This window comes from Pleurodeles waltl, chromosome 4_1 (genome assembly GCF_031143425.1).
Source record: "Pleurodeles waltl isolate 20211129_DDA chromosome 4_1, aPleWal1.hap1.20221129, whole genome shotgun sequence".
NCBI lineage: Eukaryota > Metazoa > Chordata > Amphibia > Caudata > Salamandridae > Pleurodeles > Pleurodeles waltl.
The window spans coordinates 10,002,648-10,074,736 of NC_090442.1; the positions used below are offsets into that span (position 1 = coordinate 10,002,648).

A 72,089-nucleotide genomic window follows, 5' to 3' on the forward strand; every position below is an offset into this window, starting at 1 on the left:
ACTTTTCTTGCCATATAAACTGAAAAGTAAAAGTTTCACATAAGCGAGCTGACAGCCACCGTCAGTGCAAAGCAGACACACAAAGTGAAAAAAACGTTCACTCGCAGTGAAACCTATCGGCAAAAGTGAAATTATCTACATAACCGGCAAAAGTGCAATTAACTATGTAACAGGCAAAAGTGCAATTAACTATGTAACAGGGTTGATGTCATGCCAAGAGCTCGACTTCTGCCAAGCGAGAACGCACTGCGAAAAAAGAGAAAAAGTAGTCCACAAACCGGACGGAAAACGTGGAGCCTCGTATCTTTTCAGTACTTCGTTGCTGTACCCGAGGAGGGCTAACCACCAGAAAAGGCATGACGTATGTGTGCCTTCCACTAATGAAAGCAAGCAGATTTTAAAAGGCAAGCCCATGACCAATGAAAGACACTGACGTGACATGGGCGGGGCTCCGAGACCTTTTCTAAGTACTACAGCATCTCGCAAGCGATACCCATGCGCTAGCGCCTGCTACGCAGGCTCAACCCTAAAAAAAGGCCCAAAATGCATCAGAGTTCTTTCAAAATGGCGGCTTTGTACGTGATAACAAGGAGAATGATGATTTTGGCTCAGCTGAGAAGGTGGAGAAGGAGGCACGAGAGGATATACAAAGTCAGGGTGACCATCTTTGACCAGACCAGTGCTTAATTTGTGCTTGTTGTTTCCATTGCTGAGCACAGGCACTTATTTTTGAGAGCCGGAGCTTAGTTTTCTGCCTCAAGCATTTGCTGCGAGCAAAAGACACGTTTGGGAAAGACGGAGGAAGAAAAAAAAAAAAGCGTCACAATGAGAGAAAGCTGCAGTTGTGAGCTGAAGGGGCAGGAAGTAGCTTTATATGGATTGAAGAGGTCCGAGATGGCTTCGGGATTACACTATCTCAGTATTCCATGGTTGCACATTTAATTGCAGCAGCGGCGTGTTTAAGAGGAGGGCTTTGGGCACCGGCACCTTTTTATTTACAAATTAAGCACTGAACCAGACAGAGCAGCGCTATAATGTGGCACATAAACACACAAGAGGGATAATTGAGCAGACATTTGGGCTGTTGAAAAACAGATTTCAGTGTTTGCACAAAAGTGGGGGTGCACTGCAGTATGCACCAGAAACAGCTCGCAAAATCATAGCTACTTGTGCAGTACTGTACAACATTGCCACCAGGAGAGGACCACACATCACAGCATCGGACTCTGAATCTGAAGATGACGATATCGCCCCTCCAAGGCAGCAACGCACAGAGGAAAGGAGGGCAGTGGAGGGATGATTGCAACTGGCCCCTAATGCCAGCAATTATTTTGGAAGGTAACTCCCAATTTCTCCATGCATTTGATCATGTGGCCAAAAAACAGACAGTTAATGATGCTTGGAAACATCTGACATTGTTGACTGGGATCAATATGTTAAGTGCATCATTAATAAAATCAACAATAGTGAGGTATGCAATGCTGGTTAATTCACCAGAAATGTTGATTGCAACTTATGAGTAACACTTATTTAACATCATCGTTACTTTCTGCCTCTGCGGATTGATGGTGTTCCTTGCTCATGTGCCTCAGTACGTAAGCGGATGCTGCGTCTTTGTGTTGAGGTATCAATGGTAGACACGCTGCTAATCCTAGAGTGGTCCTCCCTACCCTGACCGTCACCAGCTACGCCGCCTGCAATGCGCTCACATTGCATGTCTCCACGGCTGATGTCAGGAGCTGTAATCCTCTTGTAACATCACCACTGAAGTGGCCCAATCCTACTTGGACATTAACACTCCCTGCATAGGTTAGTCATGGCATCAGCCAATCTGCCAACTGAGCGACTTAGGGCCTGATTTATACTTTTTTAGCACCGCATTTGCATCATTTTTTGACACAAAAGCGGTACAAACGTACAAAATATAATTACATTTTGTAAGTTTGCGCCGCTTTTGCATAAAAAAATTATGCAAATGCGGTGCTGAAAAGTATAAATCAGACCCTTAGTGTGTCCAGTTTGGTGGCAAGGTGCCTTTCCTTGCGCTTCTGGTTGGTGTCACATGTAGCACGTTGGACACACAACTGTTCAATTGCAGCTGTCGTGCTGTCCATCTTCGTGTCCATGTGATCCTGATTTTCTGCGAACTGCCTGGAGACATTGGCCAGTCCTATTGACATTGTTGTTGCATAATCTGCAACGTTCTATTCATGATTTGTATCTGTTTTTGTTGCAGGCATTGAACATGTAACATGGATCCTTCTAGGCCTCCAAACACCTCAGTGTCAACAGTTTGTGGACTGGCGGGGATTGCCTGCGCAACGGGTCTTGGCCTGCGTCATGGCGTGCCATGACCTGCCATGACCCAGAATGCGCTGCTGGCGTCGTCTCACCACCAGAGCTGTGGCGATGCTTGACTGTGTTTGGGCCATGAAAGCCTCTTCAGATGTATGCTGCAGTGCATGCAGCACTACTGATGTGCCCTCGTGTCGGTGGAGATGCACAGTATGTGTGCTGTTGATTGTCCTCCTCATCAATATGAGTGGTCCCACAATCATCTGGGTCAGCCCCCTCTGTGTACTGTGCAGAGCTGTCTGTGGTGCAGAAGAAAGTGACAATTATTGCCTGTAGTAGATTTTGATTTGTCTCTGCATGGCATTTGTTTGCTGTTAATACAAATTAAAATTTAATGCACATTGCATTGTGTCCAATGTACTACATATCCCAGTACGCACTAGTATGGCTGTAGTGAAGGTTAGCTATAGATGCGTCTGTATACATTTTACATTTTTAGGAGAACGTGCTGCACTTACCTGGGCTATGACCTGCTGTTGAGGTGTCTATGTGCTGGTGAGCTGTTGACTGAAGGCCTTATCAAGTACTTTGCAGAGAGATGGGTTGGTAATTTTTGAGTTCTCTGGGTTTGGCAGAGGGTTTCTTTAGGAGGGGTCTGATTTCCAAGTGCTTCCATTTGTCTGTAAAAACGGCCGAGGTGATGGAGGTGTTAAGGATGATGGGGAAGTTCCATGTTTGACTATTCTGAATAGTTCTTTCATATGCTTGGTAGCTAGGGAAATGCGGGCAGTGATGGGTGCTCTCTTGGCTTCCTTGATTTTCCAGTGGTAGCTGCTGAGGGCTGCTTTGTAGGTGGCTCTGTAGGAGGGGATCCTGGTGGATCCCCATCTTTTCTCAAATCTGTAGCAGCTGCGCTTGGTGGCTCTGAGCTCTGGGATGTACTGGCTGGCTTGTCCCTAGGTTTTATTGGTTCTGACCGGTTTCAGCATGGCGACTGTCGGCGCATTCGAAGATCCAGGTGGAGAAATTTAGGATAGTCTGGTCAAGGTTGCATGATGCCTTGAGTTTGCAATTGTCAAGGGCCTGCATCCCTGTCACTTTGTGTTTTTCTGTAACTTTGCCCCAGCTTCTTTAGTTGCATCTATGGTGCTTGGGGGTAGTGTGTTGAACGCCGGCAATGCTGAAGTGGACGATGCTGTGGTCGGACTAGGTGAGTTCTATGGCGTGGCTGTATTTGACTGTCACTGGAGGTCAGATACAGACAAGTGTGTGTCCGACTTTGTGTGTGGGTATGGTGACTAGTTGGGTGAGGCCAATGCTGCTCATGTTCCCAAGGAGAGTGGTGGGGTTGGCACTGTAGATGTGGAAATTGAGGTCTCCGAGTAGGATGTAGTGGTTGGAGTCGATGGCTAGTGGTGCAATGATGTTGGGGATCGCATCACAGAGGGGCGGTTGGAGTCCTAGGGGTCGGTAGACGAGGGTGCCTCTTTATTGGCATCGGATTGCAGCTGGAAATTGAGGTGTGCCATGAGTGGGTAGGGTTGTCTCTGGTGGCGATGCATCGGATGGTGTTATTGAAGATGATGGTGAAGCTCCTGCCGTGTTTGTTGGTGCAGTGTCAGTGTATCATTTTGTAGCCGTCGGGTGTTGCAGTGGCGATGTGACAGTTCAAAGTGAGGTTGAGCCAGGTTTCGGTGATGAAGGCCACGTTGGAGGATAGGGAGGTGATGGTGTCCTAGATTTCTGTGGCATGTTTGCAGAGTGATCGGGTTCTGAGCAGAATGCAATGGTGTGGTTCCGGGTTGTTCGTGGTCTTCAGGATACGAGTGTCCCTGGGTCACTCCATCAATCAGAGAGTGCAGCAACGCTTCGTAGCATTGTCATGCAAGTAGCATTTGGTGCCTTGGAAGTTACATAAGATGTGGCATGCACATGCACCAGAGCCTTCAGGCCTCGCACACCACGACTGACAATCACATATTTAGAGTTTGTGCTGAAGTCTCACTCACACCTGGCTGAATCTTAGAAACAGGGGAAGAGGGGAGCTAGAACAAGAACTCCACATGTGACTGTGTTCAGAGTTCTACTGTGTGCAGATTAGCACCTTACACCTGAAGAGGGAGTAACAATCCTCTCCAGAGTATAGTAACTTTTTAGCAGACCCGATGTCCTACACTCTGATAATAATACTTTTCCATATTTTACCTTGACTTTTGTACATATGATCAGACCTGCCAACAAAACCAAAACCAAAAATCACAGCGTGTGAGGAGAGGTTTTGGGGCGGGTGCCTCATTCTGAGAAGGACCTAAGACCCACTCTCAAACCCTATTCCTAAAAACGCATACGCTTGCTGAGGCTGCTGATGGTGACTTGGGATGTTTACACACCCATTAATGGATGTCAGCAGTTCAAGGCCTCTGAAACCGGGCTGAAACTCCATTGGTTACAGTTGTTTTCAGCTCATCTTCTCTGCCATCATGGAATATCAGCTCCGCACTGGATGAATGTGTGAAGGGAGTTGATATTGTGTGTCACACAGTGGCATTGTGCGAGTTGTCAGGTCTGTAATACTAATTTGTTTGTTTCAGTGACTTAGCATTATCATTTTACATGTGTAACCATCATTTCTACAGTTTCACTAATGTTTCTTTCTTCAAAGTCTAATGTTATGGGACATCACTTCCTGTGTGGTCATTGATATATTCATTAGTTTTGGCTCCTAAGAAAAGCTTGAGCGTTCTAGAGCACTGAACAGGGTTTACATCAGAGGCAAGGGGACGGCCCTAGAGGTCAGAGGCAAGGGGACGGCCCTAGAGGTCAGAGGCAAGGGGACGGCCCTAGAGGTCAGAGGCAAGGGGACGGCACAAGGTCTTCGCTCAGAGTTGAAAATGGCAGGAAGCAGAGGAGACCCTACTCTGACAAGTTCCTGTCAAGCTCCGCTCAGCGTTAAGACCAGAAAAAAATGTATAACATTTTTTTGTTTTTGTTCAACTGCGCTTCATGTCAATGTTGTTGATCTTTATAATGGTAACAAAGTGTTCCTCACATGTGTTCCTAGGCGTACTGTCAGTGTCCTGAATTACATACTGTGTTGATCCACTCAGCAAAGTTAGGTCTTCTCAGTGAGGTATAGCTTGCGTCCTGTGGAATAGTGAGCATGGGACTCACATCTGGGCATACCAGTCACACTTTGAGAGTCCACAGCAACACACAAGTTGATGGAAGAAATGTTTGAATGAATCTCTGCCGTTTTCGAGAATGGTCTGCACAAGCCGCACCCTGCCGACAAGGCATGAATAGGCTGAAAGTACTCAGGTTGCTATTGCTCGCATTCAGAGCGGATTGGGCCTGGCAGTTCAGGCATCACTGTCCTTTCAGAAGGTCTGATTTGCATATGTCTGTGGTGGGACGGTGGGCAAACAAGCAATGGACTGGACTGGGATCCGTGCCCGAGTAATTACCAGTGGAAGATAATTTCAACATTCCACTAATCACTTTTTTGTTTTCCTTGGTGTAGTAGGGATGTTTATTGCAGAAGAGCATCCCTGCCCTGCGTTCCAGCCGGCCTGCCCAGGAGCACAGGGTGACAAGGGTACAATCTGTGCCATCGCCGCGGACCCAACACTTCCTGCTGTTGTTGAACTCAGTGATTTATAACAGAGAAGGGACCTTGAGAGAGTAAAAAAGACGAACAGGTGCCCAACACCAGTCTGCACTCTTACTGACAGGATCCTATCTAATAATGCTGAAATCACTGAGGAAACGAGAAATCAGAGAGGGTGATAGACAGACTGTGGAAACTAAGAGGCAGATTTTTGAAAAGAAGTGCTGCACCTAGTGCAGCGGCACTTTTGCTGCGCCCCTTAGCGCCCCCCTAACGCCACCATGTGTTTGCCGTATTTATTATACGGCACACCATGGCAGTAGTTAGGGAATTTCTGATGCTAGTTTGGCACTTTGCTGGATTAACGTCAAACTTTTTGAAGCTAATCCTGCAAAGTGCCCAGAGGCCCATTGTAACCAATGGGAACCTCCTTTTTAACACCTGCTCAGAGCAGGCGTTAAAAGTGCCTTAAGAAATCTCTTAGATTTCTTTGCATAATTTCCCCCCCACCAATGGGGGATTGACCCCTTTGCATACATTATGCCTGACGCAGGCATGATGTAGCGCAAAGGGTTACAATGTGGCACAATGCATGCATTGTGCAACTTTGTAAATATAGTGCATTGTTTTTGTCCATCTAGTATCAAATTAGCATTAAAAAATGACGCTAATGTGTTGTTAGAATGATGCTCGAGCTCTTAAATCCTGGCCTGAGAGACTGATTTGCCAGAAAGTCGGCTTCCGTTTTTTGACCAACTCAGAAGAAATGTTTTGTGGGTGACATATATGTCAAAGCTGAGTAAAGACAGTACACATGTGCCTCCCCAAGGCCCCCTCGATTTACTGATATTGTGAATGTAGGTAATTCTGGAGGCAGAATTACCCGGCAATTACAAGTGGAATCCTTGGAAATGATAATTAACCGGACAAATCGATAATTCTGCATTTGGTTCCTCCTGTAAATCCTCATTTCTCCTGGTTTTCGCCCATAGCTTTTACCTGCCTGGAGCTGATGACATCTCCATGAAGAAAGCTCCAGGACTGTGGTAAATCAGATGACCTTGTAATTTGATGGGCCACAGATTGTTAAATGAAGTTGCAGACCATCAGTATTAAAAGGGTAAATCACTGGTATTTGGGCTCCTCCGTGTGCGGCATATCACTCTGTCTGACTGTGCTATATTGTCTTTAAACACCTGGTAATGAATCATATCACTCAGCACATGTACCCCACCTGAGGGTGTTATATTGTCTTTAAACATGAGGTAATGAAGCATATCACTCATCACATATACCCCGCCAGAGGGTGTTATATTGTCTTTAAACACCTGGTAATGCAGCATATCACTGCACCGCATGAATTGTCCTACTCTCAAGGCCTGTAATAACCCTTTTACCACCAGTCTCTCAACTCCCTGCCTCCCAGGTGGTGTGAGGTGCTAGTGGTTACTTTTCCCCTTAGGTCTGGAGTTGATAAGTCAGGGGCTGCCACTCTTCTTCATGTGGCCGACCCAGTGCCAGCCCGGCAGGAAGTGCCCTCAGCAGACTGCCGGCTATCACGTTCCAATCAGGCATCCCCCCCCAAATTCTAAGGTGGCGCAAGGCGACACTGACACTCTCCCCTCCTGGGCCCTGTAATAGTTTGATCTTTTGTGACGTGTCCTCTCCAGGCTGCCTTCCACACACAGCAGGGTAATTTCCAGTTTGGACTACCCACAACAGTGGAACAAATAGCTGTTAGCTTTCTGCACCTGGTTGTCAACATGTTCTACTTTCCTGCTCTTATCTCATAAGCGAGCTTACAGAACCTCTCTGGAATGCACTTCTGAGTTTAAAGAAGACATTTATTGTTATTATTACTTCATCACGAGGTTCTTGAGAGACAAAATTAGTAGGTTGGAAGCACACGATCAAAAGTAGTCGCAGCAATGAAAGCAAAATATATCAAATTACTTCTCAGTTGCAATGTACACAGCAAATATATGTGATTATATTATAGCATAACTTCAAAGCAAAGCATAAAAGTCAAAATTCATCACCATACGGCCTATAGCTCAGCTTCATCTTTCTGGGGTCTGCAAGTTGATGACTCCGGTCAACTGCGAGAAAGAGATTTTCTACCCAAACGGGAGACAGGCAACTGACGTCTACGTTCCTGTCTGAAGTCAAGCAGATTTAATCTACCTCTGCTTTAGTCCAGAATCATCCTTAAAAGCAAACTCAGGTGGTCATTACGACCCTGGCGGATTACTTCCGCCAGGGCCGCGGGACGCGGTGGCACCGCCGACAGGCCGGCGGTGCCCCGCGGGGCATTCTGACCGCGGCGGCTTAGCCGCGGTCAGAGAAGGGAAACCGACGGTCTCCCGCCGGTTTCCCGCTGCCCCCAAGGAATCCTCCAAGCCGGCGCAGCTTGCTGCGCCGGCTTGGGGATTCCGACTCCCCCTCCCGCCATCCAGTTCCTGGCGGTTCTCCCGCCGGGAACCGGATGGCGGGAGGGGGAGTCGCGGGGCCCCTGGGGGCCCCTGCAGTGCCCATGCCAACGGCATGGGCACTGCAGGGGCCCCCGTAAGAGGGCCCCAAAATGTATTTAACTGTCTGCCTTGCAGACAGTGAAATACGCGACGGGTGCAACAGCACCCGTCGCACCTTCCCACTCCGCCGGCTCTATTACGAGCCGGCATCCTCGTGGGAAGGGAGTTTTTCCCTGGGCTGGCGGGCGGTCTTTTGGAGACCGCCCGCCAGCCCAGGGAAAAACTCATAATACCCTCCGCGGTCTTCTGACCACGGAGCGGTATTATGGAGGGCGGAATTCTGGCGGGCGGCCTCCGCCGCCCGCCGGAATCGTAATCAGGCCCTCAGTGTGAGAACCGAAGAAACTTGGAGAGTGGCCAATTCTCCCGAGCTCCCTCGCTCTCAGACTGGATTGCAAGGTAAACACAAAATCTACGTGCTCTTATCAGCTAAGGTCTGGTGTGAACAACACTGCTAGGTCTACCATGTGGAAAAAAACAGCTTGGAAAAAACACAGCTCATCTGCAATGTCTAACCCCACGTTAAAGCCAATAGGCAGCTAACCTAAATAGCAAATGTAATGTCTAATGTCATGTCAAAGCCAATAGGCAGCTAAACTGAACACAACATGTAATGTGCTACTGGTGAACATTGAGCAACTAATATGCGCAGTGGTGAAACACAAAGTCATTGGTCAAACACAATTAATAGCATCACACTCCACCCTATGACCAATGAATTTTTGTTTACATACCTCTTGTTTCAAACAAAAACAAAAACAAAAAACATCAACAGCAAAAAAAACATTATCAGCAAATCAGATTTGAATGATAAAAGCAATCCCTGTAAAGCAATGGAAGTGGATTTACATATTGATCTCATAATCTTTCACATCAGATACATCTACACAGAAAAGACTGAAACTTTTATACTCTGAATGAGATTGTAGTGTCTCTAAAATAGCAATTTGATGTAGCATGAGTACTACTCATGTAAAGGTGCACGGTCCACCTGAAAGGTTTGCTGGAATGCAAGCAAAAGTCAGCGTTCCACACGAGAAAACACAGACAGTTAACTGTTAAGGTTGCTTAGTTCCAGTGGAAAAACGTAATCAAAGAAGTTGAACTTGAACTGAAGGCGCCATTTGCGCAAAATGGATCCATGGTTCTTGTACTTTACTCAGTCAGGTTCAGGTTGGGGGTTCGGTCCCTTCCCCGGCCCCACACGCACACACCCGAAGGGGGACCACACAGCACACTCAGGGACAGTGGCGAAACGTGGTAGGATCTGCGAAAGAAAAAAGTATGACTTTTCTTGCAAATAACATTTGTCATCTGAAAGGTGCCCTTCCTCTTCCTTTCCTTGTTTTGTGATCAGCAGGACGTTTTTGGGGCCCTTTGTTATGATTTCAGCAGGTTCTGGAGGGTCACTTGGGGCTTCAACCCACACCTCAGCACTGAGGTTTTTATCTGCTGCACCACAGCTTCCCTTTCCTTGCACTGTCAGAAGTGCTGGGGCAGACTCCTTCTTTACCAAACCTCCATTCACTGCACTTTTGACAAGTTGGGCCATTCTGTCTCCAATTTGTATGAATGAATCAGATTATTTTCTAGTTATCAGCATAATTTTGATTTCTCCTTGGTAATCTGCAGCCATCACTCCCCCTAAAACCTGATCAATTTTCCATATCTGTCCTGGTAACTTTCCTCTCTCCAATTGATTTTGACTGTTTGTGGGACAGATTGCTGTTGTGCATGCTGACAAATAGGCACAATCACAGTTTTTATCAAATCTAGGGGAATGTGCATCTCTCTAATCTCTGTCCACCTGTAAGTGGCTTTTTCTCCCAGCTGTCCACATTTCCGGTACACCCACTTAGCCATCCCCACTAAGGCAGAATTCTGGGTGGACACTTCTCTCTCTGAATTTTTCTCTTTAACATCTGCAAGTGAATTGAACCAGTTATGTACAAGCCATGTGGAAAACCAAACGGCTAAACCATTGGCAATGAACCAAGAATCAGTGTAAAAATGACACATCTCAAGCAGCTCTTGCTTTAAAGTCTGACACACATTGTACAAATCTGTTCCTTCTCCTGTGCTAGAAAACCACTTTTCAGTCAATGAATTATTAGTCAAACAAACATGCTTTTTATCATCTGGGGACACAAATTCAAATGGTGCACTCAATTTCACTGGTGACTCTTTTACCTGTGGTACTCCCTGCACCCTCTCCCCATCCTGAAAAGGTGCTTGTGACCCCTGTTCATGTAGGGCTGCGGTGACTCTGGCCCTGTCTTGCATGTACCAGATCCAGTGTATGATACTAGCTTCCTGTCCTAAACTGTGAGATTTAGGTGAACTCATCACCCACTGCATGCTTGATATTTCAGGTTTCATACTCCAAAGTTCCGGGGACACTCTTGGCCTCACCTGTTCCTGATTTACATGTAAATCAGTGTTTCCCTCTTGCACTGCGCAGAAACCTAAAGTCTGAATTATTTAATTTGAAGCACGCAGCTGCCCATGTTTTTTTCTAGTTACTTTGTACCAAAGTTTTAGCATTTCACTCAGATGAGGTGTAGGAGGCTGGACTGGCTTGTAGTGAGTACCAAGGGGTACTTGCACCTTGCACCAGGCCCAGTTATCCCTTATTAGTGTATAGGGTGTCTAGCAGCTTAGGCTGATAGATAATGGTAGCTTAGCAGAGCAGCTTAGGCTGAACTAGGAGACGTGTGAAGCTACTACAGTGCCACCTAGTGTCATATGCACAATATCATAAGAAAACACAATACACAGTTATACTAAAAATAAAGGTACTTTATTTTTATGACAATATGCCAAAGTATCTTAGAGTGTACCCTCAGTGAGAGGATAGGAAATATACACAAGATATATATACACAATAGCAAAAATATGCAGTATAGTCTTAGAAAACAGTGCAAACAATGTATAGTTACAATAGGATGCAATGGAGAAACATAGGGATAGGGGCAACACAAACCATATACTCCAGAAGTGGAATGCGAACCACAAATGGACCCCAAACCTATGTGACCTTGTAGAGGGTCGCTGGGACTATTAGACAATAGTGAGAGTTAGCAAAATAACCCTCCCCAAGACCCTGAAAAGTGAGTGCAAAGTGCACTAAAGTTCCCCTAAGGACAAAGTAGTCGTGTTAGAGGAATAATGCAGGAAAGACACAAACCAGCAATGCAACAACTGTGGATTTCCAATCTAGGGTACCTGTGGAACAAGGGGACCAAGTCCAAAAGTCACAAGCAAGTCGGAGATGGGCAGATGCCCAGGAAATGCCAGCTGCGGGTGCAAAGAAGCTTCGACTGGACAGAAGAAGCTGAGGTTTCTGCAGGAACGAAAAGGGCTAGAGACTTCCCCTTTGGTGGACGGATCCCTCTCGCCTTGGAGAGTCGTGCAGAAGTGTTTTACCGCCGGAAGGACGCCAACAAGCCTTGCTACACGCAAATCGTGCGTTTGGCGTTTTTGGATGCTGCTGGGGCCCAGGAGGGACCAGGAGGTCGCAAATTGGACCTGCAGAGAGAGGGGACGTCGAGCAAGACAAAGAGCCCTCACTGAAGCAGGTAGCACCCGGAGAAGTGCCAGAAACAGGCACTACGAGGATGCGTGAAACGGTGCTCGCCGAAGTTGCACAAAGGAGTCCCACGTCGCCGGAGACCAACTTAGAAAGTCGTGCAATGCAGGTTAGAGTGCCGTGGACCCAGGCTTGGCTGTGCACAAAGGATTTCCGCCGGAAGTGCACAGGGGCCGGAGTAGCTGCAAAGTCGCGGTTCCCAGCAATGCAGCCCAGCGAGGTGAGGCAAGGACTTACCTCCACCAAACTTGGGCTGAAGAGTCACTGGACTGTGGGGGTCACTTGGACAGCGTCGCTGGATTCGAGGGACCTCGCTCGTCGTGCTGAGAGGAGACCCAAGGGACCGGTAATGCAGCTTTTTGGTGCCTGCGGTTGCAGGGGGAAGATTCCGTCGACCCACGGGAGATTTCTTCGGAGCTTCTGGTGCAGAGAGGAGGCAGACTACCCCCACAGCATGCACAAGCAGGAAAACAGTCGAGAAGGCGGCAGGATCAGCGTTACAGAGTTGCAGTAGTCGTCTTTGCTACTATGTTGCAGGTTTGCAGGCTTCCAGCGCGGTCAGCAGTCGATTCCTTATCAGAAGGTGAAGAGAGAGATGCAGAGGAACTCGGCTGAGCTCATGCATTCGTTATCTACAGTTTCCCCAGAGACAGAGACCCTAAATAGCCAGAAAAGAGGGTTTGGCTACCTAGGAGAGAGGAAAGGCTACTAACACCTGAAGGAGCCTATCAGCAGGAGTCTCTGACGTCACCTGGTGGCACTGGCCACTCAGAGCAGTCCAGTGTGCCAGCAGCACCTCTGTTTCCAAGATGGCAGAGGTCTGGAGCACACTGGAGGAGCTCTGGACACCTCCCAGGGGAGGTGCAGGTCAGGGGAGTGGTCACTCCCCTTTCCTTTGTCCAGTTTCGCGCCAGAGCAGGGGCTAAGGGGTCCCTGAACCAGTGTAGACTGGCTTATGCAGAATTGGGCACATCTGTGCCCAACAAAGCATTTCCAGAGGCTGGGGGAGGCTACTCCTCCCCTGCCTTCACACCATTTTCCAAAGGGAGAGGGTGTCACACCCTCTCTCAGAGGAGGTTCTTTGTTCTGCCATCCTGGGCCAGGCCTGGCTGGACCCCAGGAGGGCAGCTGCCTGTCTGAGGGGTTGGCAGCAGCAGCAGCTGCAGTGAAACCCCAGGAAGGGCAGTCTGGCAGTACCAGGGTCTGTGCTACAGACCACTGGGATCATGGAATTGTACCAACAATGCCAGGATGGCATAGAGGGGGCAATTCCATGATCATAGACATGTTACATGGCCATATTCGGAGTGACCATGGTGAAGCTACATATAGGTAGTGACCTATATGTAGTGCACGCGTGTAATGGTGTCCCCGCACTCACAAAGTTCAGGGAATTGGCTCTGAACAATGTGGGGGCACCTTGGCTAGTGCCAGGGTGCCCTCACACTAAGTAACTTTGCACCCAACCTTTACCAGGTAAAGGTTAGACATATAGGTGACTTATAAGTTACTTAAGTGCAGTGTAAAATGGCTGTGAAATAACGTGGACGTTATTTCACTCAGGCTGCAGTGGCAGGCCTGTGTAAGAATTGTCAGAGCTCCCTATGGGTGGCAAAAGAAATGCTGCAGCCCATAGGGATCTCCTGGAACCCCAATACCCTGGGTACCTCAGTACCATATACTAGGGAATTATAAGGGTGTTCCAGTAAGCCAATGTAAATTGGTAAAATTGGTCACTAGCCTGTTAGTGACAATTTGAAAGTAATGAGAGAGCATAACCACTGAGGTTCTGGTTAGCAGAGCCTCAGTGAGACAGTTAGGCACCACACAGGGAACATATACATGCACACCTATGAGCACTGGGGCCCTGTGTGACAGGGTCCCAGTGACACATACATATAGGCCACAAACCTATGAGCACTGGGGTCCTGACCAGCAGGATCCCAGTGACACATAACAAACATACTGAAAACATAGTGTTTTCACTATGAGCACTGAGGCCTGGCTATCAGGATCCCAGTGAGACAGTGAAAACAGTGACAAACACCCTGACATACACTCACAAACAGGCCAAAAGTGGGGGTAACAAGGCTAGAAAGAGGCTACCTTCTCACACAACCCCCCCCCCCCAAACGAAGGACAATAAGGCTAACCTTGGCCAGTTGAGACTTTATTGTCTAAGTGGTGATAAGTAGAGAGTAGCTCTGCAATAGACTGGTTACTCCCTTTATCATCCACTATATGGTTACTTCCCTGTGGGGATGTAAAGCACCCTGTTTGAAGTTTTTTAGCTAAGCAACAATGTGACGATGTATTTTCAGAGTTTCTATCAGTAAGTTTTAGTTTAGAGCAGTGGGAATTGTCCACTGAACCTATTTGTAGTGATGGAAATGCCAGACAGGGATGCTGTCTCAGAAAAGCCATAGCTGGGCAAAAACTTTGTCCATCTGGCTGGAAGAGAGAACAGGGATGCTGTTTCTCTTGAGTTGGAGCAGGGCAGGGATGCTGTCCTATGAGCTCCACACTAGGGCAGGGATGCTGTCCTAAGTGTTGTGAGGTAGTGCAGGGTTTCTGCACTAAAGTTTCTCTGGGAGGGTTGGAGGGATGCTCCATGTTAACTAAAATGGTGCTGTTTTTCTCACCAATGTTAGTTATCCCACAGAGAGGTACTTCCACCTCAGGGAGTCCAGCTTTGCCAGCTGATGATTCCCTTGGAACAGGTGCCACCCCAGGAGAGGTTTCTCCCACCACAGGAATAGTATCCTGAATGGTAGGGTGGTTAGGGGATACTGTGATACCCTTTTTACCTGTTGATGGAGAGGGATCCTGAGTTTTCAGGCCTTCTCTCCTTTGCTTTTTCATTTCACTTGAAATGAGAGGGAACAATTCCTCAGGGATGCCCAGCATGGCTGCATGGGCATAAAACTCTACATCAGCCCAACCTGAGGCCTCTAGGTCATTACCTAAGAGACAGTCTACAGGTAAGCTAGGTGATACCACCACCTGCTTAGGGCCAGTAACTCCACCCCAACTAAACTGAATTATAGCTAAGGGAAGAAACTTAGTGGAGTTATGGACATCAATAATCTTATACTGTTGTCCAATGATGTGTTGTTCAGGAGGCACTAGGTTTTCAGTCACCAAAGTGAAACTGGCCCCTGTGTCCCTGTAGGCCAAGGCCTCAACACCATTTATTGAAACTGTCTGCCTGTACTTATCCATTGTAAGGGGACAAGCAGCCAGTGTGGCAAGGCCAGTGCCACTAGGTGTGACAGAAACTGTCTTGGGACTGATTACATCAGTTTCCACTATGGAACCATAAGTGAACCCAACTACACCCTTTGCTTGACTGTTGCCAGCAGTCCCACCACTAGTACCACTACTGCTAGGGGCACTAGAGCTTGATGTATTAGTGGTGGTAGGCTCAGGGGGTTTACCTGGACAGGACTTATCCCCTGGCCTATGGCCTCTGTTTTTACACACAAAGCACCAAGGCTTTTTAATGTGTGCAGGTTGGGAAGAAGAGGAAGAATTTGTTTTATCCCCACCCTCTGAAGAGTGTTTAAGATTTGAAGTGGGATCTTTGGTTTTACCCTTATCCCCATGCTTATCTTGAGATTTTTCACCATCTTTCTTCTTATTGCCATCTTTGTCACCCCCTGTATGAACTTTTCTGTTCACCCTTGTTCTGACCCATTTGTCTGCCTTCTTTCCCAATTCTTGGGGAGAGGTCAGATCAGAGTCCACCAAGTACTGGTGCAACAGATCAGACACACAATTATTAAGAATATGCTCTCTCAGGATCAAGTTATACAGGCTGTCATAATCAGTAACTTTACTGCCATGTAACCACCCCTCCAAGGCCTTCACTGAATGGTCAATGAAATCAACCCAGTCTTGTGAAGACTCCTTTTTGGTCTCTCTGAACTTTATCCTGTACTGTTCAGTGGTTAAGCCATAACCATCCAGGAGTGCATTCTTAAGAACTTGGAAATTATTGGCATCATTTTCTTTCACTGTAAGGAGCCTATCCCTACCTTTTCCACTAAATGATAGCCATAGGATAGCAGCCCACTGCTTTTGAGGGACATCCTGTACAGCACAGGCCCTCTCAAGTGCAGCAAACCACTTGTTAATGTCATCCCCCTCCTTATAAGGGGGAACTATCTTGTGCAGATTCCTGGAATCATGCTCTTTTGCAGGATGACTATGGGGAATACTGCTGCTGCCACCATGGGTATCTAAACCCAACTTCTGTCTTTCCTTCTCTAATTCTAAAGACTGTCTATCCAAATCCAGCTGTTGCTTCTTGAGCTTCAGTCTGGTTTGTTCCACTCTCAATCTATTGAGCTCCCTTTCTAACAATCTGTCATCAGGGTGGGTGGGAGGGACATTTCTAGATACAGAGGTATGATGGGAATGAACAGGAGACCTGTCCCTTACAGAGGGCACCCTAACAGCTTGGCTACCAGCATAATGTGAGAGCACACCATCAGTATGGTGTGATTCAACCTCTGTACCAACTATGCTAGACTGTCTAGTAATGGGCAGGCTGAGAAGTTTCTTTCCTGAACCTTTTCCTGGGGGAGTCCCTGGATCAGATTGAGAACCATTAGCTACTTTTTCACCAGATTGGGCACTTATGGCCTTATCCTGTACTCTAAGCATATTAATTAACAGTTCTAAGGAAGGATTCTTCCCTACACTCAAACCTCTCTCTATGCAGAGACTCCTTGCTCCTTTCCAGCTAAGGTGATCATATGCAATTTTGGACAGTTCAACATTTTGGCCTGTACCAGACATTTTTTAGAGAGAGTTAAAGTGATAGAAAAAGAGAAAAAAGTGTTCAGAACTTTTTGAAAAGACAGAAAAAAAAACTTTTTAAACTTTTAAGAACTTTTTGAAAGTTTAGGAGTACTTTTCAGCACTTAGAAAAGAGTGAAAAGAGGAAATGCAAAACTTTTTGGCTATGTGTATATACACTGACCTTGTTTTGTATATTTTTCTCTTATGAAAAGTACAATGACAAGAGTGGTAAGTAGTCGCAAGCACTTATCCCACCACTGCACAACCAATGTAGGAGGCTGGACTGGCTTGTAGTGAGTACCAAGGGGTACTTGCACCTTGCACCAGGCCCAGTTATCCCTTATTAGTGTATAGGGTGTCTAGCAGCTTAGGCTGATAGATAATGGTAGTTTAGCAGAGCAGCTTAGGCTGAACTAGGAGACGTGTGAAGCTACTACAGTGCCACCTAGTGTCATATGCACAATATCATAAGAAAACACAATACACAGTTATACTAAAAATAAAGGTACTTTATTTTTATGACAATATGCCAAAGTATCTTAGAGTGTACCCTCAGTGAGAGGATAGGAAATATACACAAGATATATATACACAATAGCAAAAATATGCAGTATAGTCTTAGAAAACAGTGCAAACAATGTATAGTTACAATAGGATGCAATGGAGAAACATAGGGATAGGGGCAACACAAACCATATACTCCAGAAATGGAATGCGAACCACGAATGGACCCCAAACCTATGTGACCTTGTAGAGGGTCGCTGGGACTATTAGACAATAGTGAGAGTTAGCAAAATAACCCTCCCCAAGACCCTGAAAAGTGAGTGCAAAGTGCACTAAAGTTCCCCTAAGGACAAAGTAGTCGTGTTAGAGGAATAATGCAGGAAAGACACAAACCAGCAATGCAACAACTGTGGATTTCCAATCTAGGGTACCTGTGGAACAAGGGGACCAAGTCCAAAAGTCACAAGCAAGTCGGAGATGGGCAGATGCCCAGGAAATGCCAGCTGCGGGTGCAAAGAAGCTTCGACTGGACAGAAGAAGCTGAGGTTTCTGCAGGAACGAAAAGGGCTAGAGACTTCCCCTTTGGTGGACGGATCCCTCTCGCCTTGGAGAGTCGTGCAGAAGTGTTTTCCCGCCGGAAGGACGCCAACAAGCCTTGCTACACGCAAATCGTGCGTTTGGCGTTTTTGGACGCTGCTGGGGCCCAGGAGGGACCAGGAGGTCGCAAATTGGACCTGCAGAGAGAGGGGACGTCGAGCAAGACAAAGAGCCCTCACTGAAGCAGGTAGCACCCGGAGAAGTGCCAGAAACAGGCACTACGAGGATGCGTGAAACGGTGCTCGCCGAAGTTGCACAAAGGAGTCCCACGTCGCCGGAGACCAACTTAGAAAGTCGTGCAATGCAGGTTAGAGTGCCGTGGACCCAGGCTTGGCTGTGCACAAAGGATTTCCGCCGGAAGTGCACAGGGGCCGGAGTAGCTGCAAAGTCGCGGTTCCCAGCAATGCAGCCCAGCGAGGTGAGGCAAGGACTTACCTCCACCAAACTTGGGCTGAAGAGTCACTGGACTGTGGGGGTCACTTGGACAGTGTCGCTGGATTCGAGGGACCTCGCTCGTCGTGCTGAGAGGAGACCCAAGGGACCGGTAATGCAGCTTTTTGGTGCCTGCGGTTGCAGGGGGAAGATTCCGTTGACCCACGGGAGATTTCTTCGGAGCTTCTGGTGCAGAGAGGAGGCAGACTACCCCCACAGCATGCACAAGCAGGAAAACAGTCGAGAAGGCGGCAGGATCAGCGTTACAGAGTTGCAGTAGTCGTCTTTGCTACTATGTTGCAGGTTTGCAGGCTTCCAGCGCGGTCAGCGGTCGATTCCTTATCAGAAGGTGAAGAGAGAGATGCAGAGGAACTCGGCTGAGCTCATGCATTCGTTATCTACAGTTTCCCCAGAGACAGAGACCCTAAATAGCCAGAAAAGAGGGTTTGGCTACCTAGGAGAGAGGAAAGGCTACTAACACCTGAAGGAGCCTATCAGCAAGAGTCTCTGACGTCACCTGGTGGCACTGGCCACTCAGAGCAGTCCAGTGTGCCAGCAGCACCTCTGTTTCCAAGATGGCAGAGGTCTGGAGCACACTGGAGGAGCTCTGGACACCTCCCAGGGGAGGTGCAGGTCAGGGGAGTGGTCACTCCCCTTTCCTTTGTCCAGTTTCGCGCCAGAGCAGGGGCTAAGGGGTCCCTGAACCGGTGTAGACTGGCTTATGCAGAATTGGGCACATCTGTGCCCAACAAAGCATTTCCAGAGGCTGGGGGAGGCTACTCCTCCCCTGCCTTCACACCATTTTCCAAAGGGAGAGGGTGTCACACCCTCTCTCAGAGGAAGTTCTTTGTTCTGCCATCCTGGGCCAGGCCTGGCTGGACCTCAGGAGGGCAGCTGCCTGTCTGAGGGGTTGGCAGCAGCAGCAGTTGCAGTGAAACCCCAGGAAGGGCAGTCTGGCAGTACCAGGGTCTGTGCTACAGACCACTGGGATCATGGAATTGTACCAACAATGCCAGGATGGCATAGAGGGGGCAATTCCATGATCATAGACATGTTACATGGCCATATTCGGAGTGACCATGGTGAAGCTACATATAGGTAGTGACCTATATGTAGTGCACGCGTGTAATGGTGTCCCCGCACTCACAAAGTTCAGGGAATTGGCTCTGAACAATGTGGGGGCACCTTGGCTAGTGCCAGGGTGCCCTCACACTAAGTAACTTTGCACCCAACCTTTACCAGGTAAAGGTTAGACATATAGGTGACTTATAAGTTACTTAAGTGCAGTGTAAAATGGCTGTGAAATAACGTGGACGTTATTTCACTCAGGCTGCAGTGGCAGGCCTGTGTAAGAATTGTCAGAGCTCCCTATGGGTGGCAAAAGAAATGCTGCAGCCCATAGGGATCTCCTGGAACCCCAATACCCTGGGTACCTCAGTACCATATACTAGGGAATTATAAGGGTGTTCCAGTAAGCCAATGTAAATTGGTAAAATTGGTCACTAGCCTGTTAGTGACAATTTGAAAGTAATGAGAGAGCATAACCACTGAGGTTCTGGTTAGCAGAGCCTCAGTGAGACAGTTAGGCACCACACAGGGAACATATACATGCACACCTATGAGCACTGGGGCCCTGTGTGACAGGGTCCCAGTGACACATACATATAGGCCACAAACCTATGAGCACTGGGGTCCTGACCAGCAGGATCCCAGTGACACATAACAAACATACTGAAAACATAGTGTTTTCACTATGAGCACTGAGGCCTGGCTATCAGGATCCCAGTGAGACAGTGAAAACAGTGACAAACACCCTGACATACACTCACAAACAGGCCAAAAGTGGGGGTAACAAGGCTAGAAAGAGGCTACCTTCTCACATGAGGGCTATACTGTTTCCAAAAATCAAACAAGATCATGAAACTCTGTGTCTTTTGCTAAGTGCAAATAGTAAGAATCTCTAAAATCTTTTGTTTTACTTGTGCCAGTAACTACACATTTTGCGACGGTACTTTTGCCATGTCTGAATTAATTTTTCTTTGCAGAAGCGGTCTGTAAATAACATTCTGAGCTCTGTTCTCAGCGTTATCAGTTAAGGAATGTGGGGTGTTTTGTTCTATGCTCTGCTCACACGGAGGCTCAGACTGGCTCACAGCTGTCTTAACCCTCTCATTACTAGAATGGGAAAAGCCAGATTCTTCTAAAACAGCAGTTTTATAGATTTCAGCATTATCTTGCATTAATGTGTTCTGGCTAATTTGCTCACGTAACTTCTTATTTTCATGTTCTAACTGCCTACATCTCTCCTGCATTTTTCTGTAAGCAGACAAAAGTATCTAAACCCTTCTGTCAAGAACAAAAGGAACATCATTTCTTTCAAAAGGCACATTTTCTAAATCTGCTTTATCACAGCACTCATCCCAAGACTCACACAGTCCTGATAAACAAGAAAAACATGTTTCTCACAGCGCCATAAGGCAGTTTAACTTCACATGCATTTTCAAACATGGTCTGCCGTGCTTCTTTAATTCTCTAAAGAACAAAAAACAATTACACTTTTAAATCGTGCACTTCCAATCTCCAATTTGACTCCCAGACTGACGACTAATGAAAAAATGTTCTGCTTTCCTGCTCTTTCCTCATAACTGAGCTTACAGAACTTCTCTGGAATGCACTTCTGAGTTTAATGAAGACATTTATTGTTATTATTACTTCACTGCAAGGTTCTTGAGAGACGAAATTAGTAGATTGGAAGCACACGTTCAAAAGTAGTCGCAGCAATGAAAGCAAAATATATCAAAGTACTTCTCAGTTGCAATGTACACAGCAAATATATGTGATTATATTATAGCATAACTTCAAAGCAAAGCATAAAAGTCAAAATTCATCACCGTAGGGCCTATAGCTCAGCTTCATCTTTCTGGGGTCTGCAAGTTGATGACTCCGGTCAACTGCGAGAAAGAGATTTTCTACCCAAACGGGAGACAGGCAACTGACGTCTACGCTCCTGTCTGAAGTCAAGCAGATTCAATCTACCCCTGCTGTAGTCCAGAGTCATCCTTAAAAGCAAACTCAGTGTGAGAACCGAAGAAACTTGGAGAGTGGCCAATTCTCCGAGCTCCCTCGCTCTCAGACTGGATTGCGAGGTAAACACAAAATCTATGTGCTCTTATCAGCTAAGGTCTGGTGTGAACAACACTGCTTGGTCTACCATGTGGAAAAACACAGCTCATCTGCAATGTCTCAACTGCAATGTCTAACCCCACATTAAAGCCAATAGGCAGCTAACCTAAATAGCAAATGTAATGTCAAAGCCAATAGGCAGCTAAACTGAATACAGAATGTAATGGCTGATGCCATGTTAAAGCCATTAGGCAGCTAAACTGAACACAACATGTAATGTGCTACTGGTGAACATTGAGCAACTAATATGCACAGTGGTGAAACACAAAGTCATTGGTCAAACACAATTAATAGCATCAGACAACAGTCACACACAACAATGATCAAGAAACACACAAAAGACTGACCTCAGCTAAAGGACCCTTCACACCCTAAACAACAGAGACTGCAGTTCCACTCTTCACCCCCACCAGCTACCAAATGGCAGTGCTCCCGAAGACAAATCACGCTCACAGCAAAAGGAGCCACTCAAATTTCAAAAGGGAGCCCTGTTTCCCCTTTCCCTACTTCAGTGCCCAGGCCTATTCCCTCCAGCTTCAGGAATGTCATGAAAACTCGCCAACTTTCTAGGACAAAACGCAACTCCATCTTGTACCCTTGGCCAGGTCCAGGACTTCTAAAATGAAACCCACGGGTCTCCAATTCTCTGGTTCATTTGTACACACAATGACTGTCTCATGCAGGTAACACACAAATGCCCACACATACCATGCATAGGATGTTAGCACTAGGACATGGGTTAGTGCATAGAAGCAGAACTTTACACGAGTGGGCAATAGGCCTCCATTCATGTGAAGCAGATAAAAAGGTCTGTTTACAACTATTGATTCACAAAACTCTGAGCCATCACCGCTCTACATGATGAAACCATGACTGGGATTTTAGGCCACTGTCCAACTTATGAGGGCATGCTTTGGTTGCCCCTTCAGGTCCAGGTCAAGGGACAAGTCTAAGCCTTCACAGACACACACACACACACACAGACACACACACAGACAGACAGACAGACAGACAGACAAACACACACAGGCAGACACTCACACACAAATACACCAGATAATTGTGGGAAAAATGAAAAACCATTACGCCAGATGGTCACAGTTAGTCACTCAGGACAGTGGAACACAAACGGACACCATGCACAGGACATTCCCACCCCAACACCTTCATGACTCTATGAAGCACCCTATAAATGTAGGGTTACTTACACAGAGAGGAACCCAAATCCCAGTCATGGAATGCTGCAGAGATTTACAAGGAAGAGCCAGCAGCCAGTCACCCCACTGCGGGTCAGGTATAAAGACTTATCACACACTACTCAGTTACCACCAACCACTGGTAGTGTCAAGACTTAGGCCCTCATTACAACCCTGGCGGTTGGTGTTAAAGTGGCGGTAACACCGCCAAAAGGCCGGCAGTAAAAAAAAAATGAAATTACGACCACGGTGGAAACCGCCAACATAGACAGCCACTTTAACACTCCAGGACGCCATGGAGCCCAGACTGCAGGTCAACCCCATGTTGGTGTATCTACTAATACACCAGGAAGTAGAAAGAAGGTGATGACGACGGCGAGTGCTGCACCTAGCACACAGGGGAGGTAAAAGACAGTTACACACACGCGCGGTACGCAACACCCCCACCCTCACCCACAACACCATACACACTAACACATCCAACAACATTACAGATACACCCCATTTCCCCTTGGAAGAACACAAGGACAAAAGGAATTGAGTTTAACCAGTGATATTTTGTACAATCAGATATAGCAATCAAATATAAATAAATCAGTATATTCAAATATTCACATTATGTACAGAAGGCCGTACACTGTCCCTTGTAAATGTCCGTGGACCAGTGGACCCAAAAATCAGGGGCGAAGCCCACACATGACACCTGCCTCAAAACGGAGAGAACACTGCAGGGGCATCAGGTAAAAAAAACACAGGCACCTCAGGGGGTAGGGGATGTGGGGGCACCTCAACCGGAAGATGGTACTAGGCCACTGCTCCTCAAGGGGGCTCCAAGCCCACAGCTTGGTCCTGGGGAGTGCAAAGCCACAGTCTCTCAAGTCTCTCCAGTGGGTGGTTTGCCCACTGCTTGGTCCTGGGGAGTACAAAGCCACAGTCTCTCAAGTGGGTGGTTTGCCCACTGCTTGGTCATGGGGAGTGCAAAGCCACAGTCTCCCCACTGGGTGGTTTGCCCACTGCTTGGTCCTGGGGAGTTCCAAGCCACATTCTCTCAAGTGGATGTTTTGTTCCACTGGTTCTGGAGGGGGCAATGTGCCCAGTCTGCTTCATCCTGCCAAGGATAGGGGGATTGGATGCATCTCTCCACTGGTTTTGGAGGGGGCATTTTGCCCAGTCTGCTTCATCCTCCCAAGGATTGGGGGAGTGGATGCATCTCTCCACTGGTTCTGGTGGGGGCATTGTGCCCAGTGATGCTGAACCTGGGTTGTGGCAGTTCCCATTCTCTCACCTGGGTGTCTGAGCCACGAGATGTGCAGGAAACAGGTAGCATGATGCTCCACTGGTTCTGGAGGGGGCAATGTGCCCAGTCTGCTTCATCCTGCCAAGGATAGGGGAGTGGATGCATCTCTCCACTGGTTCTGGAGGGGGCATTGTGCCCAGTCTGCTTCATCCTGCCAAAGATTGGGGGATTGGATGCATCTCTCTACTGGTTTTGGAGGGGGCATTTTGCCCAGTCTGCTTCATCCTCCCAAGGATTGGGGGAGTGGATGCATCTCTCCACTGGTTCTGGTGGGGGCATTGTGCCCAGTGATGCTGAACCTGGGTTGTGGCAGTTCCCATTCTCTCACCTGGGTGTCTGAGCCACGAGATGTGCAGGAAACAGGTAGCATGATGCTCCATGGAGGCAGAGCCACACTCCATCCTGCGGCGACTTAGGCTGCAAATTGCTGGTAGTGCCAGTGCTGGTGCCTCATGTGGTGTGTGCAGGGTCCAGGATGTCACCTGCAGCCTCGGACGGCTACCCACTGGGGATGCTGGTGATGTCCGATGTGGTGGCACCGGCTGGGCATGTTGCGGTGCAGATGGCGGTGCAGGTGGCGGTGGCTGCGGCGGTGTCCTCGGCAGAGATGCTACCGGTGCTGCCTGTGGTGCAGATGTCTGTAGTAGTGAAGGGAGACACCAGACAGTCTCCGGCAGCCTCGGACGGCTGATCACTGGGGAGGATGCTGGTGACTAACGTTGTGGCAGCTGTGGTGCAGGTGGCGGTGCAGGTGGCGGTTCAGGTGGCGGTGCAGGTGGCGGTCGTTGCGGCGTTGCTGATCATGGTACAGGTTTCTGGGGAAATTGTGGTCACCAGCCCCTCACTAGGAGGCTTCGTGCCCTGAGGTGACTTGCCCTTGCACTTGTGTCCCTTCCCCACCTTGGTAGTCGCTGCTGGGACCTTGGCACTGTCCTCTTTGGATTTGGATGAGGCCTTGCTGGGTGGGTGGCGCGACTTTCCCCTGCTACATGCCGGCCGCTTCTTAACCTTCGCAGGTGGTGGAATCAGATGGTCCTTCTCATCTGTAGGTGGCACACTGGCAGCCCTGATGGGTGCCCCCTCCGATCCTACCAGACTTGCAGGGACCGCAGAGAATGCCGATTTGGTGGCTGAGGTGCTAGCATGGGATCTAGACATCTTGGCCCTAGGGGAAGGACTGGGAGGTAGGTGTAGGGAAGAGGTTAATGTTAGCTAGGAAATGTTTTTTTGACACACTGGGACGGGAAGATGGAGGGGGTGTGGGAGTGGAGGAAGAGGTAGTGGTTGTAGGAGGTGTACGTCTGCTCAGTTTGGGTGAAGGTGCATGGGCTGGAGGCTGTTGTGAGGTGGGTGGCTGTTGAATGGGTGTGTGCCTGCGTTTGTGTACTTTGGGAGGAGGGCTCACAAACACACCGGGAGAGGACACAGGGTACGTGTGATTGGTTGTGGGGTGGTGATTGCTTGGGAGCGGTGTGTTCGCGATGGGCGTGCTGGTGATGGAGGCAGTGGCTGATGATGTAGTGCATGCAGGTGTGAGTGTAGACGATACTGGGAGGGAGGTGGAGGACGAGGAGGAGGGGGACACAGTGGAGGCAGTGGATGTTGGTATTTGTGCATGGGGATGGTGCTTGTATGAGTGCCTGTGTGATGATGTGTGGTGCTTATGTTTTCCTGAGCCAATTTTGTGTGTTCATGTGTGTGCATGCTGGTCTGAAGGTGTGTTTGGGATAGGCTGAATTAGAGGGGATTGGGTCGGGTAGTGGAAGTTGAAGGGGGGAGGCTGGACACAGGGACAATGGCTGCCATCAGTGCTGAGGCCAGAGCCTGGAATGTTCTGTTGGGCCGCCACGCCAGAATGAATGCCCTCCAGGTATGCATTTGTTTGTTGCAAATGGCTCTCGACACCCTAGATGGCATTCAAAATGGTTGACTGCCCAACAGTGAGGGATCTCAGGAGGTCAATAGCCTCCTCACTGAGGGCAGCAGGGCTGACTGGGGCAGGGTCTGAGGTGCCTGGGGCGAAGGAGATGCCCACCCTCAAGGGTGAGCGGGCACGGGAAACACGCTGACGGGTTGCTGGGAGGGTGGTGCTGGTGGGGGGGGTGGCGGCTGTACATTTTGTTGGGGTGGGCACAGAGGTGTCCGCCACCGCCATGGAGCTTTCATCGGAGGAGTCGCTGTCACTGGTATCCCCTGCTGTCCCCATCGTGGAGCTCCCCTCGCCCTCCGTCCCACTGGTGGCTTCACCTTCAGTGGTTTCACCCTCATGGGCCATGTGGGATGCATCTCCCTCCGTCACCGGTGCCTCTGCTCCTCCGCCAGATGATGCTAATGCACACAAGGACAGGGTGACAAAACAAAAAGGGGGGGAAGACAGAGGATACACGTGGTCAATGCCAGCAACACCACTACCGTTGGCGGACACAACACACACTGAGCTACCCTTGTTAGGGTTTGTACACAGCAAAGAGCATGTCCCCTCCCACTGCACTAGTGGGTTCTGTAATAGCTCCCTTTTAAACTTACTATTGAAAGCCTTTCTTGTTATCTCACCTTCCCCCCCCCTAGGCTTCTGTGTATGTTGTTTAATGTGCTGTTTTGTTTACACATTGGGCCTTGCTTTTACCAAGGCTTCTTTAAAACACTCCTCCCTAGGCCATGTGTTAATCCAACTCATTTGCATAATAACTGAAACTCTGCACACCTTTCAAGAACATGTGCAGCATGTGAAGACCACACCCAGCTCTTCAAACCACACCCAGCTCTGCACACCTTCCAAGAACATGTGCAGCATGTGAGGACCACACCCAGCCCTTCAAACCACACCCAGCTCTTCGAACCACACCCAGCCCTGTCTATAAAAGGCATCCCCCGAGCCTCACTCAGTGCTTGTGCTCGTCTACCTCCCGCTTATCTGAGAACAGATCCCTCGGCGCTGGCACTCCTGCTCTTTACAGACTTTCTTTGACTTCAATGGGCGCAGCTGCTGGCTCTTCCTTCTTCCGGTTTCCGGTTCCTCCTTGCCTCAGCCTCTCTCCTACGAGTAACCTGCAAAAGAGAAAGAAGACAAGGTTAGACTGATCAGTATCTCTTGCCAGCAACAAGTAAGTGCAAAACTTTTTATTACCTGAGGGAGCTTTGACGGCAATTTCTGGATTCGTGTATAGACAGTTTGAGGCGAAGTGCCTTCCACGAGCATTGTGATTCAGGCTCTTTGTTGCAGGAGTATTTTGCGGAACTTTGTGAAGCGGACATTGTTTTTTTTCATGGAACTTTTGGGAATCGAACAGTGGAAACCATTGACAGCAAGGCAAACAGTAAATCAAGGACTTGCACAAATTACATGCTGTATTTTGATGTAAAAGTACAGTATTTGTTTTATAAAAGATTCTGAAAATATGGGAAAAAAGCTTTACAGTAATAGAAAACACATCCCAGAGCAGTAACACATTCCAAACCTGGAAACTAGAGACCAGGATCCAAGAGGTACTTTTAGAAGAGAATTTCTAATAAATAAAGGGATAGTCAGGAACCCATTTAGGAATAGGTTGCACTTATCTGTTCTTTGTTTATGTTTCATTAGGCACCAGTTTCTACAGAAGTCAGAAAGGGCCGCAGATTTGTGCAGCACTTCAACAGTGGAAACGCAAGAACGGTGTTGTCTCTCTTTTTTTTATTTTATCCACTTCCCCCCTTCCCTTGAGCTTCTGTTCTTAGTGCACTGTTTTAAAAACTAGTGTGCTGGAACAAGCAGTTTCAGGGTGGGGTCGGATTGTCTTCAACCTCCATCAGAACTGAACAAGAACTCAGGTGAGCTGGGCTTTGACAGAAGCACAAGCCTTAAAAAATTTCAGTTCTGGTGGACGATGAATACCGGGGAAGAAATAGAGGGCATTGACGTCACGGATATGGCGCAGGCCCTAAATGAGGACTTGGCTCATAATGAATCAGTGTCTGGCATCTTGCAACATATGCAAGAGGAAATAGAGAGATTAAAGATGGAGAATACCTCTTTAAAACAGGATTTAAGCAGGTATAAATTTAGGGGATCTCAGTGGAACACAGCTTCTACGCCTTTGTTTAAAACCTCCTCAGAGACAGGGGCGCCATCAAAACATACAACTTTGCCTTCCCCAGTTGAGGTTACTGTTAATGTTCCTAATGTTGTGCCCTTACCAGCACCTGAACGTTTTCATGGAGATAGTAACAAATTCCATGTTTTTATCAATGTCAATTACACTTCATTTGTAAGCCACAACAGTTCCCTACTGATGATACAAAAGTGGCATTCGTCTTGTCTTATTTGGGTGGCACAGCAGCCAATTAGTCAATTCCTTTCGTGGATAGAGATGATCCCATCCTCCATAATTGGAATCAATTTAAACGTACCATGACCAGCCTTTTTGCAAAACACACTTTCATGCAGGCAAGTGATAATGAGCTTTTAAATCTTAAACAAGGTAACAAGGATTTATTGACCTATCTCACTAGTTTTAATCGTTTACTCACCGAGACACAGTGGCCAGAAGAAAAGCGTGTCTCCCTTTTTTATAAAGGTTTGAGAGACGAGTTAAAAGACGCGCTGGCTCATATCGTTGATTTGCCAAAAGACTATTCGGACTTTGTAGATTTAGTTGTGAAATTAGAACATAGACTAGGAGAAAGAAAGAGAGATAAATACAAACTGGAATCACGGTTAACTTTTATTAGACACGAGAAGAAAGACACAGATAATAAACTCCCTGAACCAGAGTCTATGCAAATAGGGACACTCAGAGGTCCACTCACATCAGAGGAAAAAGAAAGAAGGAGAACATTTCAATTATGTTTATATTGTGGCAGGGCAGGTCACTTTGCCAGAGAATGTCCAGTAAAGCCTAAAACTCCACGAAAGGGTGCTGTTTCCTCCACCTCCTCAACTGAATCGGGAAACGATTAAGCTCGACAAGGGGAGAGGTTACTTGTTCGAGAAAACATCTTAATCAAACCTCTAATGCTGCAGCCTTCATGGTACCGCACATACCTAAACATTTCATAATTCAGGTCGTTTTAATTGTTACTACCCAAGTGAGGCATTCTCTCCCTGTCCTACTGGACTCTGGCGCGACAGGAAATTTTGTGGATAATAAGTTAGCTGAAATCTTAGGACTTCCTATGTGCCTAAAGCAGTGGTTCCCAAACTTTTTCGACCCGCGGCTCCCTACATCTATATTTGCCATTGCCCGTGGCTCCCCATTATGTTACTTTTTTTTTTCTTCGGGTGGGCGATGTAAGCCCAGCCTCAGGAGTACTTTAATTATATCAACGAGCATAACATGGATGTTTTGTATGTTTCCTCCTCCCTGCTAGACCACATCTCCTCCAATTCAACCTCTCATTCTTAAACGTCTAAACAATGTAGCCACATTTCCCCCCTGTGTCACACTTGCTGTCCTCCATGCACGTATTTTCTTCTCTGTTTACAACGTCATTACATTGCCTTGACCACACACACATATCACACCTCACCTTTGGTGCACACATTCTGCCTTCAATCTGGACACTTTCTCCTCTAAAACTACTTAACAGTACTTGATCATTCACCAGTGCTGAATTTGTGCTTGTTGTTTCCGGTGCTAAGCAAGGAAGAGAAAAACGAAATAGTGTCACAATGGGAGAAAACAGCTGCAAGAGTGAGCTGAAGGGGCAGGGAGTGGCTTTAAAATCATTGAAGAGGCCTGAGATGGCTTCAGTATTACACTGCCTCAGTATTCAATTTTCGCACATTTAATTGCAGCAGCCACATGGTTAAAAGGAGGACTTTGGGCACTGGCACGTTTTTATTTACAAATTAAGCACTGCCGTTCACACTCCCACTCTGCAGTTTCTTGAGAATTTAGGAGGCACCGCTGCCTTAAATTATTTCAAAGGCTTCAGCTTTTGATAACTGTGCTTTCCAAGTTCCACTTGGTCTGTACCTCCCATAGCCGTTTTTCTGGCATCCCAACGAAAATTGCCTTCCCCTGGCAGTAAGACTCAGTAAGTAATCTGATTTGGGCATGCAAGTGAAGGAGGACTGTGGTCCTATAATTTATTTTTAACAATTTACTAGCATTTAGTAAACACAAATGGGGAAAAAAAGAAAGGTGTGCTTAGTAATAAGAAAAGGGTGGAAGGTTAATCTTTCACAAAGCAGAAATGCTGCAATTTTCCCCTGGACTTGTCATCAACAAGGAACTAATAATTCTAATAATGTCTTCTAACCTAAATAAACAAACTCAACCTCTGTGTGTGTGCTGAATCAAGCTGTTAGCAGTTTTCTTCTGTCCCGAAACTACACAGGGGCCTCGTGCTCGCCCCTGGGAAATATCCATCTGTTTTAAAAACAGAACATTAATTATTAATAATACTATAATTACTATATCGGTTCTGCTTAGGAGAATTTCCTGCACATTCCTGTGATCTCCGGTCCTGCGGTGCCCTCTCTCTCACCCTAGATTAGAAATCCTAATAATAATAACTATAATTACCTGATTATTGTAAATTCAACAAGGAACACGTCCGATGTGCACTTCAAGAGGATCCCACGGGAGCAATAACATTCCAGTGCTCTCTTCTGAATTTCGGCTTTTATTTAAGAACTAATCACGTTTGGTGAAACCATGCTGCAGAGGGCAAGACCTTGACAGGTGGGGCTTATGTAACTCTCCCACATAAAATGCTAAAGAGTTACTCGGCCGCAAAATACTTTAAACTTGTCGTAAACAGGTCATTTATAAACTGCACACATAAATCTTTTTAAAATGTTCAATTCATGTTTCCAAAATGTGCGTGGCGCCCCTGGCAACTTTTAACGGCGCACCAGGGTGCCGCGGCGCACAGTTTGGGAACCACTGGCCTAAAGCCTTGTCCAGAAGCAGTATGTGCAGTGGATGGGTCAGAATTGACCTCTGGATTAATCACAAAACAAACAAGTCCACTTGTTATGGTCTGTCAGAACGGGCACACAGAGGTGATTAGCTTTGATCTGATAGATACTCCTAATTTTGGTTTTATTCTCGGGGTACCCTGGTTAACAACTCATAACCCAAAAATTGATTGGGTGAATAGAACTGTTACTTTGGATTCCTCTTTCTGTAGAACCAATTGCTATCAAGAAGCAGGTACAGAACAGAGCACAGTATTACACTGTGCTAGTGTTACACAAGATGAACCAAGTCTCCCTCCTGAATATTCTGACTTTAAAGACGTCTTTGATCCAGTAAAGGCTAGTGTACTGCCCCCACATCGGTCTTATGACTGCCGTATAGATCTTATCCCAGGGGCCCCTTTACCTAATAACAGAGTATATGCTTTGACTGACGAAGAAACCAAATACTTAAGAACCTACCTAGATGACCTACTACAGTCTGGGTTCATCCGTCATTCCACATCTCCGGTGTCATCTCCACTCTTTTTTATCCCGAAGCCGGATAAATCCCTGCGCGCGTGTATCGATTATAGAGGACTAAATAAGGCTACAATAAAGAATAAATATCCTCTTCCTCTAATACCTGTGTTGTTGGATCAATTAAGACATTCTACTGTATACACTAAACTAGATCTGCGGGGAGCTTACCACCTGGTCTGAGTAAAAGAGGGGGATGAGTGGAAGACAGCTTTCAAGACAAAGTTTGGTTTATTTGAGTACACAGTAATGCCCTTTGGGTTATGTAATGCCCCTGCGGCCTTTCAGTTCTTTATAAATGAGGTCCTACACGAATTCCTGGACGTTTGTGTCATAGTATACATAGACGACATCCTCATTTACTCAAAGAACTCAGAAGAACATACCCAACATGTTCGTGCAGTATTATCAAAGTTAAAAGAAAATCATCTTTTTGCTAAGTTAGAAAAGTGTACTTTTAATGTCAACAAGGTGGACTTTTTAGGATACTGCCTGTCACCTCAAGGAATAACTATGGATGTAAAGAAAATCAGTGCTATTGCTGATTGGCCAGAACCATCCTCTGTAAAAGATATTCAGAAATTTCTGGGTTTCGCCAATTTTTATAGGAGGTTTATTGCACATTTTGCAGACATTGCGGCCCCAATAACTACCTTGTTGCGGAAAGGGCAACGATTTCTTTGGACTGATGAGGCGGCACACGCCTTTCAACTCCTAAAACAAAAGTTCACTTCAGCCCCAATTCTGAAACATCCTGATCCTGACTTGCCCTTTTTTGTTGAAGCGGATGCTTCACAAGTAGCTTTAGGAGGAGTTCTCTCTCAACGAGATGCAGTAGATGGCCAGTTACATCCTATAGCCTTCTATTCCAAAAAATTATTGCCAGCTGAACAAAATTACACTGTGGCTGAAAGGGAACTATTAGCTATCAAAGTAGCCTTTTCAGAATGGAGGCACCATTTAATGGGAGCCAAGTACCCAGTTACAATCTTTTCTGACCATAAGAACCTACAGTTTTTTGGATCACTTAAAGCACTAGTCAGATGCGCTGGTTAAATTTTTTTAGCACATTTGACTTTGTTATAACCTATAGACCAGGTGCACAACAAATTCAATCTGATGTGTTATCTAGATACGGACATACCTCAGACATGAAACAAGATAAAATAGGAGAACCCATTATTCCTCCCCAAAAGTTGTTAGCACCAGTACAACAGAAGGATTTCATCACAGATCTATATAATGCACACATGCAAATAGCACCTCAGGATTGGTTAAAGGATTCCCATAACACAATACAACGAGGTTTATTGTATCACGACAACATGCTGTTATTGCCCACCTCTGAATTACAAACACAGGTGATAATTTGGCATCACGCCTCACCGTTGGCAGGTCATCCTGGTTGGGTAAAAACCCTGGAAAATGTGCAAAAACACTTTTGGTGGGACACTATAAGAAAGGACATTAAGCAATTTGTCACTACCTGTCCAATTTGTGCAAGACATAAATCTTCTCATAAGGCTCCAGACGGCTTGTTAATACCAATGCCAACACCCAAACAACCTTGGCACACTGTGAGCGTAGACTTTATTGTAGGTTTACCACCTGTAAAATCCTTCACAACAGTGTTGGTTATAGTGGATTTTTTATCTAAAATGGCACATTTTGTACCATTACGGAAATTACCCACAGCGGCAGAATTTGCCGATATTTTTATAAGGGAAATTGTGCGTTTACATGGTTTGCCAAGCAAAGTGGTGTCACACCGAGGGAGCCAGTTCAACTCCAGATTTTGGAAAAAATTATGTGAAAAACTGAAAATAGATGTGGCCTTATCCACTGCTTTCCACCCAGAGACAGATGGACAGACTGAACGACTGAACCAAACCTTACTTCAAACGCTACGTTGTTTATTGGCTGATTATTCTAGTGAATGGTTGGAAGCTCTTCCTGTAGCAGAGTTTGTTTATAATAATACTGAGCATTCAGCTCTACTTTGCTCACCATTCTATTTCTTGCAGGGGTATCATCCAAGAGCTATACCCATATTGTTAGAAGATTCCCTGTTGCCTACAGTAACGGATAGACTAACGAGGTTAGGTGACATAAAAGACAAAGCCAGGAAACATTTATTAAAGTACAAGGAAAGCATGAAAAGACAAGCAGACAAACACAGGTCTGAGGCCCCAATGTATAAAATTGGTGACAAGGTATGGCTCTCCACAAAAAACCTAAACATAGAGGGATCCCGAAAGCTGCAACCACGTTTCATTGGACCCTTTAGTATAACTGCCATAGTAAACCCGGTAACAGTAAAATTAGATTTACCAAAAGAATATCCAGTACATACTACATTCCATGTGTCCTTGCTTAAGCCGTACAACTCAAAAACCCGACCTGAACCACCACCTCCACCCATACCAATTAAGGGAAATCTGGAATATGAAGTGAAAAGCATAAAAGACTCAAAAACAATTAGTGGACGTCTGTTTTATTTAGTAGAATGGAAAGGATATGATGAATCTGAGAATTCATGGGAACCAGCATCATATGTACATGCCCCACAGCTGATTAGACGGTTTTATTTAAAAAATCCAGGAAAACCCCGTCCTGTAGGAGGGCCTTTTAGGGGGGCAACTGTTAGGGTTTGTACACAGCAAAGAGCATGTCCCCTCTCACTGCACTAGTGGGCTCTGTAATAGCTCCCTTTTAAACTTACTATTGAAAGCCTTTCTTGTTATCTCACCTTCCCCCCCCCCAGGCTTCTGTGTATGTTGTTTAATGTGCTGTTTTGTTTACACATTGGGCCTTGCTTTTACCAAGGCTTCTTTAAAACACTCCTCCCTAGGCCATGTGTTAATCCAACTCATTTGCATAATAACTGAAACTCTGCACACCTTTCAAGAACATGCGCAGCATGTGAGGACCACACCCAGCTCTTCAAACCACACCCGGCTCTGCACACCTTCCAAGAACATGTGCAGCATGTGAGGACCACACCCAGCCCTTCAAACCACACCCAGCTCTTCGAACCACACCCAGCCCTGTCTATAAAAGGCATCCCCGAGCCTCACTCAGTGCTTGTGCTCGTCTACCTCCCGCTTACCTGAGAACAGATCCCTCGGCGCTGGCACTCCTGCTCTTTACAGACTTTCTTTGACTTCAATGGGCGCAGCTGCTGGCTCTTCCTTCTTCCGGTTTCCGGTTCCTCCTTGCCTCAGCCTCTCTCCTACGAGTAACCTGCAAAAGAGAAAGAAGACAAGGTTAGACTGATCAGTATCTCTTGCCAGCAACAAGTAAGTGCAAAACTTTTTATTACCTGAGGGAGCTTTGACGGCAATTTCTGGATTCGTGTATAGACAGTTTGAGGCGAAGTGCCTTCCACGAGCATTGTGATTCAGGCTCTTTGTTGCAGGAGTATTTTGCGGAACTTTGTGAAGCGGACATTGTTTTTTTTCATGGAACTTTTGGGAATCGAACAGTGGAAACCATTGACAGCAAGGCAAACAGTAAATCAAGGACTTGCACAAATTACATGCTGTATTTTGATGTAAAAGTACAGTATTTGTTTTATAAAAGATTCTGGAAATATGGGAAAAAAGCTTTACAGTAATAGAAAACACATCCCAGAGCAGTAACACATTCCAAACCTGGAAACTAGAGACCAGGATCCAAGAGGTACTTTTAGAAGAGAATTTCTAATAAATAAAGGGATAGTCAGGAACCCATTTAGGAATAGGTTGCACTTATCTGTTCTTTGTTTATGTTTCATTAGGCACCAGTTTCTACAGAAGTCAGAAAGGGCCGCAGATTTGTGCAGCACTTCAACAGTGGAAACGCAAGAACGGTGTTGTCTCTCTTTTTTTATTTTATCCACTTCCCCCCTTCCCTTGAGCTTCTGTTCTTAGTGCACTGTTTTAAAAACTAGTGTGCTGGAACAAGCAGTTTCAGGGTGGGGTCGGATTGTCTTCAACCTCAATCAGAACTGAACAAGAACTCAGGTGACCTGGGCTTTGACAAGCTGGCCCTCCTGCGAGCACTTGTACCCAAAGAACATGAATTACTTGTACCCAAAGATCATGAATAACAACTTGCATTTATGTCATTTATGAATTATATTCAAAAGGTATTGAAAATGTTGCTATGATTTATAAGCCACTTCACAATCTTTTGAAGACGAATGTTCAATATTTCTGGGTTCAAGGACAGAAAGGGACATTTCCACAGATTGAGCAAATACAGTTCAAGGTACCACTTCTTAGTCCACATCTACCCAGCAAGGAATAATTCATTACTTTTGGTGCTAGTAGCATCGGCATTGGCACTGTAGTGACTCAAGCCAAAGGAAATAAGGAATGTCCATTGTCACGTACGCTGAGACAACAAGAAATCAGTACTCTGCCACTGAGCGTGGAATGTTGGACTGCACATAGGTGATTGAAATTTTTATGTCATATATGTGTGAGACCAATTTCAAAATACAAACTGGTCATGAACCTCTTGTACCTCTTTGAATGGTTACAGTGTGTACAGCAGCAAGGCTACTGACATGACAATGAGGTTCTGTTTGAAGCTTTTGGAACATCATTTTGAGGTTGAGCACATTGCAAGGGGAAAGAAAAAAAAAGATTAATTACTTGTCTTGACTGCCTTCAAAGTAGGAAGATGTGAAACATGAGAAAAATGTGGTGTGAACATGTGGAATGTACTGTGGAAAATATTTGTTGATGTAAAGTGTGTGGGTGTGCGTGAACAAAATTAGAGAAAGACAGGATGGCCAAGGGAAAAACGATTTGTTGCGTGAATTGTAGAGCTATAGCAAAGTCCAGACTGTGAAAGTTCAGAATTAATGACATTTAGGTATGCTATCTATCAAGAGAAGATTGATGATGCAATACTGGTAGTCTGCCAAGGACAGCAATGTGGAAAGGTTCATTAGAGACAGAGAGACTACCAGTTGTTTGCAAAATGATAAAAGTCTGATATGCAGAGTTCTGCTTATGTCAAACGTGGATTCCTGTGCACCAGAAATATGCTATTGTGCTTGTGGATTACATGTCAAAGTGGACAGAAGTGAGGTTTGTATTTGCCAGAGAGGTATTGGATAATGGTGTACAATTTGTCTTGAGGGAGTTAGAGATTTGGGTGGAACTAGTATTAAGCATAAATGTCCTAGTCTTTATCACCCACAGAGACATGGGCAAGTAGAAAGGATGAACAGAGTGGTCAAGAAGTGTATCAGAGTTTTTTTGGTGGCAGCTGTCAAAGTGGAAGATGTGGTCCGAGCTTTCCTTTGGACTTATCGTAACAACCATGCTGCACCATTCAGTGCACAAAGAGGCAGAAACTTGCATGATTTGGACCACGTCATCTACATTGGGTAGTCTAAAGAGGGGCTAAGGTACATTAGATATCTAAAGATGGATCGACCCACAAGAAATGCATGTGATATTGTAAGGCTGTTGTTCACACTGACATGATCACAGCCAATTATTTCTTAAATAATCATATAACTCAGTAATTACCAGGAGAATTAGATGCCAAATTTCCCCAGTGATTCCACATATCTCAGAGAAATTGCCATTAACTTCACCCACTCACCCAGCAGAGTTACATGTACCACTGATATTGGTGACTTAGCAGGAGGAAAAACTGACAGAAGCATGAAGGGAGACATTACAGCAGACATATCTGTGCCTTATAGTGGCACCTAGATTAAATAAAAGTAAGCAAATATATCACCTAATCCTGTATACTGCAATACAACAAACCCAGCTTGGTATTCAGACCACCGTGTACATAACCCTACAGACCAAGGCACCACAGACCCTACCTAATCTTGAAACTTGTTTGACCTTTTAAATTGTTCTATATGATACAGTATGTTATAATACAAGCAACTCTCTATGCATCTATGCAGTTGCCCCAGTTCTATGCACATGCCCCTACACACTATAGAAAAACAGACAATATTTTAGAAAAACATTTTAGGTGCCATGGACCTTACCCTATCCATTCCATCATTACAGACCACACCTGACTTACACATTACTTTGTTTTGTACACACTGTCTTCTTCCCCTCCTAAGCAACAGACCTTGACTGACACACAAATCCCCTTATAGTCTGTACACGGAAACATCACGCAGACCCTGCCCAATCTTTAAAATGTTTAGTATGGACTAGCATGAAAAATGGACACAGTTTCCGCTACTCTCAGTGATTACCAACTCACTTGCAACTGACACTTAGGGGATGATGAGTAAGACGATGCTTGGATTGAAATCCCAGACTCTGCCACTAATTTCTGTGAGTTTCTGAGCCCAGAATTGCAGACATATAGCAAAGTTCAGCCGGCGTTATCATTGGTGGGTGGAGTATTGTTTGGTCAAGATATACTTGTCCACCCTACTTGATCAGGTGAAGACCACATCTTATTGAACGCTCTGGGGTGCTGTGGACCTTGCCCAATCCATTCCATCACTACAGACCATGACTGATTTACAGATCACTTGTCTTCTTCTCACTGCCTTCCTCCCCTCCTAAGCGGCAGACCCTGACATCTTCGTATATTCTGTACACTCAAACATCACACAGTCCCTGCCCAATCTTTAAAGTTTTTTTTTGTCACTAGCAAGAATAAAGGGCAATGTTTCTAGTACTCTCAGTGAATAACACCTTACTTGCAACTGACACTTAGGGGATGATGAGTAGCGCAGTGCTTGGATCGTAAACACTGATTCTGCCACTAATACCTCAGAGTTCTTGAGCCTGGAATATGGATTATCATGCATGGACCAGAAATCAGGTAATATTTCATATGCAGAGTCCCGATTCTCAGCCTACTTCTGAACGAGCCTCCAGGCCCCAATTATAACACTCCACACAATTACGATTTGGCCCCCTGCAGGTCTTTCTTAAAATTTGGAAACTTCCAATGTGGAAATGCTGTATGTTACATTATTTCAGATCTAGACAATTTTAGTCTACGTTCTGAATGTTTATTTATTATAAAACAAATACCTGGGATGGCTTTGAACAGCAATACATCTGATTTTCCTCTGTCCAATGGGTCTGTCACAATAGCTTCACCTGTATCAGCAGTATTCTGTGCCAGGATCGAGGAGCATACAGACAAGCCTTGCATATCAGTACATGTCAGTTGTAGGTCTGAGTTCTCATCTCGGTCCGCAGGAAGCAGTGGTGCTTGCTCATAGTTCTCATCTTGTTCCTCAGGTTGCAGTGGTACTTGCTTGTAGTTGTGTTTGTAGTGCTCAGGATGCAGTGGTTCCAGCTTATAGTGCTGATCTGCATTCTGTGCCTCAGACTGCATTGGTTCGGTCTTGCAGTTCTGATGTTGTTCTTGTGCATCAAAGAGCACCTGCTGCAGGCCCGCATTGTGCTGTAGACTCTGTTCCTCTTGAAATACTGGTTGTCTGCAGTGGTTTTGCTGTGGACCCTCACCATCAAACCACAACAACTCTTGTTTTATGCGTTCATCTGATTCCTTCTTATCTGGCAGCACTGGTTGTTTGTAGTGGTTTTGCTGTGGCTCGTGTCCTATGTGAAATGATGGATGCAGGCAGAAGTTCTGTTGTGGGTCCCAACTATCTGCATACAATTCTTCTTTCTTCACGCGTTCCTCTGGTTCTAGCTGTGTGCACTGGTCCTGCTGTGGTTCCTCTTCATCATCAAACGTTGGTGGAATCCAAAGGTTTGGCTCACCTAGGATCACTGGAACGCCCAGGGGAGGGCACCTGGAGACAGTACAGTCCTGCTGTAGTCCATGGCCATCCTGAGACACAGGATGGAGGCACTGTCTCTGCTGTGATTCACAACAATGTAGAGATGTAGGTTGAAGACAATGGTTCTGCTGTGGTTCATGACCATGTGGAGACACAGTTTGAAGGCAGTGGTTGAGATTGCTTTCCCTGACTAAAAGATTGAGCGGAAGGGGTCTACTTCTACCCATCACCGGACTGACCATCCCCAAAGACACACCACCATTTTCCAGGTGGTATTGACACTTTTCTTTCCAGATTTTCTCCATAAGCCCAGCAACTCTAGACGGTACATCCTCTAGGGTATTATGCAAGTTATCCAGTTTGGCTTCCAACTGCTCTAGCAGAGATAAAAGGATCACGTTGGGCAGGTTTCCCGACAGTGGCTCCAGCTCATGGTTCTGCTCAGCACTATTTTGGGATCCTGAAGCTGACACATTATGGACAGGCGAAATTGGGAGTGCGGCTCTTACACGTTCAGGTGAACACTGTTCTTTTCTTTTTGTTTCTGGAGCCTGTCGTCTCTCCATTCTGATATTCAAGTGTCTGTGAAGGAAGGAAAAGAGAAAAAATTAAACAAATTATCACATGAGAATTAAGCCAAAATACTCCTTCCTGTCTCACCAGGCCCCTGTGTTCTCAGTTAAAGCTTTAAGTAAAAATAATGATTTATTATTTTAATGCTATATGCCACCCTTTTCAAATTGCTAAAATCTGAAGTAATGATCTATGCTGTCAGAATGTAGAACTCTTTGGAACTTTGTTTAGCCTCAACCAACCTCCCACCTCAGCCTCTAGGAGTTCTATCAGCAATATTCCAACCACCAGCTTCAAACACAGGTGCTAAAAAAAAAACTAGCGGATGTCAAAAGATCGATAGGATATACCCTATTCGAGGTCAGACTGCCCTGGAGAAACATTACAAGCATCACAAACAAGCTTTTGTCATCTGAAAGTGTCTGTACAAATAAAACTCATCACATGCAGGTTGTGAAGTTCTGAGCAGACTAATTCTGGCGGTATCAGGAGTTACTTTGCTGCACATCCAAATCCTGCTCAGCACTACCCATCTGTAACAGAGTTATAATCCATATCCAGAGCTAATAAGTAAAGCTTTTATATTTGTCAGTAAGATCTGATCAACCCTAAACCTATGATTTAAAAGACTTCCTTGGTCTTGAGGGATAATGGATTTAAATTAAAAGAAAAAATACAAGTTTGCCTCTCAGGAAATGGACCACCATGGGCACTTAATCTCTGCTGATGGGGTCTGCTCCAAAGGTGATTTAATTAAAGCCATCCATGAAATATCTAGACTCCTGAAGGAATAAGAGGCACAGACATTTTTTGTTAAGGCATATTTTGCCCTGAGTTTATACTTAATTTACTTGTGCCATATGAGCCTAGCTGAGGGACTGTGTAGACTATGGGGGTGATTCTGACCTCGGCGGTAAAATGCCCTTACCGCCGGTCATAAGACCGCCATAACACCGCCGCGGCCGCGGTCAACCGCCACGGTCATTCTGACCCACAACGGCCAAACCTCCAAAAATCCGTCCTCCACTGCAGCCCGCCACATCGGCGGGCAGCGATAAACTGGAGATGACCAAACCTCCACCGTCACGCCAACAGAAATACGCCCATGCCATTACGACCCACGAATCCACACGGCGGTCATTCAAACGCGGTATTCCATTGGCGGTACACACCGCCGCGGTCAGAATACACACACATCACTAAAACACAGCCACATTGGACAATTTGAAATACACACACCTGATACACATACACACACCACTCCCACACAATCAACCAACTATAAAACACACACCCACATCACCCACAAACCCCTGCGACCAGAATTACTGAGAGAAGGAGAGAGAGACACAGCAGACAATCCCTAGCAAGACACACTGAGGCACACTACACCATCACACACACCACATAGTAGCACAAAGGACCACACACCAACATACTCATCATCACATACACCACCCCACACCTCACCCACACCACCCCATGCACCCCAAAGGCACCCACGCTTTTCGGACCAAGAACTCCGGGTCATGGTGGAGGAAATCCTAAGAGTGGAACCCCAGCTCTTCGGCTCGCAGGTGCAGCACACCAGTATAGCCAGGAAGGCGGAGCTATGGCAGCGGATCGTGGACAGGGTCAACGCGGTGGGACAGCATCCCAGGAATAGGGAGGACATCCGCAAAAGATGGAACGACCTACGGGGGAAGGTCCGATCGATGGTCTCCAGGCACAACATCGCGGTCCAGAAGACTGGCGGCGGACCCCCACCCACCCCTCCCGAATTTACATCGTGGGAGCAAGAGGTCTTGACCATCCTGCATCCTCAGGGCCTCGCTGGAGTAGCCGGAGGAATGGACTCTGGTAAGTCCCATCTCAACTACTATATCCCCCCCACCCCACCAGCATGCCAACCCACACCCCCACCCTCACCCCCAACCCCCCAGCACATATCCTCCCTGACAATGTCTCACCAGCACAACCCACCCATCCCAACACCAACTCCTGCATGCCAACACAAATCATGGGCACCCATCACCTATGCATGACCACTGCACTAACCCCTCCCCCCCACTAAATACCCTCACAACACCTCCCTCAAGGGAATGCCTGCACTGGGGAACAAGGGCACCCATAACACGCACGCTATTGCACACACAGAAACAATAACCAAACTCTCTTACCCCATGCAGGACCCGAACGACAACACACCAGCCAGGAGGGTCCAGAAGTGTCCATCCCACCACCGGAACAGGCCCACACTGAGGATAGCAGCTCTGTCGACAGTGAACCTGATGACCAGCCCGGACCATCGGGGACCTCTGGGCAGTCGGTTCCCCTCAGGCAGCTACAGGCCACACCAGACCCGACCCCCTCTGCCGACACCAGCACAGCTCCCACCCAGCGGGCCCATGCCTCTGTCTCTAGGACAGCTCAATCAGCGGTGTGTCCGCCACTACAGGGCACCCAGGCTAACCCAACACCCCAACAACAACAGGGACCTGGGGGCAGTGGGAGCGGGCACACCGGCCAGGGGACAGAGGCCGGGGGAAACCGGGCAGCTCGGAGGGCTGCTGTGCGACAGGGGGGGGAGGAGAGGCCCAGGGAACCCACTCTCCAAGAGGCCCTCACCACCATCATGGCAGCCTACCACCACTCCCAAGAAACGATGGCGACGGTACTGGCCAGGTTCACTGAGATCCAGGCACAGCAGGAAGAACGCTACATGGGGTTCAGGGAGGAGCTGAGAATCATCGGGACCGCAATGGGGACCATCGTCCTGGCCCTCCACAGGATAGAGGACGCGTTGCAGGACCATGGTGCACCACACAGGGCCCCTGTCACTAGGCCGGACCAGGAACAGCCTACCACCTCCGCCGGCGCTAGTGGACAGGAGGTCCCAACACCTCGACAGCCCCCCAGAACCCCACCTCCTGCTGAAGAACAACCACCCCGTAAGAGGAGCCTGAGACCAAAGAAAACGACAGAGTAGGATGTCAAGACCCCCTGCCAGCAGGACATACCCCCTGAACTCTTCCCACTGTCCCACATTGCCACCCTGTCCAACCATGAACTGCCTATGCTCCATCCTTCCCCAGGCAAAAGAACAATGCACCTGTGAGACTGAGAACTGGACTCTGCCATGGATATTGCTCCACCCCCACCCATCACCCTTAGAATCACATGTACCGATATCTAGCACTGTAAATAAATCACATTTTGCACAATAATCTGTTTTGAGTCATGCTGTCTTATTAACAAATGTATTACATATTACTGTTCAATTTCTGTTCTGTCAATTAGTCATGACAACATACCAATGTCAATACGCTGTATTTCATGGGCGAACCAAGCAGAAGTCAGGTACTGAGTCAGACAGCACTGAGAAGGGAAGGGAAAGGCAAAAATTACTGAAAAACATCTGTGGGGAACTACAGAAAGTACAGATGCAGGAGGCTAGAAGCAATTGGGAAATGGCGTGGGTGATTCTTACCTGGGTGTCACTGGAAATACTGTTGTATCACTCTATCCCTATTGTCTGTGTCGTCCTCTGAGTCTTCCTCCTCTTCACTCTCCACAGGCTCCACGGCTTCTACAACACCACCATCTGGACCATCCTCCTGCAGGAAAGGCACCTGGCGTCGCAAAGCCAGGTTGTGAAGCATACAGCAGGCCACGATGATATGGCACACCTTCTTTGGTGAGTACATTAGGGATCCACCAGTCATATGCAGGCACCTAAACCTGGCCTTCAGGAGGCCAAAGGTTCGCTCAATCACCCTCCTAGTACGCCCATGGGCCTCATTGTAGCGTTCCTCTGCCCTTGTCCGGGGATTCCTTACTGGGGTCAGTAGCCACGGCAGGTTGGGGTAACCAGAGTCACCTATTAGCCACACACGTTGTCTCTGTAGCTGCTCCATCACATAGGGGATGCTGCTATTTCGCATCACATACGCGTCATGCACTGACCCTGGGAACTTGGTATTTACATGGGAGATGTACTGGTCAGCCAAACAGACCACCTGGACATTCATCGAATGATAATTTTTTCTGTTTCGGAACACCTGCTCATCGTCTTTTGGGGGTACCAAAGCCACATGGGTCCCATCAATGGCACCAATGATGTTGGGGATGTGTCCAAGGGCATAGAAATCACCCTTCACTGTAGGCAAGTCACCCTCCTCGGGGAAAATGATGTAGCTCCGCATGAGTTTCATCAGGGCAGACAACACTCTGCTCAAAATCTTAGAAAACATAGGCTGAGACATTCCAGATGACATGGCCACTGTGGTCTGGAATGACCCACTGGCCAAAAAATGGAGGACTGACAAAACCTGCACCAGAGGGGGAATCCCTGTGGGTTGGCGGATGGGGGACATCAGGGCTGGCTCCAGCTGGGCACACAGTTCATGGATAGTGGCACGGTCAAGTCTGTATCGAAGTATTATATGGCGTTCTTCCATTGTCGACAGGTCCACCAGCGGTCGGTACACGCGAGGATTCCTCCTTCTCATCGCAAGTCCCAGCGGACGGGGCCTAGGAAGGACAACATGGAGCACAGAGTCAGCCAAAACACAGGTACGTACAGACAGCTTGCACAGTTAAAGAATGGCAATGGGTTAAAAGGCGTGTATGTGTGGCAATGCAAGGCCTAGGCCTGTGTGTCGCAGTCAAAATTAAGCCATGTGGGCCCTTGAAATGGCGGCTGCCTGACCTGTGAAGTGGGACAATGGGATGTGAGGTCAATGCGCTGGCGGGGCACACCGTGGCGGTAGGCGGTCGCAGACCGCGGCGCAAACCCGCATTCGTTAACATTGAAGCCTATGGGTTTCAGGAGCCAATGACGAAGTGCGCCGGCGGTCGCGGTACGCACCGCCGCGGTACGCACCGCCGCGGGCGTGACCGCCATTTTCTATCTGCTTAATCACTCGAGACCTGATCATCCACAGGAGAGGACCTATACTGCAAGTGCTGCTGTGACCTCGGTCTGGAAGATACAATGGCTGCTGCGCCTGGGGAAAGGGCCCCTGCCTTCACGTCTGAAGAGTTGGAGAAGCTCGTGGATGGGGTCCTCCCCCAGTATGCGCTACTCTACGGTCCTCCAGACCAACAAGTGAGTACACCGGGTGCTAATGGAATGGGCTATGCCTGTGTGGATTGGGGTGGATGTAAGTTGGTGGGGTGGGGGGCGAATGAGGAGTGCAACGCCCGACAGATGAGAGCATGTGCCATATGGCAAAGTGGGTGGGTGGGGGCCAATTACATCTAACATGCAGGTCATTGATGATTTCCTCCTTTCCACCCTGTACATGTCTAATAGGTCAGCGCCCATCAGAAGATCGAGATTTGGCGTGCCATCGCCAAGGAAGTCCGGACCTTGGGGGTCCACAACAGACGGGGCACCCACTGCCGCAAGAGGTGGGAGGACATCCGCCGCGGAACAAGGAAGACCGCAGAAACACTGCTGGGGATGGCCTCCCAACCTAGGAGGGGTGCCAGTCGCACCATGACCCCCCTGATGTCCCGGATCCTGGCGGTGGCCTACCCTGAATTGGATGGGCGCTTTAAGACATCACAGCAGACACAAGGGGGTGAGTATCAGCACATTCTCCTATCTTTCTGCGCAGTGGAGGCGTCTGGGTGGGGGAGGAGGGCTGTGGGTGACATTAGGCCAGGGCGCTTTCTGTAGTGTAGTCCTCTCCCTTAGGCATGGCCCTGTGCCCCCGGCCCCCAGCTCTGTAGGGTGACAAGTACAGCCATTGAAGGTCCAGCATCTCCCATGTGCGCGTTTGACGTCTCTTGGCCTGTTGTCTTAGTCAGTAGTACTGAGTAGTGTACCCCGAATGCGCGGCTTAGTGCATTAGGCACCGACCGCCAGGGTTAGAATCACCCCCTATGTGTGGAGTAAGGAATGTGAGGAGGAATTTGAAGATGTTAAGAAGTGTCTTGAATGCTCACAGTTTGCATAGTTTTGCCACAGGACTGCCCCATTGTGTTGTTACGGATTCGTGTGCAAGGGCCTAGGAGTGGAACTAAAACAGGGGCATGATCAAAAAGAAGCCATGGGTGTGGCACTGCAAGACTGTCATTAGCAACATCAAGGATAAATTGTCAGTGCAGAACAGTCTTGTTTTTAGAGATTTGCGATTAGTGCTGCCTGAGAGCTTGAGGAAACATCTTATTAAATAGGTGCACATAAGGAATCTCGGGCTGTGCAAGACAAAAGCAAGGTTAAGGAGCAGTTATTGGTGGCCAGCTATGGACCTTCAAGTTGGGTGCAAACGGAGGGAGTGTTTAGAGTGTAGTAAGAGTGATAAGACTGGGAGGGTACAAGTTCCCCCATCGGTGTGCAGAGAGAACCTGTTAGACCGAACAATCTTAGGGTGGTCATCCCCCAACTTTTTGCATGCCTCCCTCCATTTTAATGATCTCGTTTTTGCTGCTTTTAGGTCGCAGCACTCTTTACCACTGCTGACCAGACTGAATGTGTTTGTGCTCTCTCCCCTAAACATGGTAATATTGGCTCCTATTCAATTGGCATATTTAATTTACCTATAAGTTCCTAGTAAGGTGGACTACATGTGCCCAGGGTGTGTAAATTAAATGCTACTAGTGGGCCTGCAGCAATGATTGTGCCACACACATAAGTAGTCCCTTAACCATGTCTTGGCCTGCTACTTGCCAGGCCCGAGTGCACAGTTTCACTGCCACTTCGACATGGCATTTACAACTACTTGCCAGACCTTGAACTCCCCCTTTTCTCCATATAAGTCACCCCTAGGGTAGGTCCTAGGTAACCCACAGGGCAGGGTGCTGTGTAAGTAAAAGGGCAGGATATATACTCATGTGTTTTACATGTCCTGGTAGTAAAAAACTCACAATGTTGTTTTTCACTGCTCCTCCCATAGGCCAGCATTAGAAATACCCTTATATACTTTTAAGTAATAGATTCTGATCTGAAAGGAGTAGACCTGTCATGTTTAGTATTGCCATAACGGTAGTAGGAAATCCTGCTTACTGGTGAAGTTGGATTTGATATTACTATTTTAGAAATGCCACTTTTAGAAAGTGGGCATTTTTCTGTACTTACTGCCAGGTGTGCCTTACAGCCTGTCTCCAATCCACGTCTGGTCTGTGCTGGTTAGCAGCTCCCCTGGTGCATTCCACCCAGATAGCCATAAACACAGGACACTCTGTCACATCTGCATTCATCTGCATACTGAATGGTCTCCCTCTGCAGAAAGGGTGGAGGGGCTCTCTCTTACACTTCAAAGGCCAGTGGCCTGCCCTCACACAAAGGACTGATAACCCCCACAGGGATCCTGGCAGACAGGGCTGGGTTGAAAGGGGAACTTGTGCACTTCAAAACCATGCTTTGAAGTTTCCACCACTTCAAAGGCATTTTGAAAATCAGACACTTTTGGACCTACACCTGGACTCTGTCAGAGTGACTGACTGGCTGCCCAAAGGACTCATCTGGACTGCTATGCCAAACGAATCCTTTCCTGCTTGTTGCCCTGCTGCCTCCTGCTCCTGACTCTGCTGGAAGTACTCCGCTTTCCCCTTAAAGTGTTCTACCGGATCGAGGCAGCACCTGCTTCTTTCTATCAGTGTATCAAGGATTTTCACCCATCGTCCCTCGGTGTCAAAATATCCCCGCACTGCAGTGAGGAACCAAGGCTGCGTTCCTGAAATTTGACGCATGGCTGTGTAGCATGAAAAGAAATGATGCATCGCCTTGCAGCATGGAAAGAAGCAACGCATCGTCTGTGCCTCACCGGAAAACCCGACACAACACACTGTCTTTCAACGCATCTCCTCCTCTGCGGTCCCCGTGCATTGTTGATTTTGACGCATCTAAAGTACTGAGTGTTTCAAGGATACAACCACTGTTTCTTAAGTACTGAGACTCTTTGAAACCTTTAAAAAGTGATATCTCTATTTGTGCTTATTGGATGTTATTCGTTTTGATCTTCTTTCATTCAGATAAAGATTATCTAAACTGGTTCTGACTGGTATCTAAACTGGTGTGGTACACTTTTGTGGTGTTTTCGCTGTGTTACTGTATGAGTTATTGCACAAAAGCGTTACATATTGCCTTCTAAGCTAAGACTGACTGCTCTCTGCCGAGCTACCAGAGGGTGAGCACAGGATAATTTAGTTTGTGTTGTGCCTGAGCCTGACTAGGATTGTGGTCCCTACTTGGACAGGGTGCATACCTCTGCCAACTAGAGACCCAGTTTCTAACAGAACCCCACTGGCCCCTGGCATCAAATTGCTTTGGATATTCTCAGCTCTTTACCACTTGGTACTTTTTCCTACTATCTCTTTGTGTTAATGGATAAGCCTTCTAGGAGCTTGAAATGGATATTGTGAATGAGGTCACCATGTGTTCTGTGATCACGTTTCCAGAGGAGATTCTCATAAGGAGAGTAATCAGAAAGTTAATTTAGCCGACAATGATGTTCAACTGACTTCCAAGGATATGGAAACTGTTCTTAAAAGACATAGGGAACAAGGTGGAGCTTACAGATTCACACTGCATTCTGCAACTGGGCCATACCTTTTAAACTTTTAGGGAAAAAAGACCCTGAAGGGTAGTTTGTTCATCACTGGTAGAGTTGAAAGTGGCTCTGGGCAGAGTGAAAGTATTATATAGATGTTTCAGGAAAGAAGCACAGAAATGAGGACTATGATATGTACATAGCAGTGTCTATGACCTACCATGTATTCTGCTTTGGGATCTGTTGGTCCAGGGTTGGGTAGAGCTCTGTGTTATCGGTTTGTGCACTGCTCTGTTGGATGATGAATAGAGACTCTTGTCTTGTGAATAAGCTGGAGGTATGACCAGAACACGGGGTATTCTGTGTTTCAACACTACAAAGCATGGTCGCATCTTAATGAGGTCAAGGGTGCTTCACAGCCCTGGCACTGTCAGGCCCTGCACAGGACTGGAATGTACGTCTGTGACTAATGACCATTGTTGAGCGGCAGATTATGGGTCTGAAACCTATGAACTTGCATCAGCTGGGAGTGTCCAGGTTAGACTGATCGAACCAGAAGGGCACAGAAGCATCGTAATGAGGGCTCAGGGTCAATCACTGCCCTGGACATGTTAAGGACTGGATTCTACATCTAACCTGAGTTGGTTAAGTCATGAACCTGCTTCAGCTGGGAGTGCCTGGGTCTGACAGATAGAGCCAAAGGGCATAGAAGCATCACAATGGGGCTCAAGGTCACTAATGGCCCTGGCAATGGTAATGGCTAGAATCCAAATCTATAACTAAGTAAACAAAGTTAGTTAAGCTGTGAACCTGCTTCAGCTGGGAAGGCCTGGCATGCTGGTCGATTCTATGTCACACCAGAGGCTCCGATTATGCTTCTCAATCTTTACTACTCATAAACAGCAGCAATAATTATAGTGAAAGCTGTTTGCTTTGTTTCATATGAGGTGTTTTTTCTATTTGAATGGAATGCTTTCTCCTCCTCCTGCCTCTCCCTCTGGTTCCGATTCCAATTCTTCCTCCTCTCAGGAATCTCACAAAACCTGTAAGCGCTCAACGAAACGCAAGCACTCCCTTTCCCTGTCCACTCCATCTCTCTTTAACTTTGAGCCATCTGAGATCATTCACCCCAGAAGCTCTGGCTGGGTTCCCGCTCCTGCAGTTGCAGATTATATGCAAGCACACATTAGAAAAGGTTTTGAAAAAGAGGTATATTCCTGCTTAAAATCTGAATGTCCTAGGCGATATCTTCCCCATAAGACAGCTGTGTCCCCTGATATTGACATCACAGTGCTGACCTTCTTAAAGAAATATAACAAAGATCCTAAGAAAGGGATAGACAGAGCCCTTCAGGCTTGCCAGGATAAACTCCTTGATATATCTGGCCCTTTGGCAAAAATCCTGGAATTGGCTCTTCACGCCAAGGAAATAGGGGCTTTCATTTCCTCTGAAGTCCTTGCCGGCAAGACCCAATCTGCCATTTGTTTTTTGGGTAATGCTAATTGTGCTCTGGCTTCAGAACATCGTAAGTCTGTCCTGTTAAGGATAGACCCTCAGCTCGCAGAGTTGGTCTCCGTGGAGGCAGATGCCCTAGCAGAAGGCCAGTTATTGGGTGACTGTAGGAAAGTACCATCTTGCCTGGCATGTTACCCCCATTTTTCACTGTATATATGTTGTTTTAGTTGTATGTGTCACTGGGACCCTGGTAACCCAGGGCCCCAGTGCTCATAAGTGTGCCTGAATGTGTTACCTGTGTAGTGACTAACTGTCTCACTGAGGCTCTGCTAATCAGAACCTCAGTGGTTATGCTCTCTCATTTCTTTCCAAATTGTCACTAACAGGCTAGTGACCATTTTTACCAATTTACATTGGCTTACTGGAACACCCTTATAATTCCCTAGTATATGGTACTGAGGTACCCAGGGTATTGGGGTTCCAGGAGATCCCTATGGGCTGCAGCATTGCTTTTGCCACCCATAGGGAGCTCTGACAATTCTTACACAGGCCTGCCACTGCAGCCTGAGTGAAATAACGTCCACGTTATTTCACAGCCATTTTTCACTGCACTTAAGTAACTTATAAGTCACCTATATGTCTAACCTTTACCTGGTAAAGGTTAGGTGCAAAGTTACTTAGTGTGAGGGCACCCTGGCACTAGCCAAGGTGCCCCCACATTGTTCAGAGCCAATTCCCTGAACTTTGTGAGTGCGGGGACACCATTACACGCGTGCACTACATATAGGTCACTACCTATATGTAGCTTCACAATGGTAACTCCGAATATGGCCATGTAACATGTCTATGATCATGGAATTGCCCCCTCTATGCCATCCTGGCATAGTTGGCACAATCCCATGATCCCAGTGGTCTGTAGCACAGACCCTGGTACTGCCAAACTGCCCTTCCTGGGGTTTCACTGCAGCTGCTGCTGCTGCCAACCCCTCAGACAGGCATCTGCCCTCCTGGGGTCCAGCCAGGCCTGGCCCAGGATGGCAGAACAAAGAACTTCCTCTGAGAGAGGGTGTGACACCCTCTCCCTTTGGAAAATGGTGTGAAGGCAGGGGAGGAGTAGCCTCCCCCAGCCTCTGGAAATGCTTTCTTGGGCACAGATGTGCCCAATTCTGCATAAGCCAGTCTACACCGGTTCAGGGACCCCTTAGCCCCTGCTCTGGCGCGAAACTGGACAAAGGAAAGGGGAGTGACCACTCCCCTGACCTGCACCTCCCCTGGGAGGTGTCCAGAGCTCCTCCAGTGTGCTCCAGACCTCTGCCATCTTGGAAACAGAGGTGCTGCTGGCACACTGGACTGCTCTGAGTGGCCAGTGCCACCAGGTGATGTCAGAGACTCCTGCTGATAGGCTCCTTCAGGTGTTAGTAGCCTATCCTCTCTCCTAGGTAGCCAAACCCTCTTTTCTGGCTATTTAGGGTCTCTGTCTCTGGGGAAACTTTAGATAACGAATGCATGAGCTCAGCCGAGTTCCTCTGCATCTCTCTCTTCACCTTCTGATAAGGAATCGACTGCTGACCGCGCTGGAAGCCTGCAAACCTGCAACATAGTAGCAAAGACGACTACTGCAACTCTGTAACGCTGATCCTGCCACCTTCTCGACTGTTTTCCTGCTTGTGCATGCTGTGAGGGTAGTCTGCCTCCTCTCTGCACCAGAAGCTCCGAAGAAATCTCCTGTGGGTCGACGGAATCTTCCCCCTGCAACCGCAGGCACCAAAAAGCTGCATTACCAGTCCCTTGGGTCTCCTCTCAGCACGACGAGCGAGGTCCCTCGAATCCAGCGACTCTGTCCAAGTGACCCCCACAGTCCAGTGACTCTTCAGCCCAAGTTTGGTGGAGGTAAGTCCTTGCCTCACCTCGCTGGGCTGCATTGCTGGGAACCGCGACTTTGCACCTACTCCGGCCCCTGTGCACTTCCGGCAGAAATCCTTTGTGCACAGCCAAGCCTGGGTCCACGGCACTCTAACCTGCATTGCACGACTTTCTAAGTTGGTCTCCGGCGACGTGGGACTCCTTTGTGCAACTTCGGCGAGAACCGTTTCACGCATCCTCGTAGTGCCTGTTTCTGGCACTTCTCCGGGTGCTACCTGCTTCAGTGAGGGCTCTTTGTCTTGCTCGACGTCCCCTCTCTCTTCAGGTCCAATTTGCGACCTCCTGGTCCCTTCTGGGCCCCAGCAGCGTCCAAAAACGCCAAACACACGATTTGCAGCTAGCAAGGCTTGTTGGCGTTCTTTCGGCGGGAAAACACTTCTGCACGACTCTCCACGGCGAGAGGGATCCGTCCACCAAAGGGGAAGTCTCTAGCCCTTTTCGTTCCTGCAGAAACCTCAGCATCTTCTGTCCAGTAGAAGCTTCTTTGCACCCGCAGCTGGCATTTCCTGGGCATCTGTCCACCTCCGACTTGCTTGTGACTTTTGGACTTGGTCCCCTTGTTCCACAGGTACCCTAGATTGGAAATCCACAGTTGTTGCATTGCTGGTTTGTGTCTTTCCTGCATTATTCCTCTAACACGACTTCTTTGTCCTTAGGGGAACTTTAGTGCACTTTGCACTCACTTTTCAGGGTCTTGGGGAGGGTTATTTTTCTAACTCTCACTATTTTCTAATAGTCCCAGCGACCCTCTACAAGGTCACATAGGTTTGGGGTCCATTCGTGGTTCGCATTCCACTTTTGGAGTATATGGTTTGTGTTGCCCCTATCCCTATGTTTCCCCATTGCATCCTATTGTAACTATACATTGTTTGCACTGTTTTCTAAGACTATACTGCATATTTTTGCTATTGTGTATATATATCTTGTGTATATTTCCTATCCTCTCACTGAGGCTACACTCTAAGATACTTTGGCATATTGTCATAAAAATAAAGTACCTTTATTTTTAGTATAACTGTGTATTGTGTTTTCTTATGATATTGTGCATATGACACTAAGTGGTACTGTAGTAGCTTCACACGTCTCCTAGTTCAGCCTAAGCTGCTCTGCTAAGCTACCATTATCTATCAGCCTAAGCTGCTAGACACCCTATACACTAATAAGGGATAACTGGGCCTGGTGCAAGGTGCAAGTACCCCTTGTTACTCACTACAAGCCGGTCCAGCCTCCTACATTGGTTGTGCAGTGGTGGGATAAGTGCTTGAGACTACTTACCACTCTTGTCATTGTACTTTTCATAAGAGAAAAATATACAAAACAAGGTCAGTGTATATACACATAGCCAAAAAGTTTTGCATTTCCTCTTTTCACTCTTTTCTAAGTGCTGAAAAGTACCTCTAAACTTTCAAAAAGTTCTTAAAAGTTTAAAAAGTTTTTTTCTGTCTTTCCAAAAAGTTCTGAAAACTTTTTTCTCTTTTTCTATCACTTTAACTCTCTCTAGAAATGTCTGGCACAGGCCAAAATGTTGATCTGTCCAAACTTGCATATGACAACCTTAGCTGGAAAAGAGCAAGGAGTCTCTGTATAGAGAGAGGTTTGAGTGTAGGGAAGAATCCTTCCTTGGAACTGTTACTTAACATGCTTAGAGAACAGGATAAGGCCATAGGTGCCTCATCTGTTGAAAAAGTACCTAATAGTTCTCAATCTGATTCAGGGACTCCCCCAGGAAAAGATTCAGGAAAGAAACTTCCTAGCCTGCCCATTACTAGACAATCTAGCATAGATGGTAATGATGATGAGCCACACCATATAAATAGTGTTGTCTCACATCATAGCAAAAGCATTTATTCTCACCATACTGGTAGTAATGTTTCTGTTAACCAAGCTGTTAGGGTGGCTTCTGTAAGGGACAGGTCTCCTTCTGTTCATTCCCATCATAGCTCTGTTTCTAGGAATGTCCCTCCCACCAACCCTGATGACAGAATGTTAGAGAGGGAACTCAATAAGTTGAGGGTGGAACAAACCAGACTGAAGCTTAAAAAGCAACAGCTGGATTTGGATAGACAGTCTTTTGAATTAGAGAAGGAAAGACAGAAGTTGGGTTTAGATACCCATGGTGGCAACAGCAGTATTCCCCATAGTCATCCTGCAAAAGAGCATGATTCCAGGAATCTGCACAAGATAGTTCCCCCTTATAAGGAGGGGGATGACATTAACAAGTGGTTTGCTGCACTTGAGAGGGCCTGTGTTGTACAGGATGTCCCTCAAAGGCAGTGGGCTGCTATCCTATGGCTATCATTTAGTGGAAAAGGTAGGGATAGGCTCCTTACTGTGAAAGAAAATGATGCTAATAATTTCCAAGTTCTTAAGAATGCACTCCTGGATGGTTATGGCTTAACCACTGAACAGTACAGGATAAAGTTCAGAGAGACCAAAAAGGAGTCTTCACAAGACTGGGTTGATTTTATTGACCATTCAGTGAAGGCCTTGGAGGGGTGGTTACATGGCAGTAAAGTTACTGATTATGACAGCCTGTATAACTTAATCCTGAGAGAGCATATTCTTAATAATTGTGTGTCTGATTTGTTGCACCAGTACTTGGTGGACTCTGATCTGACCTCTCCCCAAGAATTGGGAAAGAAGGCAGACAAATGGGTCAGAACAAGAGTGAACAGAAAAGTTCATACAGGGAGTGACAAAGATGGCAACAAAAAGAAGGATGGTAAGTCTTCTGACAAGGGTGGGGACAAATCTAAAAATGAGTCTTCATCAGGCCCACAAAAACACTCTGGTGGGGGTGGTGGGTCCAAATCCTCCTTTAATCAGAACAAGGAAAAGAAACCATGGTGCTATTTATGTAAAATAAAAGGCCATTGGACAACAGATCCCAGTTGTCCAAAGAAAGGCACCACTGCTCCTACCACTACAACCCCTACTGCTACACCTAGTGTCCCTACTAATAGCAGTAGTGGTGGGAGCAAACCTACTAATAGCCAATCCAAGGGAGTAGCTGGGCTCACTTTTGGTAATTTAGTTGGGGTTGGTCTGATTAGGGAGACCACAGAGGCTACTTTAGTCTCTGAAGGGGCTATTGATTTAGCCACTTTGGTTGCTTGCCCCCATAACTTGGAGAAGTACAAGCAACTAACCCTTATAAATGGTGTTGAGGTCCAGGCCTACAGGGACACAGGTGCCAGTGTCACAATGGTGATTGAGAAACTGGTGCACCCTGAACAACACATACTTGGACACCAGTACCAAGTAACCGATGCTCACAACATAACACAAAGCCACCCCATGGCTGTTGTAAATCTCAACTGGGGGGGGGGTAACTGGTCCAAAGAAAGTTGTGGTAGCTTCAGATTTACCTGTAGACTGTCTATTAGGGAATGATTTGGAGACATCAGCTTGGTCAGATGTGGAGTTGGAGGCCCATGCAGCAATGCTGGGCATCCCAGGGCATATTTTTGCTTTGACAAGGGCTCAGGCCAAAAAGCTAAAAGGACAGGGAAGCTTGGATCCTGGAACAATGGACCAAGTGCTCCCTAAAGCTAGGGCTAGTAGAAGCAAACCACTTCCTACTATCCCTCCCTCTACAGTGGATTCAACTTCTGAGGAAGAAGAATTCCCTCCCTGTGCAGAACCTACACCAGAGGAGCTGGAAGCAGACACTGCTGAGCTTTTGGGTGAAGGGGGGCCTGCCAGAGAGGAGCTGAGTGTGGCACAGCAAACCTGTCCCACATTAGAGGGTCTCAGACAGCAAGCTGTCAAACAGGCTAATGGGGATGTCAGTGACTCTCACAGAGTTTACTGGGAGGACAACCTCTTGTACACTGAGCATAGGGATCCTAAACCTGGAGCTGCCAGGAGATTAGTGATTCCTCAGGAGTACAGAAAGTTCCTCCTAACACTGGCACATGACATTCCCTTAGCTGGGCATCTAGGACAAATGAAAACTTGGGACAGGCTTGTTCCCCTGTTTCACTGGCCTAGAATGTCTGAGGACACAAAGGAATTTTGTAAGTCCTGTGAAACCTGTCAAGCCAGTGGCAAGACAGGTGGCACCCCAAAGGCACCCCTTATCCCACTGCCTGTGGTTGGGGTTCCCTTTGAAAGGGTAGGGGTTGACATAGTTGGCCCCCTTGACCCTCCTACTGCTTCAGGCAATAGATTTATCTTGGTGGTAGTGGACCATGCCACAAGATACCCTGAAGCTATTCCTTTAAGGACCACTACAGCACCTGCAGTGGCAAAGGCCCTCCTGGGAATATTTTCCAGGGTGGGCTTCCCAAAGGAAGTAGTATCAGACAGGGGAAGCAATTTCATGTCTGCATACTTAAAGGCCATGTGGAAGGAGTGTGGAGTAACGTACAAGTTCACAACACCCTATCATCCACAAACAAATGGACTGGTGGAGAGATTTAATAAAACTCTCAAAGGCATGATTATGGGTCTCCCTGAAAAACTCCGCAGGAGATGGGATATCCTTCTACCATGCCTCCTTTTTGCCTACAGGGAGGTACCCCAGAAAGGAGTGGGCTTCAGCCCCTTTGAACTTCTTTTTGGACACCCTGTTAGGGGTCCACTCACACTTGTAAAGGAGGGTTGGGAACAACCTTTAAAAGCTCCTAAGCAGGATATTGTGGATTATGTGCTTGGCCTCAGATCAAGGATGGCTGAGTACATGAAAAAGGCCAGTAAAAACCTTCAGGCCAGCCAAGAGCTCCAGAAGCAATGGCATGATCAGAAGGCTGTTTTGGTTCAGTACCAACCAGGGCAGAAAGTGTGGGTCTTGGAGCCTGTGGCCCCAAGAGCACTCCAAGATAAATGGAGTGGACCCCACACAATTGTTGAAAAGAAGGGTGAAGTCACCTACTTGGTTGACTTAGGCACTGCCAGGAGTCCCCTTAGGGTGCTCCATGTCAACCGCCTTAAACCCTACTATGACAGGGCTGATCTCACCCTGCTCATGCCAACTGATGAGGGACAGGAAGAAGACAGTGATCCTCTACCTGATCTCTTCTCTTCCACAGAACAAGATGCTCTTGTGGAAGGTGTAGTTTTGGCTGATTGTCTTACTGCTGAGCAGAAAGATAATTGCATAAATCTCCTAGGACAATTTTCAGAACTCTTCTCTACTGTGCCAGGCACCACTTCTTGGTGTGAGCACACTATAGATACTGGAGACAGTTTACCTGTCAAAAGTAAGATCTATAGGCAGCCTGACCATGTCAGGGACTGCATAAAGCAAGAAGTTCAGAAAATGTTGGAACTAGGAGTGGTTGAGCACTCTGACAGTCCATGGGCTTCTCCTGTGGTACTGGTACCAAAACCCAATTCTAAAGATGGAAAGAAGGAAATGCGGTTTTGTGTAGACTATAGAGGTCTCAACTTGGTAACCAAAACTGATGCTCACCCTATACCCAGGGCAGATGAGCTTATAGATACACTGGCATCTGCCAAGTATCTAAGCACTTTTGATTTGACTGCAGGGTATTGGCAGATCAAATTATCAGAAGATGCTAAACCTAAGACTGCATTTTCTACCATTGGAGGACATTACCAGTTTACTGTAATGCCTTTTGGTTTGAAAAATGCACCTGCCACTTTTCAGAGGTTGGTGAACACAGTCCTGCAAGGGCTGGAAGCTTTCAGTGCAGCATATTTGGACGATATAGCTGTCTTTAGCTCCAGCTGGGATGATCACCTGGTCCACCTATGGAAAGTTTTGGAGGCCCTGCAAAAGGCAGGCCTCACTATCAAGGCTTCAAAGTGCCAGATAGGGCAGGGTAAGGTGGTTTATCTGGGACACCTTGTTGGTGGGGAACAGATTGCACCACTTCAGGGGAAAATCCAAACTATTATTGATTGGGTTCCCCTTACCACTCAGACTCAGGTGAGAGCCTTCCTAGGCGTCACTGGGTATTACAGGAGGTTCATTAAGAACTATGGCTCCATTGCAGCCCCTCTTAATGACCTCACATCCAAGAAAATGCCTAAAAAGGTATTATGGACAGCAAGCTGTCAGAAAGCTTTTGAGGAGCTGAAGCAGGCCATGTGCTCTGCACCTGTCCTGAAAAGCCCTTGTTACTCTAAAAAATTCTATGTCCAAACTGATGCATCTGAATTAGGAGTAGGGGCAGTCCTATCACAACTTAATTCTGAGGGCCAGGATCAACCTGTTGCTTTTATTAGTAGAAGGTTGACCCCTAGAGAAAAGCGTTGGTCTGCCATTGAGAGGGAGGCCTTTGCTGTGGTCTGGGCTCTGAAGAAGTTGAGGCCATACCTGTTTGGCACTCACTTCATTGTTCAGACAGACCACAAACCTCTACTTTGGCTAAAACAAATGAAAGGTGAAAATCCTAAACTGTTGAGGTGGTCCATATCCCTACAGGGAATGGACTACACAGTGGAACATAGACCTGGGAGTAGCCACTCCAATGCAGATGGACTCTCCAGATATTTCCACTTAGACAATGAAGACTCATCAGGTCATGGCTAGTCTTATTGTCCTTCGTTTGGGGGGGGGTTGTGTAGGAAAGTACCATCTTGCCTGGCATGTTACCCCCATTTTTCACTGTATATATGTTGTTTTAGTTGTATGTGTCACTGGGACCCTGGTAACCCAGGGCCCCAGTGCTCATAAGTGTGCCTGAATGTGTTACCTGTGTAGTGACTAACTGTCTCACTGAGGCTCTGCTAATCAGAACCTCAGTGGTTATGCTCTCTCATTTCTTTCCAAATTGTCACTAACAGGCTAGTGACCATTTTTACCAATTTACATTGGCTTACTGGAACACCCTTATAATTCCCTAGTTTATGGTACTGAGGTACCCAGGGTATTGGGGTTCCAGGAGATCCCTATGGGCTGCAGCATTGCTTTTGCCACCCATAGGGAGCTCTGACAATTCTTACACAGGCCTGCCACTGCAGCCTGAGTGAAATAACGTCCACGTTATTTCACAGCCATTTTTCACTGCACTTAAGTAACTTATAAGTCACCTATATGTCTAACCTTTACCTGGTAAAGGTTAGGTGCAAAGTTACTTAGTGTGAGGGCACCCTGGCACTAGCCAAGGTGCCCCCACATTGTTCAGAGCCAATTCCCTGAACTTTGTGAGTGCGGGGACACCATTACACGCGTGCACTACATATAGGTCACTACCTATATGTAGCTTCACAATGGTAACTCCGAATATGGCCATGTAACATGTCTATGATCATGGAATTGCCCCCTCTATGCCATCCTGGCATAGTTGGCACAATCCCATGATCCCAGTGGTCTGTAGCACAGACCCTGGTACTGCCAAACTGCCCTTCCTGGGGTTTCACTGCAGCTGCTGCTGCTGCCAACCCCTCAGACAGGCATCTGCCCTCCTGGGGTCCAGCCAGGCCTGGCCCAGGATGGCAGAACAAAGAACTTCCTCTGAGAGAGGGTGTGACACCCTCTCCCTTTGGAAAATGGTGTGAAGGCAGGGGAGGAGTAGCCTCCCCCAGCCTCTGGAAATGCTTTCTTGGGCACAGATGTGCCCAATTCTGCATAAGCCAGTCTACACCGGTTCAGGGACCCCTTAGCCCCTGCTCTGGCGCGAAACTGGACAAAGGAAAGGGGAGTGACCACTCCCCTGACCTGCACCTCCCCTGGGAGGTGTCCAGAGCTCCTCCAGTGTGCTCCAGACCTCTGCCATCTTGGAAACAGAGGTGCTGCTGGCACAGTGGACTGCTCTGAGTGGCCAGTGCCACCAGGTGACGTCAGAGACTCCTGCTGATAGGCTCCTTCAGGTGTTAGTAGCCTATCCTCTCTCCTAGGTAGCCAAACCCTCTTTTCTGGCTATTTAGGGTCTCTGTCTCTGGGGAAACTTTAGATAACGAATGCATGAGCTCAGCCGAGTTCCTCTGCATCTCTCTCTTCACCTTCTGATAAGGAATCGACTGCTGACCGCGCTGGAAGCCTGCAAACCTGCAACATAGTAGCAAAGACGACTACTGCAACTCTGTAACGCTGATCCTGCTGCCTTCTCAACTGTTTTCCTGCTTGTGCATGCTGTGGGGGTAGTCTGCCTCCTCTCTGCACCAGAAGCTCCGAAGAAATCTCCCGTGGGTCGACGGAATCTTCCCCCTGCAACCGCAGGCACCAAAAAGCTGCATTACCGGTCCCTTGGGTCTCCTCTCAGCACGACGAGCGAGGTCCCTCGAATCCAGCGACTCTGTCCAAGTGACCCCCACAGTCCAGTGACTCTTCAGCCCAAGTTTGGTGGAGGTAAGTCCTTGCCTCACCTCGCTGGGCTGCATTGCTGGGAACCGCGACTTTGCAGCTACTCCGGCCCCTGTGCACTTCCGGCGGAAATCCTTTGTGCACAGCCAAGCCTGGGTCCACAGCACTCTAACCTGCATTGCACGACTTTCTAAGTTGGTCTCCGGCGACGTGGGACTCCTTTGTGCAACTTCGGCGAGCACCGTTTCACGCATCCTCGTAGTGCCTGTTTCTGGCACTTCTCTGGGTGCTACCTGCTTCAGTGAGGGCTCTTTGTCTTGCTCGACGTCCCCTCTCTCTTCAGGTCCAATTTGCGACCTCCTGGTCCCTCCTGGGCCCCAGCAGCGTCCAAAAACGCCAAACGCACGATTTGCAGCTAGCAAGGCTTGTTGGCGTTCTTTCGGCGGGAAAACACTTCTGCACGACTCTCCACGGCGAGAGGGATCCGTCCACCAAAGGGGAAGTCTCTAGCCCTTTTCGTTCCTGCAGAAACCTCAGCTTCTTCTGTCCAGTAGAAGCTTCTTTGCACCCGCAGCTGGCATTTCCTGGGCATCTGTCCACCTCCGACTTGCTTGTGACTTTTGGACTTGGTCCCCTTGTTCCACAGGTACCCTAGATTGGAAATCCACAGTTGTTGCATTGCTGGTTTGTGTCTTTCCTGCATTATTCCTCTAACACGACTTCTTTGTCCTTAGGGGAACTTTAGTGCACTTTGCACTCACTTTTCAGGGTCTTGGGGAGGGTTATTTTTCTAACTCTCACTATTTTCTAATAGTCCCAGCGACCCTCTACAAGGTCACATAGGTTTGGGGTCCATTCGTGGTTCGCATTCCACTTTTGGAGTATATGGTTTGTGTTGCCCCTATCCCTATGTTTCCCCATTGCATCCTATTGTAACTATACATTGTTTGCACTGTTTTCTAAGACTATACTGCATATTTTTGCTATTGTGTATATATATCTTGTGTATATTTCCTATCCTCTCACTGAGGGTACACTCTAAGATACTTTGGCATATTGTCATAAAAATAAAGTACCTTTATTTTTAGTATAACTGTGTATTGTGTTTTCTTATGATATTGTGCATATGACACTAAGTGGTACTGTAGTAGCTTCACACGTCTCCTAGTTCAGCCTAAGCTGCTCTGCTAAGCTACCATTATCTATCAGCCTAAGCTGCTAGACACCCTATACACTAATAAGGGATAACTGGGCCTGGTGCAAGGTGCAAGTACCCCTTGGTACTCACTACAAGCCAGTCCAGCCTCCTACAGTGACCGTTTTGTGAAGGACATTGCAAAGTTTGTCAGCACTTTCAGTTCTTTAAAAAAGTCACATTCTTCCCTCAAAAAGTTGTTCAATCCCCTTTTTGGAAGGGCCAGTCGCTTCTGAGGACGGTAGATCAGCTGTGGCTGCCAACAAGGTCCTCTGAGGGGCTATTACCCACAACGCAGGGGCTATTCCCAACACCTATCTCAAGCTGGGTTCTACCCCACCAGAACAATAGGTGCTTGTGAACGTGCCTTCCAAGGTTCCAACAGAGGGTATAGAGCAATCAACAACAACCCTGCAGGTAATGAATCCTTGGTCTTGCTCTTCAGTTGGGGGGGAAGGTTAAAACGTTTTGTTTAAAACTGGGAAAGAATTTCCACATATGCATGGGTGTTAAACACTGTACAAGGTTACTCCATAGATCTAATGTTGCCTCCTTTTCAGCCAGATCTTCCAAATCCCATCCTTTTTTCCACAACCAGACATGTATTTTACTGAATGCATAATTCAAGAGCTAGTACAAAAAAGGCTATTGACCTCTCTTCTCATCATCCTCAAGGTTTTTACAGCAACATTTTTCTAGTGCAAAAGAAAAGGGGTGGTCAACGGTTGGTTCTCAACCTCAGAAATTTCAATCCCTTTGTCATTTATCGTCATTTCAAGATGGAAGGTATCCATCTGTTGAGAGACCTGCTTCAGGTGAATGACTGGATGGTCCATCTAGATCTCAAGGATGCTTATCTGTCGGTCCCCATTTTCCCCTCTCATTGGAAATTCCTTCAATTCCGGTGGAGGGGAATTAGGGACGAGTATCGGGTTCTCCTGTTTGGCATATCTTCAGCTCCTTGGGCCTTCACCAAACTTCTAAAACATGTGGTCCAACAACTCAGGAGCGTGGGGATACGCATGATCATTTACTTAGACAATATGATCCTCTTAGTTCAGGACCAACAACTCCTTCTATCCCAGCTTTCATTGACAGTTTCTCTTCTGCAAGATCTGGAATTCGTGATCAACCTCAAAATATCTTTGATGACTCCCTCCCAACATCTGGAATTCTTGGGTTTTCAGGTGGACTCCATCAAGGCCCAGCTCTTGTTACCATCCCCAAAAATAAGATGATCAACAGGGAGTGAGATTAACTCTGTTGAAACAGTTGGTACCTTTGAGATCCCTGGCCGGTATTGTGGGGTTGCTAGCTTCCTTGCTTCAGGCTGTCTTTTCCAGGTCCATTACATTACAGAGCTTTACAGCATTTGAAGATTGATTATCATCAACAAGGCCTCTCTTACGATCACTTGATTCCCCTATCCTTCAAAGCTGAAGAGGAACTCCATTGGTGGCTTCTTCATCTAGAGGCTTGGAATCGCAAGGCCATCTTTGGAAACACTCCGGACGTGGTGAAAGAATCCATTGCAGGGCGTTGGGGCTTGGGGTGCAAGATGTGGGGAATTTTTGACAAGAGGTAATTGGTCATTCGATGAGCTAAGTCTCCACAAAAACTGCCTGGAGCTGGTAGCTGGCTCTTTTGCCATCAGGTCCCTTTCCCCCATAAAGAGCAATTGTAGCATCCTTCTGAGGATGGACAATGTTTCAGCGGTTCGATATATCAACCGACTTGGGGGGACCAGGTCACGTCTGTTAGCAAATTTTGCCAGAGATTTTTTGCATTTTTGCATTTCCCAGAAGATCACTGTAGTGGCAGAATTTTTACCTGGGAAAGACAAACGGGTGGCAGATTTGCATTTCTGTTTCCTGACAGTTTACAATGACTGGAGGCTCCATCCTTCAGTCTTTCTTCAGATCATGTTGATTATGGGTCCTTGTCACCTAGACCTGTTTGCCTCACGGTTCAACTGTCAACTCTAGAGGTTTTACAGTTTGAGGCTGGATCCGATGGCCCTGGCAACGGATGCCTTCCTACAGGATTGGTCGGGTCAGTAGAATTATGCCTTCCCCCCTTCTGCCATGATCCGAGGGTGGTGGCTCAGTTCAGGCGTCAATCAGCGTCAGCAGTTTTGGTTAGTCCCGTGTCTCAAATAGACTTCTTTCTTACACAGTCTTACATTTGGAAGGAAAAATGTAGAGAAAGACAAGGGGCAATAACATGTTCTTCTATTCTGTGTTTCCCCACATCTCCCGATAAAAATGGTACCTCACTTGTGTGGGTAGGTCTAGTGCCCGCAACAGGAAACGCCCCAAAACAAAACAAGAACACATCACATTTTTACATTGAAGTCTGACGTGTTTTTTGGAAAGTACGTAGCTGTGGATTTTGGCCTCTAGCCCAGTCGACACCTATGGAAACCTAGCAAACCTGTGCAGTTTTGAAAACTAGACACCTAGGGAGGTCCAGGATGGGGTAACTTGTTGGGCTCTCACTGAGTTCTATTACCCAGAATCCTTTGCAAACCTCAAAATTGGGCAAAAAAAAGACTTTTTCCTCACATTTCGGTGATGGAAATTTCTGAAATCTGATGGGAGCCACAAATTTCTACCCAGCATTACCCCAAGTCTCCTGATAAAAATGGTACCTCACTTGTGTGGGTAGGCCTAGTGACCGCGACAGGAAATGTCCCAAAACACAACGTGGACACATCACATTTTTCTAATGAAAACTGACCTGTTTTTTGCAAAGTGCCTAGCTGTGGGTTTTGGGCTCTAGCTCGTCCTGCAAGTAGGGAAACCTAGCAAACGTGGGCATTTCTGAAAACTAGACACCTAGGGGAGTCCAGGATTGGGTTCTCACTAGGTTCTGTTACCCAGAATCCTTCGCAAACCTCAAAATGTGGCTAAAAAAGCTGTTTTCCTTACATTTCGGTGCTGTAAAGTTCTGGAATCTGAGGGGAGCCACAAACTTCCTTTTACCTAGCATTCCCCCACATCTCATGATAAAAAATAGTACTTCACTTGTATGGGTATGCCTAGTGCCTGTGACAGGAAATGCCCCAAAACACAACAAAATTATCTATTACAAAACTACCTGTTTTTGCAAGGGGGGGTCAGCTTCGCTTTTGGTCTTGGGCTCAGCAGCCATCTAGGAAAACCTACCAAACCCAGACATTTCTGAAAGCCAGACACCTGAGGGAGTCCAGGGAGATGTGATTTGCGTGGATCCCCCAATGTTTTCCTACTCAGAATCCTCACCACACCTCAAATTTAGCTGAAAAAAATCACATTTCCCCCATATTTCTGAGTGGGTTCACTGCACCGGCACAAATTTCCTACCACCCAATGTTCCCCTCAGTCTCCTGATAAAAATGATACCTCACTTGTGTAGGAGGGCCAAGTGCCTGTGACAGGGAAGAGCCAAAAACATGTTGAAACTGAGGGGAACCAACGTGGGTCCAAAAGGGCAGTTTGGAAAAAAACGTTTTTAGACTGATAACTGGGGCAGAATTTTTATCGGTATAGATGAGACAAAGCTGGGTGGTAGGAATTTTGTGGATTCCTGCAGATTCCAGAAGGTTCATCACAAAAATGTAGGGAAAATGTGTAATTTCAAGCAAAGCTAGAGGTTTGCAGGACATTGTGGGTAAGAAAAAGGTGCGGGTGCATGTGAAGCACAGCACCCTGGACGCACCCAGATGTTTACTTTTCAGGTGTGTCTGGTGTCACATCCCTCTTGCTTGCCCTTGGGATAGCATCCTTTAGTTTGCAGGGGGGGCTTAAAGACTGTTGCCCCTTCAGCTGGGATGGGGGCATAACCATACTGGTTGGTAGCCACCACCCCCTGGCACTGGGCCCTCCTCACCTCCTCCCTTGCTGTGGCCCCTCCTTTACCGCCCCCTCCCCTGCCCCAGCCCCCCGGGCTCTCAGAGCCCCTCCTCAGCCCCCGCCCTCCCAAGACCCGCCTTCCTCGGGGGACCGGAAGCAGTCAGCACTAGCACCGGATGCGGGTCCGTAAGTGAAATCACGTCCAGGTCAGTGGGGGCAGCCGCAGCACAAATAGCCAATGCTAATGACGTCCTTTCTGGTCCGTAATTATATTAATACCCCGGTCAGCCGGCAGCGATAGCACAAGTACCTGATGCTGATAACGTCCTCTCGGCCATGTGAGTATCATAGTGTCCGGATCAGTGGCGGCAAGGTCAGCACAAGTGCCAATACCGAGAAGGAGCGAGCTGTCCCTGCACGGAAAATAGTATCCGGGTCAGCTAAGGCAGCGACAGCACCGGATACTCGAAGTGTGCTCTTTGTCCTTTTAGTATGATAGTGTCCGGGTCAGCCGGGGCAGCGGCAGCACAAGTACCAATACTAATAAGGTGGAAACTGATAAGGTGCTCTCGAGCCTGAAGTATAATAGTATCCGGGTCAGCTCAGACAGCGACAGCACCGGATACTGAAAGGGCGCTCCCTGTTATGCAAGTCTGATAATATCCGAGTCATCTGAAGCAGCGGCAGCACAAGTAATGGATACTGATCAGATGCTCTCTGTCGGAGTGTGGGGGGCTCACACCCCACAATTAAACGCAATAACCGCGTGTACACAAGAGGGTGGATTGCTCAGTGACAATTCATTCGCAGCCGTAGGTTATTTTTATGACCTTGCCCCTTACGTATTACCATTTCCCCTTCATCACCAGTTGAATCAGCTTCCCAGAGGGGTTCCACCCCTCCATCAGTGGGGTGATCCCACAACATAACAACCTCTAAGTATGATAATGTCCGGGTCAGTGGAGGCAGAGTCAGCAGCAGAGCATCCTGTAAATTCTCAGCCTCCTGCAGAGGAGGAGGATCTACAATAATGACATCCAGAAGAATTTGTTATGAAACATTTAAATTTCTTTAATGTCTGACAACAGTGTCTCGGGAGCAGCCAAGTCAATCAGCCTGTTTTCAAAGGAGGATTTAAGTGTTGTTCCAACAATCTTGGCTCTCACACTTTGCGCCACGGCTTCAAGTGAGCCGGGTCCTACTGATCTTCAGCACTGGCAGTTGTAAACAAGCATTTGCAATGCAATAGGTCTCGCATTTACGAGAGTTAGAGCTATTGGCATTGTGACAATGGTGGTCATTATGACATTGTCGGTGAGTGATAATGTGGCGGAAATACCGCCAACAGGCCGGCAGTAATTACTGCCAAATTATGACCATGGTGGTGAGAACTCCCATCAACAGCCAAGCGGAAGACAAAGTACCACCCACCATATCACAACACGGCACACCCCCATGTTTCAGGGGCGGAAACAACGCCATCAAAACCTGGCGGAAACAATGCACAGAAGACGAAAGACTCACCATCAGAAACACAAAGGACAATGCCGCCATAGAACCGGAACTGAAAGTCTTCCCAATGCTCCTCTATGCCATGCTCCACCTGGAACACCAACGCCGACGAAGACGACGACAGTGAGTACAGCCGCCTAGCACACAAAGGTGAGTGGGAGGAAAAGGAGAGTGCCACACACACACGCACAACACACACACACCATACACATAACCAGCTGCAGACGAAAAACAATGGCACATGACACACGGCATAGTAATACAATGACTACAGTTCGGAAGCACTGAAAATGTATTAGCAAGGCAAATGCCACAACACAAACAAGATATGTACAACTGGCCACTAAGGCCCAATGCCCACTCCAAAGTCATAAGGGCTCACATGGCCACAGGGCACAGTCCAAGGCCCAACTAATTTCCTGACATCATCCGCACAGAACTCTGCAGCGGCATCATTTTGAAAGTCAGCAGGAACCTGGGAGGGGTGGAGGTTTGGGGGACCTCAGACGAAGTCGGGAACTTGCCCACTGGTTCCGGAGGGGGCTTCATGCCCATTATCTTTGCTGGGGAGTGCAAGGTCACAGTCTCTCAGGTTAGTGACTTGCCCACTGGTTCTGGAGGGGGCTCCATGCTCATTATCATTGCTGGGGAGTGCAAGGTCACAGTCTCTCAGGTGGGTGACTTGCCCACTGGTTCTGGTGGGGGGCTCCATGCCCATTCCCTTTGCTGGGGAGTGCAAGGTCACACACAGTCTTTCAGGTGGGTGACTTGCCCACTGGTTCCTGAGGGGGCTCCAAGCCCATTTCCCTTTGCTGAGGAGTGCAAGGTCACAGTCTCTCAGGTGGGTGACTTGCCCACTGGTTCTGGGGGGGGCTCCATGCCCATTTCCCTTTGCTGGGGAGTGCAAGGTCACAGTCTCTCAGGTGTGAGATTTGCCCACTGGTTCTGGAGGGGGCTCCATGGGCATTTCCCTTTGCTGGGGAGTGCAAGGTCACAGTCTCTCAGGTGGGTGACTTGCCCACTGGTTCTGGTGGGGCTCCATGCCCATTCCCTTTGCTGGGGAGTGTAAGGTCAAAGTCTCTCAGGTTGGTGACTTGCCCACTGGTTCTGGAGGGGGCCTCTTGTATAGCAGTCCCTGGAGGGTGGCCTACATGTCCTCTGCTGGAGGTGAGGGCTGCGCTGTCCCAGATGGAGGTGCGGGCTCCGTGACAATTTGTGGTGGTGGTACCCTGCCAGCCTCCCTCTGCTGGAGGTGAGGCCTGGACTGTCCCAGATGGAGGTTTGGGCTCCTTGACCACTGGTGGTGGTGGTACTCTGCCAGGCTCTGCAGGCGGTGAGGGCTTCTTCACCTTCAGGGCAGGGATTTATGGCTTCTTCACCTTCAGAGCAGGAGTAGACGTCTTCTTCCCCTTCATGGCAGGAGGTGTGGGAGCCTTACCCTTCGTGGCTGGTGGAGCGAGATCCTTCACTGTCTTGCCTCCACAACTAGGAGGTGCCTCCACTGTCCCCTTGGACTGTTTGGCTGAGGTGCTGAGCTGGGTTGGAGGAACCCTGCTCCAATGGGCAGGACGGGGGGAGGGGTAGGGAAGAGGTCAAGTTGGGCAAGGAAAAGCTTCTTAGGGACAGTAGGACGGGAAGAGGGAGGAGGAATGGGAGTGGAGGATGAGGGAGTGGTTGTTGGAGGAGTACGTCTCCTGTACTTGGGTGCAGGTGCATGGGCAGTGTGCATGTATGAGGAGGATGGCTGTTGGGTGTCTGAGTACTTGCGTTTGTGTTCTTTAGGAGGGGGGAGGACAGATAGGGTGGTAGAGGACACAGGGGATGCGTAGATGTACGTTGTGGAGGTGTCTGCTAGTGAAGTGGTGATGCTGGTGGTGGATGTAGATGCAATGCATGCAGGTGTGAGTGTGGATGTGACTGTGAGGGAGGGGGAGACATTGGGGTTAGTGGATGTGGTTATGTGTGCAACTGTCTGGTGTTTGCGTGAGTGCTTGTGGGCTGATGTGTGGTGCCTGTGTTTGATTGTGCCACTCTTGTGTGATGTCATGTGTGAATGCTCGTCTGTATGTGTGCATGGGGTGGGTTGGGGTTCAGGAGACTGGGACTGGGAAGTGGTAGTTGGAGGTGGGATGGTATGAACATGGACAATGGCTGTCATCAGAGAGGAGGCCAGAGTCTGAATCGATCTCTGCTAGGCCGCCAAACCACTGTGGATGCCCTCCATGAATGCATTGCATTGCTGCATCTGGGATGCCAGCCTCTGGATGGCATTCACAATGTTGACTGCCCTACAGAGATGGATCTTAGGAGGTCAATAGCCTCCTCACTCTGGACAGCAGGGCTGACTGGGGTGATGCCCACCCTCCTGGGTGAGTAGGCACAGGCAACTCGCTGAGGGGCTACTGGGAGGGCGGTGCTGGTACGAGGGTGGTGGCTGTTCTTGCAGCTGGGGTGGTCCCAGAGGTGTCCACCACCACCAGGGAGCTTCCATTGGAGGACGTAGCGGAGTCTTTGTTGTCACCTCCTTTCTCCGCGGTGGTGCTCCCCTCGCCCACCGTCCTACTGGTCCCCTCGGCGTCGGTGTGGGACTCAGCTCCCACTGTCGCTGGTGCCCCTGCTCTTCCGCCAGATGATGCTAATGCACACATGGACAGGATGACAGAAGAAAAAAGGGTGTGAGAGAGAAAGGGAGCACTAGGCCAATAACTGCACCAACACCACAGAAGGCATACGCAGTATAGTCACACACAGGGATCAGGATTGAGCAACATGCATTGCACTGCCATTCAATTGGCTAGATGCCACAGCAAGATGATGGCCAACCACCGCCAACTGCACCCTTCCTGGGACCCACTAAGCCCTGTCTGACATGGAATGCAAGCTAGCTAGGTTACCTGGATTTCCCTTTCAAACATTACCCTTGAGCTGGATCATGCTGCAATGTCTGTCCTGGCATTAAGGGGCACCCACTAACTGATACCCACCACTAGGATCCCATGCCACCTACCAATGATTGTTGTAACAGCCACCGTACTCACCCCCTTGTGGTTGCTGTGATGCCCTCAAGCGCCCATCCAGCTCTGGGTAGGACACCGCCAGTATGCAGGCCATCAGGGGGTCAGGGTCTGAAAGGCACCCCTTCCTCGTTAGGAGGCCATCCCCAGCTGGGCCTCTGAGGTCTTCTGTGCCCAGCGTCTCAGGTCCTCCCACCGTTTCCGACAGTGGGTGCTCCACCTGCTATAGACCCCCAGGGTACGCACATCCTTGGCGATGGCACGGCATAATCCCTTCTTTTGATGGGCGCCGACTTGCAGAGGTAATGCAGACAGGAGGACAGCATTACACATACAATCCGACCTGTCAAACATATGGCCCACCAACCCCTTTTCCATCACCATTGGCACTCACATCGCACAGCGCCCACCCGCCACCACCATAAGACATTCCCCCTCCCTACACAAGGCTTTGAACATACACATCTCCATGCATCCTTCCCACATGCATTGTGCCCCAGGTGTACTCACCTGTTGGTCTAGAGGTCCATACAGCAGTCCGTACTGGGGTAGGACCCCATCCACCAATCGCTCCAACACCTCGGCAGTGATGGCAGGGGCTCTTTCCCCAGTCACACGGGCCATGGTAGGTTCCAGACACAGGTCACAGCAGCACATGCAGTGTAGGTGTTCTCCTGTTAAAGGTCAGGAAACAAGTGGGGAATCAGACAGAAAATGGCGGTCACGTCCGCGGCGGTGTACACCGTCACTGCGGTGCTGATACCTACTGGCCACTGTACTCCATTGAGCCCCATATTATCCAATGAGGAATTGCACAGCGGTGCAAGACCGCCTTCTGCCATGATGCCCAACGATGGCAGAGTTACCTCACTTCCACCTGTCCCTAGATACAGGACAGGCAGTCGCCATTTCATGGTGGTGGACAACATTCAGATTAACCTTAACTGCGTCACTGCCTTGATTTGCACATACCTTGCCATTCCCACTGTCCCATAAACATAAATGCACTATATACACTGAGGTGGGGGTTCCATTGTTCAAGTTGTGACAGCCTACTCACTCTTGTATTCCTTAGATACCTACCGCTGCGGATGAATGGGAGGAGGAGACAAACCCCTGTGTACAGACCACTTGTGGACTTGGCTATATTGGAAGAGGGGCACATTATACTGACTTATAGGGCCACAATCACAAAGCTGTGTGCCCAATTGGATCCCACTGGGACCCCCCCCCTCTTGTGCTAGTGCTGTCAATGCTCCATTTCATGGCAACTGGTTCTTTCCAAGTGAAAGTGGGGGTGGCAGCAGGGATGTCACAGCCAATGTTCTCAATCGTTCTGGCAAGGGTTGTGTCTACCTTGGTGAAACACATGTGCAGCTACATTGCTTTTCCCCAGGTGGAAGATTTGGCCACTGTGAAGGCAGGATTCTATGCAATGGGCCATATCCCCAATATTATTGGGGCGATTGATGGTACACATATTGCATTTGTCCCCCCCCGCCAGAATGAACAGATGTTCAGGAATCGTAAGAGTTTCCACTCACTGAATGTGCAAATGCTGTGCCTGGCGGACCAGTTCATCTCCCACGAGGAATAGCAACATCCCCAGCATCCCACATGTGATGGGGCAATTACAGAGGCACAGGGTGTGGCTAATAGGTGAGCCAGAGTCTCCACACACTGTATGTCAGTGTGTGCTTGAAGGCCATGTTCTGGTGCCTCCATCTGACAGGTGGACCCTTGTGCTACTCACCCGGAAAGGTCTGCCAGATAGTTGTGGCATGCTGCATGTTGCTAAACCTGGCCCTCAGACAACATGTGCCTTTTCTACAGGAGGAGGAGACTGGAAGTAGACCCTGGAGACAGTGAGGATGAGGCAGTGTATGAGGATGTAGACAACAGGACATCAGTCATACAACAATACTTCCATTGACACACAGGTGAGACAGTGGAACTGATCATTACTCTGACTATTGATTTCACCTGTATGACTGTAGCATGATGGCATTCACTTCCTTTGCATCTCAACTTACTGTCACCTATGGCTTCTCATTTTCCAGATGTTGGTGTCATGACAACAAGGCCCTGATGTGATCACTACAGACAGTTACAGGTCATTGATTGTATGCTATCACAGTGTTCAGATCATTTGCACTAGATGTGACTGTTCCCAAAACATGCTCATTTTCAAAACATAAAACAGTGTCACTCAAGTTGTGTTCAAGGGTGTTTATTGTAGTCCAAATAAATGAGGGAAAAGTGCAATGGAATGGGGTGATGGCAGAGGAAAGTCCAGGGTATTGTACCAGTCTGTTTGTAGCACAGGCCCAGTGTCCAAGGGGCCATAGGAAGGGGAGCAAAGGCAGTTCAAAGTGGACAAGGTGACAGGGTGGGACACAAGGGGGACAGCCAGAAGGGTCTCATTTCCTGGGGGTGATCTTGGTCTTGGCAAGTATCTCTGGCTTCTGTCTGGGTTTGCGGGGTGGTTCATCTTCTGCAGGGTCCTCTGAGTCCTGCGGCAGGGCCTCCTGACCACTAGCTGCAGCGGAAGTGGAGGGCTGGTCAGTAGACTGGCTAGTGGTAGGGGCCCGCTGGTGTGCTGTCCATTCCCTCATGATGTTGGCCATGTCTGTCAGCACCCCTGCTATGGAGATCATG

General features: G+C 47.7%; 1 protein-coding gene across 1 annotated transcript; it reads right to left on the reverse strand.

Annotated features, from left to right (window-relative positions):
- Positions 1 to 9,587: 9,587 nt before the first annotated feature.
- On the reverse strand, positions 9,588 to 39,776 carry LOC138288401 (uncharacterized). Its single transcript, XM_069229962.1, has 2 exons — positions 38,489 to 39,776; positions 9,588 to 9,700 (listed from the first exon to the last, which is right to left on the reverse strand). Exons 1-2 carry the CDS (start codon positions 39,774 to 39,776, stop codon positions 9,672 to 9,674), a joined length of 1,317 nt encoding a protein of 438 aa, XP_069086063.1. The 3' UTR covers positions 9,588 to 9,671.
- Between the last annotated feature and the right edge of the window lie 32,313 nt (positions 39,777 to 72,089).

Bases quoted from the DNA above. Each gene is read 5' to 3' on its own strand.
- LOC138288401 (XM_069229962.1), bottom strand. From the start codon at position 39,776: ATGGAGAGACGACAGGCTCCAGAAACAAAAAGAAAAGAACAGTGTTCA. The intron at 9,701-38,488 runs GTATTTGTTTTA...TTTCTTTCGCAG, and splicing joins GCTGTTCAAAGCCATCCCAG to ATCCTACCACGTTTCGCCAC.